At 46.1% G+C, this 69,976-nt stretch overlaps 3 protein-coding genes, 1 long non-coding RNA gene and 1 other non-coding gene across 6 annotated transcripts; 4 read left to right on the forward strand and 1 right to left on the reverse strand.

Annotated features, from left to right (window-relative positions):
• Nucleotides 1-14: 14 nt before the first annotated feature.
• ZNF19 (zinc finger protein 19) lies at nucleotides 15-10,493 on the forward strand. Of its 2 annotated transcripts, XR_008200899.1 has the most exons (6): nucleotides 15-32; nucleotides 2,337-2,400; nucleotides 4,978-5,104; nucleotides 5,659-5,772; nucleotides 6,892-8,372; nucleotides 8,458-10,493. XR_008200899.1 is itself a non-coding variant. In XM_052656200.1 (5 exons), exons 2-5 carry the CDS (start codon nucleotides 2,368-2,370, stop codon nucleotides 7,977-7,979), a joined length of 1,362 nt encoding a protein of 453 aa, XP_052512160.1. In that variant the 5' UTR covers nucleotides 15-32; nucleotides 2,337-2,367; the 3' UTR covers nucleotides 7,980-10,493. The 2 variants fall into 2 exon arrangements, 1 of the variants encoding a protein (XP_052512160.1); XM_052656200.1 differs by having other exon boundaries at nucleotides 6,892-10,493.
• Nucleotides 10,494-22,230: 11,737 nt separating this feature from the next.
• On the forward strand, nucleotides 22,231-30,512 carry LOC128064197 (uncharacterized). Its single transcript, XR_008200929.1, has 3 exons — nucleotides 22,231-22,349; nucleotides 26,623-26,687; nucleotides 30,386-30,512. It is a non-coding gene; the product is annotated as an uncharacterized LOC128064197 (long non-coding RNA).
• A 3,165-nt stretch (nucleotides 30,513-33,677) lies between these two features.
• Nucleotides 33,678-38,389, forward strand: ZNF23 (zinc finger protein 23). Its single transcript, XM_052656755.1, has 4 exons — nucleotides 33,678-33,966; nucleotides 34,051-34,663; nucleotides 37,956-38,034; nucleotides 38,141-38,389. Exons 1-4 carry the CDS (start codon nucleotides 33,678-33,680, stop codon nucleotides 38,387-38,389), a joined length of 1,230 nt encoding a protein of 409 aa, XP_052512715.1.
• An 8,992-nt stretch (nucleotides 38,390-47,381) lies between these two features.
• Nucleotides 47,382-50,934, forward strand: TLE7 (TLE family member 7). Its single transcript, XM_052656975.1, has 9 exons — nucleotides 47,382-47,689; nucleotides 47,802-47,824; nucleotides 47,991-48,049; nucleotides 48,531-48,743; nucleotides 48,851-49,092; nucleotides 49,294-49,435; nucleotides 49,569-49,722; nucleotides 50,457-50,530; nucleotides 50,830-50,934. Exons 1-9 carry the CDS (start codon nucleotides 47,382-47,384, stop codon nucleotides 50,932-50,934), a joined length of 1,320 nt encoding a protein of 439 aa, XP_052512935.1.
• Nucleotides 50,935-55,264: 4,330 nt separating this feature from the next.
• Nucleotides 55,265-55,337, reverse strand: TRNAM-CAU (transfer RNA methionine (anticodon CAU)). Its single transcript has one exon. It is a non-coding gene; the product is annotated as a tRNA-Met (tRNA).
• Between the last annotated feature and the right edge of the window lie 14,639 nt (nucleotides 55,338-69,976).

Here is a 69,976-nt window from a genome sequence, read left to right on the forward strand (position 1 = left end):
CCGGTCACACCACATATTGCACTTTTCCTGAGGTGAGTTTCTGTGTCTTGTCGCCTCAGCGAGCCTGCTGGGAGCACACCTTTCACCCTGGCTGTCCGCTTAGTCCCTCGTGTCCAGGTGGAGGGAGTCGGGCGGCGCCACCTGGTCCGGGGAGCTAACGCGCCCGCCGGCCAGTCAGCCCGGCCCTCGGTGCCTTCGCTCCAGTCCTTAGCGGCCGCCTTGTGTAAGGCTGTGGATGAAAAGGAGACGCCGTTTGATCTCACACAGCCGCAGCCTCCCCTGCTCCCTGGGCTGCTGCTAAGTCGCTTCAGTCGTGTCCGACTCTGTGCGACCCCGTAGACGGCAGCCACCAGGCTCCCCCGTCCCTGGGATTCTCCAGGCAAGAACACTGGAGTGGGTTGCCATTTCCTTCTCCAATGCATGAAAGTGAAGTCGCTCAGTCGTGTCCGACTCCTAGTGATCCCATGGACCGCAGCCTACCAGACTCCTCCATCCATGGGATTTTCCAGGCAGAGTGCTGGAGTGGGTTGCCATTGCCTTCTCCTAGCAACTACTAACTGAGCCGCTAAATGCTAGTTGCTGTTCTAGGTTCCCAAGATGCAGCTGCCAATGAGAGGGCCGTGGGCCCCTCTCCCAGGGACCTTTCAGTTTAATTAAAAGTCCTCTGTTAATCAAGTGCAATCATTTTGACGTGCACAAGGCCTTGCAGGACTTGACCTCTTACAACTTCTTCACCGTCGTCTTAAGCACATTCCCTTGATTCTTTGGACTTTCACTTCAAGAACATATTTTTGCACATACTGTTAACTTTGGAAAGATCTTCCTTTCAACTTAAGTAGTTCCTATTCTTAAGCCTCCGCTTCTAGGATAAAGTATCCCTGTCACTAGTCACGATTGTGGTTTTAAAGATAATTCTGAGGATCTTTGATTCTTATTTCTATTTCTTTTAGTTTAAGCCCCATGAAGGAAGGGATCACACCCTTCTTTCTCGACTGTTTGTCCTGTGTCTCGCACTTGGCCTGGAATGAAATAAGTTTGAGATAAATGTTGGATAAAGAAAACACACCGTCTTAAACTGAGAGAGGTGGTATACAAGAAAGAGAGTCCAGTGCTAGTGGAGTGTGTAACCTGGGGCCCCATCTGGTCTGTAGAGACAGGTTGTGGTGAGCTGGCAGTTACCTATATGAACAGAGGGCCGACTTCTGAAAAGTATTGCACACAGTCTATCAGTTACAAAGGTTCTAAAGGTTGGAGAAGAGTGGTTCATGCAGAGGAAACAGCAGGTACAAAGGTCCTGAATTAGCATAATAGAGAAGCTGAAAGAAGACCAGTGTGGCTAAACTAAAAGGAAAGAGGGTGGCACAGAGATGAGGCTAGCAGGAGATGGCCACATGCAGTGAATTTCATTTGGGAAAGTCCTGGCTTTTTGATAGGATATGACTGCGTAACAAGAATACAAAGTGTCTGTAGGGGATGATATAATTAAAGTAGTGACCCAGACATTTTTGCCTGTTGAAGTGGTCTTTTCATGGTCTTTTGCTAATTGGTTTCTGGTTATCACTGGGTCCTAGAAGAGGGTGGTGAACAAAAAAAGATGTGTGCCCCAAGATCAAGAAAAGGAAACCTTACTCTAAGATGATTTTTCTGATTTGGGGCACTACCTTTATCTGCTTTTTAGCCTTAGAATCCCTTTATTGAGTTCTAAAAGAAAAAATCCTGTTGGGATTACTGTTGGAAGCAATTTGATGTAGTTATTAAAAGCTTGGCCTCTGGAAATCAGGCCCATCTGGTTTGGGATCCAAGTTCATCCATCCACTGGCTGAGTGACCTTCATAGAGAAAATTATTTTCTTAGACTGTTTTCTTATTTGGGGAAAAAAAAGGTTTAAAGAATTATTGAGGTGATTGAATGAGTGGATATATATTTATCATCCAAAAACATATTTCTTTTTTTTAACCATTTATGTTTCTCAGTAAAATTTTATTTAAAAAAATAAAGGTTTAGGTTCCTTCTTATAGGGTTTGCTTTGAGTTTTCTGATGTATTGCTTGTTTGCTCTTTGTGTATTCGTGTTCCCTTGTTCTCATGTCTTAGGACAGACAGTGTTGCACAATGTTGGTGAGTACAAGCTCTGGTACCCAAGGTCAACTTACTTACCTTTCAGAATCTTAATTTCCTAAGAATTCAAACCTCATGGCATATTGTGGGGAAATATTCATATACCATTTACTCAGTGGCATTTAGTGAATGGTTGTTGCTGTTATTGGCAGATTTGTTTTAAAAAAGAGCCTTTGTCTGGATCGGCTCACTCTTGTTTCTCTTTGCTTCTTCCCTCAGCCCCTGCCCTTCATTGAGAGAGAGCCCAATAATGGCTGTCATGCCCCTGAAAGTCTGGCAGCAGGTGAGCTGTGGTTCCCTCAGGTCAGCCTTGGAGAGATCTGATGTGAAGAAAGAGGGAGATGAGAGAGATGATTCTGGCAAGAAGTCTTAGAGCCAAAGCTGTCGGAAGACCCTTGTTGACTCTCTTCAGTAGGACTGGATGCTGGGGGAAAGCTGATGACGCGGGAATGAGCAGCCAGAAGTCCAGCAACAGTGGCTGCGTAGAGGGTTCAGGGATGCAGAAGGATAGTCTCCTGTACTCTGAGGATCTCTGTTTAGTGGTTCCTCCTGCGGAGGGCCCTGTGAGAATGAGGGACTCAGATTGGCATTATAGGTGTCCATTACACAGTGGGAGTAACCAAGATCAGGGAGACCACAAGGTTCTTGGGAAGCAGGGGCAGAGCGATAGCCGGAAGAATACAAGAAAAAGGGAGCTTGTACCATTTATTCAGAAGTTGACTTGGCTAATCAAGGCAGGGGGCTATGACAGGAAAAATCTGCACTAGGACAAAACACCTCAAGTTAGGGATCCTGTAAAGCCTCTGTGACATTGTGGCCTTGAGCCAGTCACTTAGCTTCTTTGCACCTTAACTTCATCTGTGAAGTGAACATTAAATACATACATGGGATAAGGAAATTGATTTCTTGAGTTGATTTCACTTTTTGAGACTGATGAATTGCTGGGTGTTCCTTAACTATTTCCTTATTCCTGGGACTTATTTATCTACTAACTCAGCATCTATGAACCATATCTCAGGTTCCTGTCCTGGATTTCTGATATCTGGCTTGTCCCTCTGCCTGACGTTGTCTACCCTGCTGCTCCCATCTTCTGGTCTTACATAAGTTGTCAGTTACTGGTATCACCGGGTCACAATCCTGACCACTCAGTTTCTAGGTTGCTGAGTCGTTGTTGACTCTGTTCTCCCTTGATGCCATTTTCAAAGTCTGACTCTTTTTGGCTACTGTCTCTTCCATTTGTCCCATCTTTTATCTTGACCTCCTTCAGGGTTTGTCATTCCTTTTCTTAGATTTTGTTTGCAGAGCTTCCCAGCTAGTTTCTCTGTACAGTCTTGTGCTTTCCCCTCATCATTTGTTAGCTGATAGAGCTTGGTTTCCTGAGCTCGGATTTTATTCTGTAGTCCAGGGTTCTTGGACTTTACTGTGCATAAGAATCACCTGGAGGGCTTATGAAACCACAGATTGGTCTCGGATAGGGCCTGTGAATTTGCCTTTCTGGCAAGTTCCTAGGTGATCCTGCTAGTGCGGTGGGGTACTGCACCTTGAGAACCATTGTAGTTCATGATGACTCATTCAAGGAAGTCATTCAGTTGACTAAGTCAGTTTGTTGTTACAAGTCCATGATTGTATAGCTGGCTGAGGAAGGATTCAATACAGGACAGGCCTAGAATTGGAGTTAAGTATCCCTAGCAGGCATTAGTGACCTGATTGTATGATAGTGAAGAGGAATCAGATTCCAGAAATATTTAGAAAATAAAATTGGCAGGATTTGATTACTGACTGCTTATTGGAAATGAGCAGTGAGTAGGGCAAGTTAGTCCAGGATAAATTTCAGATTTCTAACTTAGGAGACTGGGATGAAATTCATACTGTTTCTGTGTTGAGAAACAACACTTTCACTCACTGTGCTGGTTAGTTACATGAAGATAGAGCCAGTTTGGCAAGAGGCAGATAGAGTGGATGCATTTGGTGTTAGATGGTGACAGTGCTGACGAGATTTGCAGAGTCAGTTGAGGTATTGAAAGGTGGGAGGACATTCCCTGCATATTCAGGTAACCAAGTTTGATACCAAAGTCTGGGGAATGAATAAAAATTCTAAGCCAGATCTTGAGCTTTCTGGCAAGGTAGAGTGGGGCCGTCAGGGATGGGAAAGGGTGGCTATTGAAAAAGCATGATACTTAGTTGACAGAAACATTTACAGATTGTTTTGGAGGTGTATGAAGAAAAGCAGTTAAAAGAACTACCCAGCAGCAATTTGATTCCAGAAGCATATTCTCCCAGGAAAACCCATCAGGAAGCAAAATATACTGTCCCATGCAGCACTGAGTTCTCTCTGCTGGACATTCTTGAGCACAGGCTGTATAGCCCCTTCTTCAAGCAGGAGATGAAACCATGACTCTGTTCCTGTCATTTGAACTTGAGGTCTGGGGTAGAATGAGCATGCGTGTGGAACATATGGATTGATTGGGCACTTGGGGCAATGAAGGGGGAACATGTTGGTCCTGCAGTGTCACTTCTGAGTGGGTGTCTGAAGAGATAAAGCTAACTGTTTACTTGTAGGTGCAACAATAAAAGATTGAAAGTTTTATAGAATCAAAGAGATTTTGCTCTAGGGATTTTAATTCATGGGAGACTTTCCAGGGTTTTCAAAACATGATGTTACGTTTCATGAGACTAAATTTTGTGTCCAAATGGAAGTTCTAACTTTTAGTGAGGGAAGTTCTAACTTTTAGTGAGAGAAGTTCCAGACTTTTTGTTGTAGCAACAGTCATTTAACAATCAGCTCACTATCCCTGTCCCTTGTGCCCCACACTCTGAGCCAGAGAATTGGCTCTGGCATAGCAGGAACCTCTTGTTTTAGGAGGTGGTGACCTTTGAGGATGTGGCTGTTTACTTCACCCGGACAGAATGGGCTGGGCTTTCTCCTGCACAGAGGGCCCTGTACAGAAGTGTGATGCTGGAGATCTATGGGAACTTGACATCCCTGGGTAAGGCCACTTTTCTCCTGGTGCTCAGATCTGTGCTTTCCTGTTTCCTTCCTTTTCCCCTCCTTATCAGCCAGGGGTGTGGTGTGGAAAGCGGGGAGTTATCTCTTGTACCCTCCATGGTCCTGGGACTGAGACCAAATGACCCACTTGAGAGGTTATTGGGTAGGGACAAGTCTTGGGTCAGTTTGGTCCCAATGTAGGGAATTGTTTTCGCCTGGTATGAGTATGCTCCATCCTCCCAGGGCCTCTGCAGGGTAAGTACTGTCTGTTGTTAGATAAGTTTTCACCTTACTTTTGTCTCCCTGTAGTCTAGGGAAGGGTATGACCCCTTCCCTTTGTTTGCATATGTCCCTCAGGATCACTAACTTACTCGTGGGTCTGGTTTTAGGAAGCGATCACAAATGCTCATTTTCCACTTGAGCAAAAATCTTGGCTTTCCCCAGTCCTGAGCCTTTGCTGTGGATCTGTTCTAGTCTCACTGAGACTCTTGAGCTTTTCGTTCTTTTGACACAGCAGACACGGGACTGACAGGTGCCATTTTCTACCCTTTTCAGGATACTCAGTTCCCAAACCTGCGTTAGTCTCACTTCTAGAGAGAGGGGATTTGCCTGTAGGCCTGGAGACACAGGATAATCCTCCTGCACAGGGGACCAGAGACATCTATAAAAGTAAGTGAGGCGGTGACTATAGAGCTTTACAGAGCAGTATGTTTTAAATGAACCATGCTGTGAAGGATTTAAATAGATGATTTCTCAAAATAGGCAAATACAAAACCATTTCCACCAACCATAACTCTTTTCCACATATTCCTGATTAATGCATCTCATAATTCTCAAATCTATTTCCTTGTCAACTGTTCTCTACCTGTAACTATTTGACACTTTAATTTTATTAGCCTTACTGAACAGCAGGCTGATGTTGGGAGTTTAGTAATCTCTAAAATCTCTGTTGTGAAAGTGAAAGTGTTAGTCACTCAGTTATGTCCAACTCTTTGTAACCCCATGGACTATAGCCCACCAGGCTCCTCTGTCCATGGAATTCTCCAGGCAAGAGTACTGGAGTAGGTAGCCATTTCCTTCTCCAGGGGATCTTCCCAACCCAAGGACTAAACCCAGGTTTCCTGCATTGCAGGCAAATTCGTTACTGACTCAGCCACCAGGGATAGTTAAATATGGGGTATATGTTTTCAGATCCCCAATGGATGCCTGAAACTACAGGTAGTATCAAACCCTATGGAGTTATCCCTGGGTATCCACAGGGGATTGACTCCAGGACCTTTGTAACTGTGGGGTCTGCTTTCTTGGGTACAGAAAATCAGCTATGTATCTATCATGTCTTTTTTTAATATATGCATACCTGTGATAAATTAGACACAGTAAGAGAATACCCATGTTGCCAGTGTCACTCCTCTTGCATGTTGGAGCCATTATGAAGTAAAATAAGGGTTACTTGAACACAAGTACTGAAATCCTGCAAAGGTCTATCTGATAACTGAATCAGCTATTTATTAATAGGCAGGTAGCATATACACAAGGATGAGTTACATCTGGTTGGAGTGGGTTGGTGCTAGGTTTCATTATGCTATTCAGAACAGTGCACAATTTAAAACCTAAGGATTATTTATTTCTGGAACTTTACGTTTAATATTTTTGGATTGTGGTTGACATGGAAACTGAAACTATGGGAAGAGGGACTGCAGATAAGGGGTAACCACTATAATTTTCAATATTCTTTTGTTTTTGCTATAATTCTCAGGTGGCATTTTTGTTTTCTGTTTGTTATGTCAGATGCCAGGACCCACATGGACAGTGAGTTAACACCAACATGGGGAATTTCTGAAGAAAGAGACATGATGATGTCACATGGGCCACAGAAGAATGTTCTTAACAAAAGCAGCTTCCTAGAAACATGTGAACTGGAGCAACACCAGGAGATCCCCACAGTGAAAAATATTAGACGAAAGGTTCTAAGAATCCACTATGATAGGAAGCCCTTCAGATGTGAGGAGTGTGGGAAATGCTTCAGCTATTTTTCTTACTATGTTAGACATCAGAGAATCCACACTGGGGAGAAACCCTTTGAGTGTAATGAGTGTGGAAAAGCCTTTAATGGCAATTCTTCATTAATTCGACATCAGAGAATCCACACCGGTGAGAAACCCTATCAGTGTGAAGAGTGTGGGAGAGCCTTTAATGATAATGCAAATCTGGTCAGGCATCAGAGAATCCACAGTGGGGACAGACCCTATCTCTGTAGGGAGTGTGGAAATGGTTTCACCAGTAGTTCTGAGTTTGTTATACACCAGAGAATTCACACTGGAGAGAAACCTTATGAGTGTAATGAGTGTGGAAAAGCTTTTGTTGGTAATTCACCACTTCTGCGACATCAGAAAATCCACACTGGAGAGAAACCATATGAGTGTAATGAGTGTGGCAAAAGCTTTGGAAGGACTTCTCATCTTAGTCAGCATCAGCGTATTCACACAGGGGAAAAGCCTTACTCTTGTAAAATATGTGGGCAAGCCTTCAATTTCCATACAAAACTAACTCGGCACCAGCGAGTCCACAGTGAGGTGAAACCTTTTGACTGTATATGTTGTGAAAAAGTGTTTAGTACTCAGGCTCAGTTGAAAAGGCATCTAAGAATCCATATTCAGGAGACCTCCTGTGATGAGTGTGGAAAAGTCTTCACTAGCAAAAGAAATCTGCTTCAGCATCAAAGAGTCCATACTAGAAAGAAACCCTGTGAATATGTCAAGTATGAAAAAACCTTTAGGACATCTTCCCAGCTAGATTGTGTCCACCCTGGAGAGAAGCCTGTGCTGGATGTTGGTTGTTTTGGGCTCCCAGAATTTTTTACCCCCTTTTACTGGTAACAGTACACTATATTTCCTTTGCCTTCTATCTTCCACTCAGGTAGAATGTGTGACACAGGCCCCGCTTAGCTGCAGATTCTTTCCCTCAAGCTATAGCTGTTGGTTCATATGTCAGTAGATGACCCAGGATAGTCCAGTTAGAATCCCAAACTGAGTTAATAACCCTCCTAATGTTGAGCGTGGCCCTGGTCACAGCAACCAGACAGCAGACTGTGGCCCTGTAATCCTTTCATCTTCCAGTTGTTGCAAACTTTTGACATTCGTACTTGTTAAGAGTCAAAGATATGTGAACAATGCGGCCTCCTAGTGGATGGTTTCAAAGGCTTCTTGGTGTTTGGAGAACCATGTGCACCCATGTGGACTTTGGAAAGCCTGCCAGTTATGAATTCCATGGTATTGAACAAGCCTTGAAACTCCCAGTACTTCATTGAGCAAGGGTTTCCTTACACCCTTAGCATTTGGTGTCTGTTCTTTGTAGCACAGGGAGAAGAGGCTGGAAAAATGAGCTGTTCGGGGGAGTGGTTGATTAATGCGGCCCAGAGTAGGCTTGAATCCTGAGCTCCCACCTCCCAGGAACAAGACAGGTCTGTGGGCCTTGCAAGGGCACAAGACCTGTTCTGAGCCAGTCTCTTGAGATCCAAGAACCTGATGTTCAAGGCTGGAGCCTGGAGTTTACCACCATCATCATCCTTGCTCTTCAGCAAATGGAAGAACTTGCTGTGGTTGGATAGCAAGAGCATTTGACAGGTAGCTATAGCCACTGACTCTAAATAAATCCCTTTTTACCTTCTGCTTCAGATTCTGTGCTGTGCAGTGGGATATGCTGCTTTCACCAAGCCAGAATCTGTCCACATGTCCAAGTACAGCACCCCAGCTTTCCTTAGGGAGCTACATCTCACGTGCTTCCAGTCTAGACAGTATCAGAGGGCTGATCCCACACTCCACCCATCTGGAAGATGGGTATATGATGCATGTCTAGCCAGTTCCATTTTCTCTCCTCTGATTGCTATGATTGCTATGAGGGCGAGAATGTTATCCAAGCCAGACCAAAGGCATTCCAAATCATGAGTTTCATTGAACCCTAGTGAAGGAGAAACCATTCCCAGTAGAATGGGCTTTGAGCTTGTGTCATCCTGGAGGTGCTGGGTGAGAGACTGCCTGAGTGGAGTCACCGTAAGGCAATCAGCAGGACTGACAGTCAGAGAGGGGCCAGGTCACACACTATATGATCCCTTGGATCTGACACCTCTGAACCCACTCTTCAACTTGTCTCTTGTAAAGATTGCTTTCTATCATCTATAATATATTTATTTCACTTGAGTGTGTCTAGTCCCTTGTAATCAAAAAAGCCCTGACACATTGTTGGTTGACACATTGGATTATTGGTTGTTGGTTGACACATTGGATTATTGGTTGTTGAGGCTCCCTCTGGCATGGTGTCTCTGATGGGTGGGGCATGTTTAGGGGAGGTGAAGACACTAGGTGCAGTCAGGTCTAAGGGGAGCTGCCAGACAACTCTTCCTAATTTCTTGATGTCCCAGAACACAGAGAGGAGAACTAGCAGGGAGAAAGGGCCAGGGGATGGTCAGTTGGTCTGTTTGTATTTTCCATATTTTAGGGTTTATTTTGTTTGTGTTTTTCACCCGTTGAAGTCTTTCAGCACATCTGCCAGAAACTCATGACAGCCTATTTACTTATTGGCTTCTTATACTGTAATTCATGAAAATCTATCAACTTTTTTTTTTTTACCTCTACCATGAAACAGCTGGTAATTCTTTAAGGACAAACATTTCCAGACTTCCAACAGAGTCAGTCATGACTGTCGCCAGGCCACTTTTATCAGCCTCATTGCCTTTTGTTTTTAAAAGTCCCTGTCTCTCTCCCTCTAGAATCTTTTTGTTAAAACAGGAAGTTAGCTAGATATGGCAACCTACTCCATTATTCTTGGCTGTGAAATTCCATGGTCAGAGGAGCCTGATGGGGCTATAGTCCATGGGGTCACAAAGAGGCGAACATGACTGAGCAGCTAAACAACAACAAAAGCTAGATATGAGCAGAGAAAGGGGAGCATGGGCCAGATGGCAGGAAGCTATGCATCTTGTGCAGAGGAGAGGGGGATCCTTGGAACCTCCATACTGGAAACCATACATTTGGAGATAAGTGTCCTGGAGGCAGAACAAAGGAATGTGGGAAAATGCAGGAATATCTGATGTCTGAATGAAACCTTTTGCTCATTACGCTTTCATTACAATAAAATAAGCCTTGCAGATAAGTGGCCATCCTGCACTGATGCCATGACATTTCTGATCAATGCTAAATAAGGACAAAAGTCCTTCCCTCCAGGAAGATGGTGCTGCAATAAAAGTCAGAGAACATGACCCCCAAACCCAGTGAATATGTTCCACATACCTGGCTTGCCAAAAAAACTCAGGGTAGCTATTCACCTGAGCCTGTCTGCTCTTCCCACTGAGAGTGTACTTTAATTTAAATAAATCCTTGCTTTCTCTGTCTTGATTTCTCTGTCTCATCTCTGAATATTTCTGGGATAAAACAAGAACCCTTCACCGAGAACACTTTCAGGGTTACCTCAGTCTGTCTTCCGAATAGCAATTCTTAAGACCCCAAATAAATTATTTTGTTTGTTGTCTCCTGCATTATGTTATTTTATGTTTTAACACTTAGCAATATATATGTAGAGTCATCTTTGTCTCTGCTTGGGTTTGTGGTTCATTTCTTTCAATAGCTAAACAATTCCATTGCCTATGTAGGATGGGAAAAATGATTTTCCCTATACTTTTCTTCATTCTTGGCTGAGGCCCCCTCTGTAATGACCTCATAAAAAGGTAACTTCTGATGGATTTACAGATATGTGTTTGCAGTTAAAAAACTTAATCAGCCTAAAATAATTCTTAGATTAAAGAATATTTGGGGTACATATGCTCTTGCCCTTCACATGTCAGTGCCCCAATATGCTAATGCATTCACCTACAGAAGAACATCCTAATATCTTTAAGCTTTTAGCCATTATGAATAGAGCTGAGGTATATAATTTCTGGCAGTTTTGTTTGAACAGTTTTTCAAAACAATTGTCTAAATACTAGAGGTCTGATTTTTATATGCATGGTAAGACTTGTTTAGTTAAAGGAAAAACTTCCAAACTGTCTTTCAAAATGATTGTACCTGTACTCCACCAGCAGAGAAGTAGAGGTCCTGTTCTTCCCCGCTCCAGCAACAGATATTGTCATGTTTTGAAGGTTAGCAGTTCTAACAGATGTGCAGTACTGTCACATTCTGATTTGTATTTCCCTCTGTTCAGTTCAGTTCAGTTCAGTTCAGTCACTCAGTCGTGTCCGACTCTTTGTGACCCCATGAATCGCAGCATGCCAGGTCTCCCTGTCCATTACCAACTCCCAGAGTTCACTCAGACTCACGTCCATCGAGTCCATGATGCCATCCAGCCATCTCATCCTCTGTCGCCCCCTTCTCCTCCTGCCCCCAATCCCTCCCAGCATCAGAGTCTTTTCCAATGAGTCAACTCTTAGCATGAGGTGGCTAAAGTACTGGAGTTTCAGCTTTAGCATCATTCCTTCCAGAGAAATCCCAGGGCTGATCTCCTTCAGAATGGGTTGGTTGGATCTCCTTGCAGTCCAAGGGACTCTCAAGAGTCTTCTCCAACACCACAGTTCAAAAGCATCAATTCTTCGGTGCTCAGCCTTCTTCACAGTCCAACTCTCACATCTATACATGACCACAGGAAAAACCATAGCCTTGACTAGATGGACCTTAGTCGGCAAAGTAATGTCACTGCTTTTGAATATGCTATCTAGGTTGGTCATAACTTTTCTTCCTAGGAGTAAGTGTCTTTTAATTTCATGGCTGCAGTCACCATCTGCAGTGATTTTGGAGCCCCAAAAAATAAAGTCTGACACTGTTTCCACTGTTTCCCCATCTATTTGCCATGAAGTGATGGGACCGGATGCCATGATCTTGGTTTTCTGAATGTTGAGCTTTAAGCCAACTTTTTCACTCTCCTCTTTCACTTTCATCAAGAGGCTTTTTAGCTCCTCTTCACTTTCTGCCATAAGGGTGGTGTCATCTGCATATCTGAGGTGATTGATATTTCTCCTGGCAGTCTTGATTCCAGCTTGTGTTTCTTCCAGTCCAGCGTTTCTCATGATATACTCTGCATATAAGTTAAATAAGCATGCAAATTGCAAAATGGCTGTCTGGGGAGGCCTTACAAATAGCTGTGAAAAGAGAGGCGAAAAGCAAAGGAGAAAAGGAAAGATATAAGCATCTGAATGCAGAGTTCCAGAGAATAGCAAGAAGAGATAAGAAAGCCTTCTTCAGCAATCAGTGCAAAGAAATAGAGGAAAAGAACAGAATGGAAAAGACTTGATATCTCTTCAAGAAAATTAGAGATAGCAAGGGAACATTTCATGCAAAGATGGGCTTGATAAAGGACAGAAATGGTATGGACCTAACAGAGCAGAAGATATTAAGAAGAGGTGGCAAGAATACACAGAAGAACTACAAAAAAGATCTTCACAACCCAGATAATCATGATGGTGTGATCACTCACCTAAAGCCAGACATCCTGGAATGTGAAGTCAAGTGGGCTGTAGAAAGCATCACTACGAACAAAGCTAGTGGAGGTGATGGAATTCTAGTTGAGCTGTTTCAAATCCTGAAAGATGATGCTGTGAAAGTGCTGCACTCAATATGCCAGCAAATTTGGAAAACTCAGCAGTGGCCACAGGACTGGAAAAGGTTAGTTTTCATTCCAATCCCAAAGAAAGGCAATGCCAAAGAATGCTCAAACTACCACACAATTGCACTCATCTCACATGCTAGTAAAGTAATGCTCAAAATTCTCCAAGCCAGGCTTCAGCAATACATGAACTGTGAACTTGCAGATGTTCAAGCTGGTTTTAGAAAAGGCAGAGGAACCAGAGATGAAATTGCCAACATCTGCTGGATCATGGAAAAAGCAAGAGAGTTCCAGAAAAACATCTATTTCTGCTTTATTGACGATGCCAAAGCCTTTGACTGTGTGGATCACAATAAACTTTTGAAGATTCTGATAGAGATGGGAATACCAGACTACCTGACCTGCCTCTTGAGAAATCTGTATGCAGGTCAGGAAGCAGCAGTTAGAACTGGACATGGAATAGGAAAAGGAGTACGTCAAGGCTGTATATTGTCACCCTGCTTATTTAACTTCTATGGAAAGTACATCATGAGAAACGCTGGACTGGAAGAAGCACAAGCTGGAATCAAGATTGCTGGGAGAAATATCAATCACCTCAGATATGCAGATGACACCACCCTTATGGCAGCAAGTGAAGAGGAACTAAAAAGCCTCTTGATGAAAGTGAAAGTGGAGAGTGAAAAAGTTGGCTTAAAGCTCAACATTCAGAAAACCAAGATCATGGCATCTGGTCCCATCACTTCATGGCAAATAGATGGGGAAACAGTGGAAACAGTGTCAGACTTTATTTTTTGGGGCTCCAAAATCACTGCAGATGGTGATTACAGCCATGAAATTAAAAGACTTACTCCTTGGAAGAAAAGTTATGACCAACCTAGATAGCATATTCAAAAGCAGAGACATTACTTTGCCGACTAAGGTCCATCTAGTCAAGGCTATGGTTTTTCCTGTGGTCATGTATGGATGTGAGAGTTGGACTGTGAAGGCTGAGCGCCGAAGAATTGATGCTTTTGAACTGTGGTGTTGGAGAAGACTCTTGAGAGTCCCTTGGACTGTAAGGAGATCCAACCAGTCCATTCTGAAGGAGATCAGCCCTGGGATTTCTTTGGAAGGAATGATGCTAAAGCTGAAACTCCAGTACTTTGGCCACCTCATGCTAAGAGTTGACTCATTGGAAAAGACTCTGATGCTGGGAGGGATTGGGGGCAGGAGGAGAAGGGGACGACAGAGGATGAGATGGCTGGATGGCATCACAGACTCGATGGACGTGAGTGTGAGTGAACTCCGGGAGTTGGTGATATACAGGGAGGCCTGGCATGCTGCGATTCATGGGGTTGCAAAGAGTCAGACACGACTGAGCAACTGAACTGAACTGAACTTAATGGTGTGTGATAGGGAAGGAAATGGCAACCCATTCCAGTATTCTAGCCTGGAGAGCCTCATGGACAGAGGAGCCTGATGGGCTACATACAGTCCATGGGGTTGCAGAGAATCAGACACGACTTACCAGCTGAACAACAGTTTTTGTGATGTTAGTGTATTCTTGTGTGCCTATTTCTGCTCTGCATATCTTCTTTGGCCAGGAGTCTGTTCTGATCTTTGCCCATTTTTAATGAGGTTTTTTGTTCTAGAGTTCTTAGGACAAAATGAGAACAAATCCTTTACTAGATATGTGTTTTGCAAACATCTTTCTATTTGTGGTTTGTCTTTGGCGTTCTGAATAAGATCTTGCACAGAATAGAAGTTTCTAATTTTATAAAATCCACATTATTAATTTTTTTGTTGATACGCTTTTGGTGGTGTGTGTTCAAGTCATCCCCAGATCCAAGGTCATATAGATTCTTTTTTTTATATTTCTTTCAGAGTTTTTATAGTTTCCTAATTTAAGTTTGTCTGTGGACAATTTGGGGTAAGTTTGGGTTGTAAGTTGTGAAGTTTGTCTATATTCATTTCATTGCATGTGTTTTCTAATTAATTACTTGGTGTATAATGTCTAGTTCCTCTAACACCATTTTTTTTCAGGGGACTGTCCATGTTGTATATTCTTGGCCCTATTCTCATGAATTAAGTATCTGCATGTGAGTTTTTTTGCTGGGCTTGCTCTGTATTCTTTTCCTTTATTGCACATCTGTGTTTGTGACAGTTCCACACTGTTTTTGTTACCTTAGCTCCATGATATAGTTTGAAGTCGGAGGGAGACTTCTGACTCCCAGCTGTTTTCTTTTTTCTCAGGATTTCTTTGGCTGTTCAGGGTCCTTTGTGGTTCCATACAAATATTAAGATGATTATTTCTAGTTTTATGAAAAAAGCCTTTGAAAATCTGATCAAGAATGCATTGAATCTACAGATGGCTTTGGGTAGAATGGACATTTTAGTAATAGTAATTCTTACAGTACATGAGCTCAGAATATTTTTCTATTTATTTGTGTCTTCTTTCATTTTTTTAATGAGGGCTTTATAGTTTTCCAAGTACAAGGAGGAGTCTCATATCCTTTTTTAAAATTATCCTAGATATTTTTTTTCTTTTCTATGAAGTTATAAGTAGGATTGCTTTTTAAATTTATCCTTCTTGTGGTTCGTTATTAGTACATAGAAACTTAGCTGATTTTTATATATTAATTTTATATTTTGCAACTTTATTGAATTTTATTCCAATAATTTTTTTTTAATGTGGAGTGAAGTGGAAAATTGTAATTCTAAAATCCCACTGTTGGGCTTTCCTGGTGGTTCAGTGGCTAAAACTCTGCTCCCAATGCAGGGAGTCTAGGCTTGTTCCCTGGTCAAGGAAGTAGATCCCACATGCCACAATTAAGATCCGATGCCTCCAAATAAATTATTTTTTAAATTATTAAAAAAATAAAATCCCATTGTTTCTACTGTATTTCAGGTCATCCATAATACCAAAGACATGGTGACTCCTAATGTAATCTTCTTATGATATGTCTTACTAACATGTGGCCCCTACAAGGCCAGTTAATATCACAACTTTGGTTCAACTGGAACCAGGTAAGTGTCATTTATAACAGAGTTAAGGTCTTCTGTTTTTCTGGCATGGTACTGACATGGTTGTTTTGAAAAGTAAATTACCTTCTAATAATTTCCAACAAAATTTCACAGCAGTAAAAAGTATTCACATTTGCCACTTCACACAGAATACTCTAGTATGTTTTACCCACAACAGAAATTCTCTCCTCAGAATGACACATAACCCTCCAATCAAGAAATTCTGTGGTTCCCACATTATAATTTAATCCACAAGCCCACTTCAACTTTTAACAGTTGTCCAAATGTGTGAAAATAACTTTTTCTGTTCTGATCCAGTTTTCTTGTTTTGGAATGATTACTTGGATTTTCCCTTATTTTTATAACCTTGATGGATTTAAAGCCTACAAGATGAACATGTGATCTGAGGTGGCCTTTTCTATATGGCTTTTTTTCTACTGAGAACGTTTTCAGTGTTCATCCATATTGTAACAATTATCAGTACTTAATTCACTTTTCTCTATAGTGATTAAAAATATATAACATGACAGTTACCATTTAAACATTTTAAGTGTACAATTCTGTGGCATTATCTGCCTTTATACTGTTGTACAAATATCCTCACCCTCCATTCCAGAACTTTATCTTTCTCAAGTGAAACTCTTTATCTATTAACATGGTGCCCTCAGCCCCTGGAAACGACATTATTTTTGTCTTCTCTGGATATCTGTGTAAGTGGAATTGTACAATATTTGTATTTCTGTGACTGACTTATTTCACTTAGTGTGGTGACGTCAAGCTTCATCCACGTTGTGGCATGTTTGAGAATTACTTTAGTTTTAAAGGCTGAATCATATCCCATTGTGTTTATTCATTTGTACCATATCTTGTTTTTCATTCATCTGTCAGTGGGTAGTTGAATTCCTTCCACCTTTGTCTCTTGTGAATAATGCTGCTGTGAAGTGGTTGTACAAATATCTGTTTCAGTTTCTGCTTTCAAATATTTTTGGTATTTATACTGGAGTGAAATTGATATATTAACTTTAAGTTTTTAAGGAACTACCATATTGTTTTCAACAGTGAGATTTGTATAGCTTTGCAAAAATCTTCCCAAATGTCTTGCAAAGTAGCTGTATATCCATTTCACCAGCAGTGAAGGATAGTTTGTTGTTCCTCACACTTGCATCAGTTGGTAGTAGTAGTATTATTTTTTTTTTAGTTCAGCAGTTTTAATAGTTGTACAGTACTTCCTCATTGTTTTAATTTGTAATTCCCTAATGGTATGTGATACTGAACATATTTTTATATGCTTGTTTACTATCTTCATTGGCCAAGTAGGTCTCCCTCCTGGTCAGATATAAAGCCATTTCTAATGGGGCTGTTTGTTCTATAGTTGTTGGTATAATTTGAGTACAAATTCTTTATCAGGTAAGTGTTTTGAAATTCGTTTTCTTTCCATTTGTGGCTTGTCATGGAATTTTTGGCTCCATTTGAGTTTTGAAACTTGGTGGATTCATCAGATCTCTCAGATGGGCACAGGGCCTCAACTGACAGGTCTGAGTGGTTGAAGCCTGCACTTCCCAGCAGGCAGAGCCAAGTCTACCTCTCTGACTTTTGAGGTACCTGCATGTTCATCTGGAGGACTTGATTCCATGCAGCTGACAGGAGCTTGGTTGTCTCAGGATTTGCCAGGGCTTTGACTTCCAGACTGTGCCTGGCTGAGTTAACTCAGACAGTTAACTCAGTTAACTTCAGTTTCCTCAGGACACACTCACATGTGCAGATAGGAGTTCAGTGTTTTCAAGACCTGCTGGGAGGCACTGCTGCAGGAGTAAAAGGCAAAGAAAAAGTGGGGTGAAGCTTCCTGTATGTGGCTGACTCCTGGGTGAGGGGCAGTGATCCATTTTCAGAGGAGCCAGAAAAGGACTTGATGTGGCAGATTGTGGCTTTTAGGTAATTTTGTGTGTGGTGTGGACAGTTTCCAGTGTCTTTCTTTGGTGGGTAGTATCTAGTTTCCTGGGCATCAGTTTATTGAGGGGACTTGATCCTAATGTATGTCCTTGAGTTTACTTCTGGGTTCTCTGTTCTGTTCCTCTGGTGGGTGTGCCTGTTTTTGTGCCAGTTCCACACTGTTTTGGTTCCCGAAGCTTTTGGTGTAATTTAAAGTCAGGGAGTAAGTCGACTCCAGCTGTGCTTTCTTCTTTAGAATCACTTTGGCTCTTTCAGGTTTCATTAGAATCTCAAACCTCAGGATACTGCTCAGTAGACACAGCTGTTGTATAACCAAACAGTATTAAACATTCCCCTTAAAACTGTTAAACATATTCCTCTTAAACAAATTTCAAAGATCATTAAGCACAAAGCAATACACCAAAATTTATTACAGTACACAGCCACCTCCCTAACCCACAGAAGTGCTTGCTCAGTTGCTTCTGGTTCTTTGCAACTTCATGGACTGTACCCCACCAGGCTCCTGTGTCCATGGAATTTTTCAGTCTAAAATACCCAAGCCCACAATACATTTGTGAAGGGTTTGAAGAAAAACCTACAAAACTACCAAAATAATACTTAAAGCAAATATAATGTGTGTCATCATTAGTCTTACATGCAATGTAATCATAGCTAATGACTTGAAAAATCGTGTCCCAACTGTAGTAACACTGATGACCAACATTAATTAAATCCCACCCATTAATCAAAATTGTTAACAATGCATTTACTGATCTACTAGCCCTATCAAATAGCTGAGTCAGTCAGATCAGTCACTCAGTCATGTCCAACTCTTTGTGACCCCATGGACTGCAGCACGCCAGGCCTCCCTGTCCATCAACAACTCCCAGAGTTTACTCAAATTCATGTCTACTGAGTCGGTGATGCCATCCAACCATCTCATCCTCCGTCGTCCCCTTCTCCTCCCGCCTTCAATCTTTCTCAGCATCAGGGTCTTTTCAAATGAGTCAGCTCTATGCATCAGGTGGCCAAAGTATTGGAGTTTCAGCTTCAACATCAAGTTTTTCCAATGAACATTCAGGACTGATTTCCTTTGCAGTCCTGCAAAGAGATCCAAAGGTGGATCTCTTTGCGGTCCAAGGGACTCTCAAGAGTCTTCTCCAACACCATCGGTGTTTGCCATCCAACCATCTCATCGTCTGTCATCCCCTTTTCTTTCTGCCTTCAATATTTCCTAGCATCAGGGTCTTTTCCAATGAGTTAGTTCTTTGCATCAGGTGGCCAAAGTATTTGTAGGGGATCTATTAACGGCATACTTGTAGGGGACCTCTTAACAGTGACACAAATTGGAAGACAAACTGTCGATTACTCATTTATTATCATTTGACAAAGAGGATCTGTTCTGTATTTTCCTATAATTGTAGTCCTTATACCACTAACAAGCATTATTATAGAGAACCTCCTAAAATGAAGAGTCTTTGTATATTTATTAGTTTGTTCTTCTAAAACAGAAAAGGAAAATAACATTTTTCCCTAAGACTCAAGGAAGATGCTCCAGCCCTCCATCAACACCCAAAGCTGAACTCTACTTCAATGATTCCCTGAACAACTTGCTTATGGAACATTTTACACTATCTTTAAGTACTGTGTGAGTATTTAAAAATGACATCTAAAAACTTATATTATGGTGTGCTTTGTGCATTTGTGCCCTTCCACTAATGTAAATAAATATATATGTCTTCTCATGCATAGTATATGATATGTATAATCAAGAATCATTTATGTATCCTATATATATAAGTATGTACATCAGCCTGTTGATATTACATACACATTAACATTTCAACTCACATTAGGTTCCAGTCCCCACAAACATTCACAGGAGTAATTGAAGTGATTAATATTGCACAGGACATATTTTTTAAATCATGCATATCACATAAAGCTAATCATTCCCAGTCATCATGCTTATCATAATTAATAGGCAGAGCATAATTATCAAGCCATGATAAATCATCAGCTCACCCACAGATGTGCCTCTTTCCTTGTACTAGGCCAATGAACCATGAGGATTTCTATAAATGAACTATATCTGGCATCTGGTTCTTACTTCAAGATTATCTCACTTAAAATCACCCACTCTTTCCCCTTCAGTAATACACCTCAATAGATTAATGATTAATCAGCCATGCTCACTCGTTTCATGCTTCTGGCATTTTTAAGTTGAGGGGGATGCTGGGACTCAGCTATGGCCATCAGAAGCCTTAACACAGTCAAGAATCTTGTAGCTGAGCTTTGAGAGTGAAGGTGAAAGTCGATCAGTATTGTCCAACTCTTTGCGAACCCCATGGATATACAGTCCATGGAATTCTCCAGGCCAGAATACCAGAGTGAAGTATTCCTTCTCCATGGGATCTTCCTAACCCAGGGATCGAATCCAGGTCTCCCACACTGCAGGCAGATTCTTTACCAGGGAAGCTGAGCCACCAGGGAAGCCCAAGAATACTGGAGTGGGTAGCCTATCCCTCCTCCAGTGGATCTTCCTGACCTAGGAATTGAACCAGGATCTCCAGCATTGCAGGCGGATTCTTTACCAGCTGAGCTACAAGGGAAGCCCTAGTACAAGAAGTAGCTGAGCTTAAATTGAGTATTATTTTCCAACATCATCTATCATAATATGTTACTATGTCAGTGGTCACAGGATACAGAGCAGTTTTACACATACCACACATGCACACTTATATCTGTATGCACACCTGTATCTGATAAATAGCTCACCTAACCAAACCCCTACCATCCTCCCACTAATTCTCATACTTTATATACCATTATCACCCTGCCAAATCCCCAAAATAAGTCAAAGCATATAACTATAAGATTCTGCTAACTCACCTAACAAATGTACTGCCCTCAATTCACCAACCCAAAGTTAGTTGAACTCCAAACTTGCCTCCTAACTACACCATTGAGTTATTTACATATATAAGGCTTATATAGACAGCCACCTACCTCAACCTGCCATTTACCTTCAACAAAATTAAAAGTAAAAATTACATTTTAATGATCATTTTGGAGTTTAACAGAGCTCTTTTTGTCGCAAAATTTGGCGGTGTTGATTGGGAGCCAGGAGTAACAAATCCTGCAGTGCACAACACAAACCTGCCTATGAAAAGTTTTCACAGGCTTTCATACGTCTTGATGGACATTCACATAGGTAAAAACTGCTTACAGATGACCTGAATCTAGAGCTTTTTTTTTTTTTTTTTTAATCAGGATAAACACAGTGTATTTTTGCACAGTTTTGACATAGCTGATTCTCCAGAAATGAAACTACTGTGTATGTGTAATCAGGAGATTCTGTGATCAACCATTTTGGATCACACCTTGTAGTTTTTTGAAATACCAATATAAGATACAGCATTATGGCTGTGGACCCCACATGTTCTATATGTAGAGGCAAGTTTTCTGAGGACTTAATAGGCCTACGGGCTTCCCTGATCGCTCAGATGGTAAAGCATCTGCCCGCAATGCGGGAGACCTCGGTTCAATCCCTGGGTGGGGAAGATCCCCTGGAGAAGGAAATGGCAACCCACTCTAGTACTCTAACCTGGAAAATTCCACGGAAGGAGGAGCCTGGTAGGCTACAGTCCATGGGATCCAAAGAGTCGGACACGACTGAGCAATTTCACTATTAGGTCTACGGCAGACTTACCAAACATTTACCTACTGAAATACATACACTTTAAATTATAAATCATTTCTCCTTTATTACATAACATTTCTTTTTAAAGAATAGGTTGTTTATACTGTGTATGATCTTCTAAGCTATTACCTATGAGTTTCATGACAGGGGCTTATGGTGGTCATTAGGAAATATTTGTTTTAAAAAGGGGGCCTTAGGTTTGACATCGTGTGATCAGGGGTCCAGTCCGGAAACTCCCAAATCTGGTTATACCTGCAGCTTTACTACGATAAAGATTTCCGACGCCGGCCCCTGGTTTGGGTTCACCGCTCGCCTCGTTCTTGCCTTCCCTATCCCACCTCGAGGAGCACTGCTTTCTTTATTAGATGGATCCGTAGCCGGGAGAAGTCAGGCTAGACTACCCGGGATTCCGCTGCAGGGGGCGGGGTCAGAGCACATCCGAGAAGGAGCGATGCTGCTGCTAGAGAGACTCGGCCGCGGTCTGGTGACGTACTTCCGGCCGCGCCGCGGAGCGGCCAGCTCCGGAGGTGAGTGTGGGCTGCGGGAGGCGGGGGCGGTGCCTGGTCAAAACCTCTGGTTGGGGTTGTGATGCTCCAGTCTCCGTTGAGGTGGATCTCCCGTGTCTGTGGGCTTCTTCCGCTCCTCTTCGCGCCTATTTTAGATTTAGTAGCCGATTACGTTCCGTCGGATAGAAGGCGAAGCCTGGGTTATTGTCACAACCGCGAAGCCGCGAGCAGTTAGCACTTTGGAGAAGATGCTACTGGCCTTTTGGGAGCTTGTGTTGGAGCGGCCAGAGGGTGGAATATTTGCGGAGGTGAAGAGGCCTAAGATACGTGTTGGGTTAGTCCAGGGGCTTTTATCTGTATGTGTTTCAAGTATAAGCTTCATGTGCCTTACTTCCTAACAGGGTGAATCGAGGTCAGTGGGGGAACAGAAAAAGCCAAGCCCCTCCAGGGCACCTGAGAGCGAAAGAAGCCCAGATTTTGGAGGGCACTGTCTTCTGGAGCGATGTTAGTTCCATAAGGTAACCTGGCCCCACCGTCTCTGGGGCTGTGGGATGACAGTGACCTGGGAATGATTTTTACAATGTGGAATATACTGATTTTCTCAGTCCTAGAATACCCATAAAATAGTTATTGAATTGCTCATTTATACCCTCAGGAAAGCAAGTTTACTAAAAATGTAAAGCAGTAATGAAGACATATATATATATATATATATGTGTGTGTGTGTGTGTGTATATATATATATTTGAAAAGCTTTTGGAATGTGGTTTGTAGTGTGTTCAAAGGAAAATTTGTGGTCTTAGGTGTTAACTGCCAAATAGCGAAGAATGGAAATAAATTTAAAAATCATACAACCTCAAGAAGGCTTTGGGTACAGGTCTTTTTAGCCTAACAGTATTTAGTTAAAATATTATTTTTCAGAGCCATCACTTCCCATTACTGCTTCAGTGCAGTAATGTTGTGGTATGGTTAGGCTCACTTGCTGTTGTTTATAGTTTTTGGAGATTGTCACCCCCATTCCATCCTGGCTCGCTGATTTTTTTTTTTTATATATATATGTGTGTGTGTGTATTTTGATATGCAAAGAAGTACTATGGTTAGAAAGAACAAAAAGACACACTCAGTGAGGTGCCATTTCCTGTCACCCCTTCTACTTCTACACCCCAGGTTTCCTTCCACCCTGTTTTCATTCCCTGAGTTGCTTTCACCGACTTCCCATCCACACCTGAGGCACCTTTTCTCCTTAGTTTCTGGTTTTTCCTTTTATTTCTTTCTGCACAAATCACCAGATATACATATATTTCCTTGCAGTTCCTTTTTGTTTTATACAAAAGATAGCACAATAGATTTTGCATGTTGAAAAGTATTTCATATCATATAGATAAGTATATATTTTCAATGTAATTCATGTATTCAGAAGATTGATCTAGCATGGCATCTTTGAAGCATAGTAGTGATGTGAGCACCCATGAAACACTCCAATAAAAAGGAGAATATTGCCAGTATGGCTGCATGTGTTTGTGTGCTCCTCCCCACTCCAGCTCCCACTTTCTGTCTTCTAGAGGTACTCTCTTGAATTTTGTGTTAATCATAGCCTTTGCTGTTGTTGTTTAGTTGGTAAGAGTCATGTCTGACTCTTTTGCAGCCCCAAGGACAGTAGCCCTTCAGGCTTCTCTGTACATAGTATTTCCCAGGCAAGAATACTGGAGTGGGTTGGCATTACCTTCTTCGAGGGATCTTCCTGACATAGGGATCGAATCTGATCCTGCATTGCAGGCAGATTCTTTACCACTGAGCCACTAGGGAAATCCATCATTCCCTTACCTATTTTAAAAAATAATTTTATCATGTATACTTGTTTCTGTAAATAATGTGATTAATTCTGTTTGTTTTTGAGTTTTATGAAGGTAGTGTCATGGTGTCTGTAAGTCTGGGCAAGTCTTCTGAGACTTGCCTAACTCAGTATTATGATCCTAAATTCATCCAGATTGTGTGTGTTGCTGAGTCATTCATTTTTGCTACTGGGTGATGTTCCATTGTAAAAATGTATGACAGCTTGTTTTGCTGAAAGTCTTCACTTCATCTCAGGGTCAAAGGATTTGTTAACAAAATAAGCCACTTGTTACATACAAGTAAACAATAGCAATATTTATTAGAGAATTATATAGCTTACTTTTAATATACTAACATTAAAAGAAAAGAGAAACAGCAGAGGATACATCACCAAATTGGGTTTTGACCAACGTCCAGACTCAAACAGCACTGGGTCCCGTGTCACAGCACATCTGGAGTCCCAATTGGGAAAAGGTCCCAGGCAGGGCATCCTCTCCATGGGTGAGACTTCAAAGATTGCAGTTTGGGTTCTCCTTTATGATCCAGGAAGCAAACTGATATCATTGTCAGTCTGAGCAAAACTGCAGCACTGGTAGTATGTTAATTTTTTTTTACAATGCTGTTTGCTTTGTTCTGCAAATCTTGGAATGTTGCTAAGTCTCGGAGTGTTTGGCCAGACCTCCTCCAGGGACTTAACAGTTTCCAAGATCTGCTCCCTATCTGTCTATTGTGTTTCTCTTCTGACACTCAGAGCAGGTGTGGCTGGCACCCACAGCAGTAGTCAGGGCAGTGTGCAGGTGGGTCAGAAGCAAGGTCAGAGGCCTGCTCTGCTTTGTCTCTGAAGCCTAAACAAGACTATGTATTTAATTTCCGTAACACTGCTTGTTCATGTATTCTCAGTGGACAGGTAAGGTGTTTCCAATTATTTTGTTACTAAAATACTGCTGATAATGAATAATTTTGTATGTATATCACCTACATATGAGAGGTTCCCTGGGGTATTAGTTTTAAAATTTAGGCGTGAATGTTGAATTTTATCAAACATGTTTGACATCCACTAAGATGGAGAGTATGTTTTTATTTCTTTATTAATGTGAAAAGTATAACCTGTATGCCAATATTGAACTTTACTTGTGTTCATGGTATGTTCCCTCTTAGTCATAATGTCCCGTTAATAAACTAGTACTAACTTATTTTGCTGGTATCTGCTACTGTTTAAATAGTGTTAGAATTATTAATTTCTCAAAGATTTGAAAGGATTTGCCCATGATATATAAGGACTCAGAGTTTTGTGAGAGTTCACTCTTTACTGGGTCTATAAACAATTAGGTAAAAGTAATCATGGGTTATGGAGAAAACTTTATGTAATAAAATTGGTAGAACCTTTTGTAGTTTAGCATTCCTTAAAAGCAGAACATTGGACAGAGGCTTGTGGACGGGCTGTTTATTTGGAAATTTAGTCCTGGGACAGAGGTAAAGACAAGGGAAGTGAAACGGAGAAGGAGGGACCAACACAAGGACGAGTTGCCAGGCTGGTCTCTCAATGGGAGAGTGGTGCTCTGACTACAGGGTCTTTGAAGAGCCTTGGAGTCTCATGGCTGCCCACCTGGGAGACTAAAGGGGAAAGTGTTTATCCACTGACCTCTATCTGCTGTTGGTCAAGGGTGGCATCACAGACTTTAACTCCCCTGTCCTTCAGGACCCAGTGGATGCGTGCAGATGTCCTACACAGGGCAGAGAAGCCCCAGGGCAGGAGCCACGACCATGTGTGGTATAGACCTTTGAGGAAGCATTGCTAGGTTGTACTTGTGCAAAGCTGGTCAAAGCCTCTGGAACTGGACTAAGAGTGGACAAGAGGATTTGGTAAGGTGCATAAGGTATCTCTTACAGAGCTAGAGAAACGAATTTTACAAAGCAGAGGTTAGGGGGACACGTGCACTCATGCATTCATGTCGATATATGGCAAAAACCAACACAATATTGTAATTATCCTGCAATTAAAATGAATTAATTAATTTTAAAAAAGCAGAGCTTAATTAAAAAGTAGAAAAGGAAGTGGTGTTCAAAATTAAAAAGCTGGTTGTTTAAAAATAAAACAGAGTTAACATAGATAAACCACAATTCAGCCTAATGTTTTTAGTCTTCCTGGGTTGCCATAACAAAACACCGTACACTGTTTACTTAAACAACAGAAAGTGATTTCTCTTAATTTTGAAGGCTAGAAGTCCAAGATCAAGGTACAAGATAATTTGATTCTTGGTAAGGATTCTTTTTCATTACAGATGGCTGCTTCTCACTTGTGTCCTCACATGGCAGAGACAGAGAGCTCTGGAGTCTCTTCCTTTTCTTAGGGCACTGGCTCTATCAGATTATGACCTTGTTTGACCTCATTACATCTTCATGAGTCCTGTCTCCAAATATAGTCACATTGGAAATTACGGCTTCAACATTCAAATCTTGAGGGGAGACACTCAGTCCATAACATTAACTAAAGCTAAAAGGTCTCGAGAACACATATATCGAAAGAAGTAGGAAAAGCAGAGAAGCTTCAGGTATGGAAGAAAATGAAAAAAAAAAAACACAAGCCAGTGTTTCCCATAATCCTATACTCGTTAAAATTCTGAAAGACATGGACAATATTTTAAGAAAATAGAACATCTCAAGACTGACTTTGGAATCAGTAAAAATCAGGAAATAACCAGTCCATGTTTGTGTGTACAGTATATGTCAGAACTGTAAAAATCCCAGAGTTCCTGGCAGTGAGCATCGATGTCATGGCTGGGAGGACCCCGGGCACAGAACCATTGAACAGATCACTCCTTTCTTACCATGGCAGGTAGCTTCTGCTTGCACCTCTGTCTGGATGCTGGCTGCCTGTGTCTCAAACCTTCTGTGAGGGGCTATATGGTTCCTGATGGGGATGACTTCTCTTGTACTTATTCCCCTGTTTTCCCTCAGCTCCAGTCCTCCTCTGAGAGGGAGATCAGGTGATGGCAGCCATGCTTCTGACATCCTGGCCCCAGGTGAGCTGTGGGTCCTTCATCTCTTCCTCTGAGCAGTTTCACATTGAAGAAAACTGAGAAGGGAAGCCGGTGAGCCTTGCTGTGAAAGCTGGAGGGGCCCTCCATGCTTCCGCCTGCTGGGCTGGAGCTTGTGGAAAGATGGGTGATGTGGAGGGATGGGGTCCAGAGACCAGGAAAGGAAAGACACGAGTGAGGGGAAGGCAGAGGTATAGTGTTCTGCATAGTGGTTTGTCTTGCTCTACCAGCAGAGGGCTCTGGTGAATAAGAGAAGTGGAAGCTGCCTGTGAATGGAGGAAAATAGCAGAGGACTAGGATTCTAGGAAGGGGAATCTAGATAAAGAGGGATAGCAGGACAAGATCCACATAAAGGTGGTTATGCCTATAATTCCAGGGCAAGCAGAAGATGAGAGTGGGGTCAAGTAAAGGAAAAAAGAAAGGATGTACTGTGGGGTGGGATGTCTCACTGTGTCCTGGAGAGGCGTTCAGGGCTTGGGGTGCAGTGGTCAAAGTTTAGTTCTCTGTTAAGAGCTGTGGATACTCTCCCCCAGAATAACAAGCAAACAGAATTTTCCATACAATTTCAAGGATTTCATGGCCCCTTGATGCTCATCCATGGACCTCCATGGACTGTCAGTTCAGTTCAGTCGCTCAGTTGTGTCTGACTCTTTGCAACCTCATGAATCGCAGCACACCAGGTCTTCCTGTCTATCACTGACTTCAGGAGTTCACCCAAACTCATGTGCATCGAGGCGGTGATGCCATCCAGCTATTTCATCCTGTGTCGTCCCCTGTTCCTCCTGCCCCCATTCCCTCCCAGCATCAGGGTCTTTTCCAGTGAGTCAACTCTTCGCATAATTTGGGAATAGTCATAGTCACAGTGACTCTAGTTATACCATTTGAAGCTTACTGTACTGCAGCCACCATACTAAGCACTTTACATGGATCACTCAGTCCTGACTACAGCGCTGGGAGATAGGCACTGTGTTGTGTTCATTCTGCCACAAGAGAAACAAAAGGCAAAGAGGATCGAAGTGACATGTCCACAGTCACCCAGGCATTGCATGACTCTTTACTGTTCAGCCCTGTGTCACATGTGGGACCATAATGTAGTCAGATTTCTTATGGCTATATAGGGAATAGTTTTGAGGGGAGATTTGAAAGCAGAGTGACCACTTCAGAAAAAGTCCCATCAGTCTAGGTGATGTAGGCTTCATTAAGACAAGTGGTTGCTAAAGAGGAGGATGCTTAACATAATTCAGGTAATGCTTAACATAAAAATCTCTAGGACAGTGAGTCAAAGGATTGGGGTGGGGTAAAGGAGGGAGGATCTAGGAATGAATCACCAGGTTTCTTTTTTATGCGGATTATGGGGGGAGACACCAGCTGAGATTTGAATTCAGGAGGAAGCACCGGTTGTCGGATAAAGTGGGTGGTGGCTGGTGTTGAGGGCATTTCATTTTGTACTGCGAAGTTATTTGACTCATCCAGGTCACATAATGAGTGACTCACAGAAATGCTCACAGATTGGACTAGAATGGTTGATGGGTTGGCTGCTACTGCTAAGTCGCTTCAGTTGTGTCCGACTCTGTGCGACCCCATAGACGGCAGCCCACCTGGCTCCCCCGTCCCTGAGATTCTCCAGGTAAGAACACTGGAGTGGGTTGCCATTTTGGACGCACCCATAGGCTTCGCACTCCTGGCCTTGAGGTCTTGCCTTCCGCGCCCAGCTTACTGCACCTTGCCCCCACCCTCAGGCCAGCTCCAAAGCATATCCATGGCTTCTATCACATCCACCCCCACCTGCCACAGATTTCTATCATGCTCCCTCTATGAGAGGATGCACAGCCTCTGCTCCAGCACCTCCAGCAGAGGAAGCTCAGTGCTGCCCAGATCAGCTGGGCAGCATCGGGGTGGAGAGTAGGGTAAGAGGAGGCTGCCCATTCTGCCTCCAAATGGGTTTCACTGAAAGCCTGTTTTCTGTAACCCTCTCCCATTCAAGCCTCATCTTGTCCAACTTCACCCAAGACTTCACTGTCTCTCCAGGGAGGTTTGGGAAAGAAGAAAGGTCACCATCTTTTCAGTTACTCCTCTGTATCACTCCACACTCAGGACTCCTTCCTCAGCCTTCTGAAACACCTTTGGGACACACCAGCAACAATCTGCCTCTCAACTATTCTCTTTCTTGCCTGGAGAATCCCAGGGATGGGAGAGCCTGGTGGGCTGCCGTCTGTGGGGTCGCACAGAGTCGGACACAACTGAAGCGACTTAGCAGTAGCAGCCAACCCATCAACCATTCTAGTCCAATCTGTGAGCATTTCTGTGAGTCACTCATTGTGTGACCTGGATGAGTCAAATAACTTCGCAGTACAAAATGAAATGCCCTCAACACCAGCCACCACCCACTTTATCCGACAACCGGTGCTTCCTCCTGAATTCAAATCTCAGCTGGTGTCTCCCCCCATAATCCGCATAAAAAAGAAACCTGGTGATTCATTCCTAGATCCTCCCTCCTTTACCCCACCCCAATCCTTTGACTCACTGTCCTAGAGATTTTTATGTTAAGCATTACCTGAATTATGTTAAGCATCCTCCTCTTTAGCAACCACTTGTCTTAATGAAGCCTACATCACCTAGACTGATGGGACTTTTTCTGAAGTGGTCACTCTGCTTTCAAATCTCCCCTCAAAACTATTCCCTATATAGCCATAAGAAATCTGACTACATTATGGTCCCACATGTGACACAGGGCTGAACAGTAAAGAGTCATGCAATGCCTGGGTGACTGTGGACATGTCACTTCGATCCTCTTTGCCTTTTGTTTCTCTTGTGGCAGAATGAACACAACACAGTGCCTATCTCCCAGCGCTGTAGTCAGGACTGAGTGATCCATGTACAATTGATTAAGACAGATCCTGGTAGAGAATAGTTGAGAGGCAGATCGCTGCCGCTGTGTCCCAAAGGTGTTTCAGAAGGCTGAGGAAGGAGTCTGTGCTGAGTGTGGAGTGATGCAAAGGAGTAACTGAAAAGATGGTGACCTTTCTTCTTTCCCAAACCTCCTTGGAGAGACAGTGAAGTCTTGGGTGAAGTTGGACAAGATGAGGCTTGAATGGGAGAGGGTTACAGAAAACAGGCTTTCAGTGAAACCCATTTGGAGGCAGAATGGGCAGCCTTCTCTTACCCTACTCTCCACCCCGATGCTGCCCAGCTGATCTGGGCAGCACTGAGCTTCCTCTGCTGGAGGTGCTGGAGCAGAGGCTGTGCATCCTCTCATAGAGGGAGCATGATAGAAATCTGTGGCAGGTGGGGGTGGATGTGATAGAAGCCATGGATATGCTTTGGAGCTGGCTTGAGGGTGAGGGCAAGGTGCAGTAAGCTGGGCGCGGAAGGCAAGACCTCAAGGCCAGGAGTGCGAAGCCTATGGGTGGGTCCAGTGCTGCTTCCGCCAGTGAGGGGCGTGGTAGTTTAACTGAAAGAAAGCAATTGCATTAGGAGAACTCAGTCATGTGAATTTGTTTTCTCATTTCAACTTAATGTCATCTTTTGTAAGTATGAAATGTGGCATGAGGTTTCTCTGCTGTGAGCCAGATATGCCATGCCTTACATTCCAGGTATATTTTGTAAATATTTTCCCCTATTACCTCTGTGCTCTCCACAAGCGCCGCCTCAAGCCCTCATACTGCCCTCTGCCCCTCACCTAGGGCATGAGCCATGGAATTGGCCGTAGGGCAGCAGGAACCTGTTGTTTCAGAAGTCGGTGACCTTCGAGGATGTGGCTGTGTACTTCACCCAGACGGAGTGGGATGGCCTGTCCACTGCACAGAGGGCCCTGTACAGGGATGTGATGCTGGAGAATTATGGGAATGTGGCTTCTCTGGGTAAGCACTTTCTCCCCCGGGGCTCAGACTGCTTATTAGGGTTTCCTGGCTTCCTTTCCCTTTACTGGTTGCAAGGGGGCTTCTGGTAATCCTTTACAGAGTAGGAACCCAGGAGCTGATTCCTAATCCCCTAGGCCCAGGGGTTGCTGGGAAGGATGAACCCTAAGCCCTTTTGGGGCCAATATAGGACTCTGCTGGGACTGGCATGCACTCTTGATTCACGCTATAGGCTGTTCTGGATACAGAGAGGAAAAAAAGTAACTTCCTGTTCTGCGGTATTACCTTCAGGTTCCCCGTCACCCAGCCTGCATCTCTTGAGTCTTTCTAGGAATCTCAGTGTACTTGGAATATTATTTAGGCCATGGTCAAAAAATGGTATCTGTCCCTTTAGGCAGAATGTCTTTATTTGCCCTGCATGAAGTGTCTCAGTCTGGCCCTGCCCAAATCCTCCCACATCTTCTCAAGCTTCTGCCTCCCACCCGACCCTACACATACACTTCCTACCCACCCACCCCACCCCCTTTCCCATAGTTCTTAGGCACAAGACCCCCCTAGGGCTCATTCCTTCTCTCCCCATTACTGACACAATCTGAGAAGAGGTTTAGGAAATCAGCTGTGGGAGATTATTCACCTGCCTTTCCTTTTTCCTTTCCCTGAAACAGGATTTCCCCTTCTCAAACCTGCTGTGATCTCACAACTGGAGGGAGGAGGTGAACTGGAGGGCCCATCTCCACTGGCCTCTGGAGCAGGCACGGGCCCCCAGGGCCTCTGGACTGGTAAGGGAGGCACACATTGCCCTTATGCTGGAAAGTAGTTTAACCCTTTAGGAAGAAAGTCAACTTCAGCAACATAGAAGCATGCCATGTTTCTTGGCCAGGTGTACAGAGTAACATTTAAATAAATTTTGATTTCTAGAGATAGGAACATTTGAGACCTTTCTGTTTTTGTAGTTCACTATTTCTTTATAATTCCAAGAACAGATCTTTTTTCGAATGCTTCATTCTAATTCTTTTCAATCCTAATTTTGTTATCTACCTTTCTGAAACAAAAGGAATGGATTCAGTACTTCTTTGGGTCCTTGCTATTTTCTATGCACTATACACTTAATATGAAGGATACAGAATTAAGTCTTTTAACCTAGGCTTTGGAGTAGACTTTCTCAGATCCAGTCCTAACTGTGCTACTTCATAGTTGTGTGACTTTGAGCAGGTCTGTTATTTGTCTTCTCTAAATCCGCTGGATCATGGAAAAAGCAAGAGAGTTCCAGAAAAACATCTATTTCTGCTTTATTGACTATGCCAAAGCCTTTGTCTGTGTGGATCACAATAAACTGTGGAAAATTCTGAAAGAGATGGGAATACCAGACCACCTGACCTGCCTGCCTCTTGAGAAATCTGTATGCAGGTCAGGAAGCAGCAGTTAGAACTGGACATGGAACAACAGACTGGTTCCAAATAGGAAAAGGAATACGTCAAGGCTGTATATTGTCACCCTGCTTATTTAACTTATATGCAGAGAACATCATGAGAAACGCTGGACTGGAAGAAACACAAGCTGGAATCAAGATTTCCGGGAGAAATATCAATCACCTCAGATATGCAGATGACACCACCCTTATGGCAGAAAGTGAAGAGGAACTCAAAAGCCTCTTGATGAAAATGAAAGAGGAGAGTTAAAAAGTTGGCCTAAAGCTCAACATTCAGAAAATGAAGATCATGGCATCCAGTCCCATCACTTCATGGCAAATAGATGGGGAAACAGTGGAAACAGTGTCAGACTTGATTTTTGTGGGCTCCAAAATCACTGCAGATGGTGATTGCAGCCATGAAATTAAAAGACGCTTACTCCTTGGAAGAAAAGTTATGACCAATCTAGATAGTATATTCAAAAGCAGAGACATTACTTTGCCGACTAAGGTCCGTCTAGTCAAGGCTATGGTTTTTCCAGTGGTCATGTTATGGATGTGAGAGTTGGACTGTGAAGAAGGCTGAGCGCTGAAGAATTGATGCTTTTGAACTGTGGTGTTGGAGAAGACTCTTGAGTCCCATTTGCTTCCTAGTGCTGTCAATACTTGCCATCCCTTGTTGCCACATGTTGGATTCTGTGCCTTTTCCTTCTTAAGCAATTTCTATTTTTATTAACAGAAACTGCAAAGTGTAGTAAAATATGATGTGATAGAAGGAATGTTGATCTGGCAGATAAGACCTAGAATTTTGTCCCACTGCTGTTATTCTTAACCTTCTTGTTATTGGCTATTGGTTTAGAGACTGGTGATCTTTAAAAATCATTACTTTACTATTTGTAATATTTGCACATGCTCAAAACAGTACAAAAAGTGCATAAGTGGAAGCAGTGGGGAAGTTTCCCAAAATTCCTGTGCCAGTTTGTTCAGTTTCTTGTGTATTCTTGCAGGAGATTTCTAGCCATATTCAAATAGATGTATGTTGGCCCTTTTCACTTTCTGTACACAAATGGAAGATATTTTACATACCATATCTCAAGTTGTTTTCCAGTAAACAATGTATCTGACATCTTTTCACATCAGCACACATGGGTTTATTTCATTTTAAAAAATAAGTATATATTATTCCAGCTTTAGATTCTTTGGCCCAATCTGGTGATTTTAAAGAGCCCTCTCGATTACTTTGATCATGTATTCTGTCACAGTTCTTTTTCTTTTTTTAAACATGGTTCTTACATGATATTTTATGTTTTGTTTTTTGTATTAGATATTGATATCCAGACTGACAATAATTTGACAGAAGAAATGTATGAAGAAAAATGTAATATATCACATGAACTTCAGAGGAACTCTTTTCAGGAAACAGACTTTTCAGAAACCTATATCCTAGAGAGAAAGCAGGAGGTCCACTCAGTAGGAAGTGTGAAGAAAGAAAACAGCAATGTCATTGACGGGATGGTGAAAGACAGTACTAGCCCAATGGAGGAGTGTTTCTTTAGTCAGAGTCCAAATTTGAATCAGTGTCATACCATCTCCACTGGAGAGCAGCCCCCTGAGTGTACAGGATGGGAGAAAGCCTTCAGCTTTGACACAAAACTTATTCAACAGGAAATAATTAATTCTGGGGAAAGACCTTTTAAATGTGAAGAATTAATGGAAAACTTTAGCTATAATTCTCAACTTAATCAGGGTCAAGATAGCTACACTGGAGAGAAGCCCCATCAGTATAAGGAGTGTGGCAAAGCCTTTAGCATCAGTGCAAAATTAATTTGGCATCAAAGACTTCACAGTGGGGAGAAGCCCTTCAAATGTGTAGAGTGCGGTAAAAGCTTCAGTTACAGTTCCCATTATATTACACATCAGACAATCCACAGTGGGGAGAAGCCCTATCAGTGTAAGGTGTGTGGAAAAGCCTTCAGTGTTAACGGGAGTCTCAGTAGGCATCAGAGAATCCATACAGGAGAGAGGCCCTATCAGTGCAAGGACTGTGGGAGCAGCTTTAGCTGCAGTTCTGCGTATATCATACATCAGAGAATCCACACTGGAGAGAAACCTTACGAGTGTAATGACTGTGGGAGAGCTTTCAATGTTAATGCAAAATTAATTCAACATCAGCGGATCCACACTGGAGAGAAACCTTATGAATGTACTGAGTGTGGGAGAGGCTTCAGGTGCAGTTCCCAGCTTAGGCAGCATCAGAGCACCCACACTGGAGAGAGGCCGTTTCAGTGTAAGGAGTGTGGAAAGGCCTTTAGTAGTAATGCAAAACTCATTCAGCATCAAAGAATTCACACAGGGGAGAAACCCTATGAGTGTACTGAATGTGGAAAAGCCTTTGGCGTCAAAGGGAAATTAATCCAGCACCAGAGAATCCACACGGGTGAGAAACCCTATGAGTGTAAAGAATGTGGCAAAACCTTCAGGTGTAACTCACAGCTTCGGCAGCATCTGAGAATCCACACCGGGGAGAAGCCCTACGAGTGTAATGAGTGTGGAAAGGCCTTCAACGTTAATGCGAAGTTAATGCAGCATCAGAGGATTCACACTGGGGAGAAACCCTTTGAATGTAATGAGTGTGGGAAATGCTTTACTTCTAAAAGAAACCTACTTGATCATCACCGAATCCACACTGGAGAAAAGCCCTACCAATGTAAGGAATGTGGGAAAGCCTTTAGCATCAATGCCAAACTAACTAGGCATCAGAGAATACACACTGGGGAGAAACCTTTCAAATGTATGGAATGTGAGAAAGCATTCAGCTGTAGTTCTGACTATATTGTGCATCAGAGAATCCATACTGGAGAGAAACCCTTTCAGTGTAAGGAGTGTGGAAAAGCCTTCCATGTTAATGCTCATTTAATTCGGCATCAAAGAAGCCACACTGGAGAGAAACCCTTCAGATGTGTGGAGTGTGGCAAAGGCTTCAGCTATAGTTCTGACTGTATTATACATCAGACGGTACATACTTGGAAGAAACCCTTTGTGTGTAATGTGTGTGGGAAAGCCTTCAGGTTTAGCTTCCAACTTAGTCAGCATCAGAGCATCCACAGTGAAGAAAAGTCTTAATGAAAGGGATGTAGAAAATTGTCAGCATTAATGCTGAACTGGATCAAGTGTCCTCAGATTCACCGTGGTGGAAAACCCTGAAAGGGAAATTAATATGGCTGAGTCTTCATAGGGAAACAAGTCTTTTTCATTTTACTCAATTTTAAATCAAGAATGATGACCAGTTTTCAAATAACATCCAAAAATAAATAGTTTGGTTTATACCAACAACCAATAGAAAATATAATGAAGGAAAATATTCCATTCCCAATAGCATCAAGAAGAGTCAATTTTCTGGGTATAAACTTATTATGTAGGACTTATGTGGAGAACTTACAGATCTTCACTGAGGGCCACAGAAGGGAAGTAAAGTGGAAGAAAGCAATACTTTCTTCTTAGAAAAACTCTTTAACTACTTACCTAAATTAATTTATTGCCCTTTAATTTTTGACAACAAGCATGCATCAGTTTGTAAAGAGGTATAACAATAAAGCTTTCCTTAAGGGAAAAATATGAGTAAATCTTTTTATTTTCATGCAATGGAGAAAATCTTTCTAAGCATCAGATGAAAGCTAGAAACCAACCATGAGGGAAAATACTGATAAATTGACTTCAAAATTGAATCTTTATGCTTTTGTTTTGAATAACTCCAAATAAAAGATAAAGCACCAAAAGTGGAAATAAATTTGTAAAATTCGTGTTATTAACATGTGGTACATAATATACAAAGAGATCTTACAGTTAAGAGAAATTCTAAAACCCAGCAAACAACAATAGCAAGCAGCTTTTAAAAAAGATATAAAAGTGACAATGGAAGATGTTCAGTCTAAGGAGTACTCTAAGGAGTAAAAATTAAAAGCATACAGTCACACATAGTAAGCCCTCAAACCTCTGTCCCACATCAAGATGAACACAGACTCTCAGACACACAGTATACCCCACAGCACCCCTTTCAAACCCATACCTGCTCCTGCACTCTCTGTAGCTTAGAAGACCAGTGTTTTCTGGGAGTACTGTTTTGTGTACCTCAGAGAAACCACTCCTGCCAGAAAGCTAATGACATGGTGTAGCACCTCAGCAGAATGTCCAGGACCACTGTGTAAGTGACCCCTCCCCACCCAACTCCAGCTTCTGGAAGCTGCACATGGGTGGAGGCAGACCCTGGAGGCCCCCCGGCCACGGGAGAGCATAGTCCTTCACCCAATCATCTTGGCCTACTCCTCTGGGCAGTTCTAGACCACACAGACCCAGAAGTGCCCCAGGCCATAGGAACCAAGTTCTTCATTTATTTACAGAAACACTGAAAACCAAAGACAGATGGCACTGCCCCTGGTCACACAGCAAATCAGTGGCTAGCTAATGTGTCCCCTTACCCAGGTGAGAGAAGAGGGTAGAAGGCTGTGGCTCACCCCACCCCTCCTAGGTCATGAATATTCTCCAGCTGGTCTCTGGATGTAACGGGAGATGGGGACAGAAGTCCTGCAGTCCTGGCTCCAGGTGGAGTCTTAGCACCGTCTCTGCTGTGGCAGGACCAAGGCAGGGACTCTAGGAAGGCTGAGAATCACTGAGGACGGAACGTATCTTCCAGATCTGCCCCCCAATCCTGTGTGAACTTGGCCTCTGGGTCTCAAGGCTATTGATCTGCAGGGTTGGGGCTGGACCTAGGGTGTAAGGCCCATTTCACCCAGACGGCTCCTGAGAGTTTTCTCCTCTGTAGCTTTGTTACTATCCATGGCAGGTCCCCTGCTTAGATCCCAAGGATACAAGGGTGAAGAAAGTAGATAACTGCAGTCTCATGAAGTCATGTGGCCCCTATGGCCCAGAAGTCCTGACACCTGTCGCCTCGATGTTCACTACTCCAGCGAAGAAGCTGCCTGGGTCCAGTCGAGGCCTTCCAGAGACTAAAAAGAGCCATGGCACTGGAGACCTCGCAAAAGCACTTCTTTTCTCAACAGGAGCCATGAGCCTGGAAGGGTCAGGATTAAATCAAGTGTCTCAGTCCAGGTCAGCATGTTCCATCCCTGCAGCACAGGGCACCCTTCTGCCCAGGCCTGTCACACTGGAAGGGACCTCAGAGAATACCTGGTCCTGCCCTGTCCAGATCAGGAGGGAAAACTGAGGCTCAGAAGAAAACATGGCTGCTTCCGGGCATCCAGTAGGTCTGAGAAGCCTGGTGAGCAGAGGCCCAATCAGGGAGGGAGGGTGTGTGCAATGGGTGGAGGCAGGGCTTCTGTGACATCTGGTCGGGGTGGGCGTGGGTGGGGGGGACAAGAGACAGCACAGCCTCCCCTGGGTGGCAGCCCTCTCCTTGTGGTGAGGCCGGGGGTTCTGAGAAGAGGCTCCTAAGATGTTCCTATGACCTCTCCACCTCTGACATCCCTGTTCTTCGCAGACCATAGCCCCACTCTGCTGTGCTTTCTTCTGACAAGGAACTGAGGACACCCCTTCCCTTACATAGTCCACTCAGTTCAATTGAACATTTGTGGACCCATCCACAGGCCAGGGTTACCGAAGTGCCTGGGGAATCCGAGAGGAGCGAACTTCGGTCTTCTTCGCCGCAAGCTCCCTGCAGTCCCTTCCTCCTTCTCTCGGGCCCTATTCGCACCACAGACCACGTGGTCTCAGCAAATCCCACACCTCACAGGGTTGCTGGGGCTTCCGCCCGAGGTCTGAGCCCGCTCTGCGGGGACCCGGCGTTCTCCGCCTGCTCCTGGGCTTCCCGGGGCCGACTCTGGGTCCCGCTCCGGCTCTGGTTTCCTACCCTCCTCTCCCCGCTCACCAGCCCCTGCCCTGCGCAGGTCAGCGCTCAAGTGTTTCCAGTGCCCCTGAAACGTGCCCCCCCTCCCCCCCCACGCTCCTGGCCACTGAAATCCCACCCACACTCAGCCGAAGCCCAGCCTCCAGGAAGCCCTTCCAGCGGCGCGGCCGCATTCACCTCTCTCGCCCCTCTCCTCGGCTCGCCAAGGTAAGGGGTCGTCCTGCCCAGGGTTTGACGCATCTCCGGGGCTCCGGGGCCCACCTGCTGCAGGTGGGGGCCTGAGGCTCTCGGTCCCATCCGTCGTGGGCCATAGACGTGCGGCGCTGGCAGCCGGTGGCCGCCTCCCTTCCCGTCGCCCTTGGGCGCGCGCCTTGTCGCCCTGGGATTCTGTTTTGGCCTCGAAGTGAGAGAGAGCGGAGAGGACGGGCCCGCGGGTCCAGGGCTCGGAGGCCGGCGCTGTGGGCACGAGGAGCCAGCCATTAAGACGAACAGACCGCCAGCTTGGCCCCTGCTGCCCCCGGCGGCCGGTCCGCTCACTGCAGGGCGGGAAGAAACGAACTAGGAGCGCGAGGTTGCCGGGGTCACCTTGGCGCGGGCCGGCTCTCCCTGCCCAGGTCCTGAGGAGTCTCCCGGGCGGAGTCCTGGGGCAGCGGGTCTGAGCCCTTGACGGTAAGTCTCCTGGTGATCCGCGGAGTGGGGGTGGGGGAGGACACGATCTTAGAGACCAGGGCGCGGGGGTGGGAGTCGGGTTGGGGGAATGCTGGGGTGCGTGAAGCCGCGGAATTGGACTGTGTGCGGCCAGGACCCCGAGTTCTGCAGGTCAGTCAGAAGGATGCATAGAAGGCATTGCAAACTTTTCTTAAAAGAAGCACAAGGTATTTCCACCCTCACTCCTACCCTCCATGAAATCTGACTCGAGGCTTATATTGTGAACACAATATAGAGCTTCTGTAGGACTGCGTGCCGTGCTTAGTTGCTCAGTTGTGTCTGACTCTTTGCGATCCCATGGACTGTAGCCCGCCAGACTGCTCCGTCCTTGGGGATTCTCTAGGCAAGAATACTGGAGTGGGTTGCCATGCTGTCCTCCAACCCTGGGATTGAACCTGGTCTCCCATGTTGCAGGTGGGTTCTTTACTATCTGAGCCACCAGGTGAACGCAGGTAAATAGAACTGCTGTGGAACTTCGAGGAGGGGTCAGTTCCAGGCCCCTGGGAGTAAGGGGAAAGGGCTTTGCCTAAACATCCCTTGGGAGGTAAGAGGTCGTTCCATCAGGAAAAGTGAAATACAGAATTGAGAACACAGGCGTTCAGTAGCCAGGCTGTGGGGGTGAGATGGGTAGGAAGAACCTACAAGATGGGGGAGGTGGGACCCACCACCATGCTTTCCTGGGAAGGGCTCAAAGTAAGGAGTGGTGAGTTGGAGGCTCCTCAGGACAGGAAGGAAGGGAGAGGAAGCAAAGGGACCCAGGGAACTGTGAGGAGTGTCCTTTACCTGGAGAACTTTTCCCCGCCTCCCTCCCTGATCTCCTTGGTTGGTTAGCACTGTGTCCCCTGTTCTGGGTCCTCACCTCACCTTCGTCTAATTAATATCATTTTCCGCCTTCCCTACTTGGAGCTGCTGGTTTACTGACTCACCTTGCGGACCACAAGCTCATTGTGGGTAACTCATTGGACGAGGCCAGAACTTCAGTTCAGTCCTCAGTCATGTGTGACTGCGACCCCATGAACTGCAGCACACCAGGCTTCCCTGTCCATCACCAACTCCTGGAACTTACTTAAACTCATGTCCATTGAGTTGGTGATGCCATCCAACCATCTCATCCTCTGTTGTCCCCTTCTCCTCCTGCCTTCGATCTTTCCCAGCATCAGGGTCTTTTCCAATGAATCAGTTCTTCACATCATGTGGCCAAAGTATTGGAGTTTCAGCTTCAGCATCAGTCCTTCCGGTGATATTCAGGACTGATTTCCTTTAGGATGACTGGTTGGATCTCTTTGCAGTCCAAGGGACTCTCAAGGGTCTTCTCCAACACCACAGTTCCAATACCACCTCCAACATTCACAAGCTGGGTGGAACTTGCCTGTGAATAATTTCTGTTGAGTGGGTAATGTCAGTGAATTAGTAAGGGAAGAAGTGTTTCATGCCTGTGTTTATATGGTTGTAACATTTTCATCCACAGCAGGGGCCCTAGTCAATTCTCTGGAGGCTCTCCTGCAGAAAGAGAAATTCCAGGGTGGGGGAGTGGCACCCTGAGTACCACCATCAAATGCTTTGGGATGTGAATACAAATATCTTCAGTTCAGTCGCTCAGTCATCCGACTCTTTGCGACCCCATGAACTGCAGCATGCCAGGCCTCCCTGTCCATCACCAACTCCTGGAGTTCACTCAAACTCACATCCATCAAGTCGGTGATACCATCCAGCCATCTCATCCTCTGTCATCCCCTTCTCCTCCTGCCCCCAATCCCTCCCAGGATCAGAGTCTTTTCCAATGAGTCAACTCTTCACATGAGGTGGCCAAAGTACTGGAGTTTCAGCTTTAGCATTATTCCTTCCAAAGAACACCCAGGACTGATCTTTAGAATGGACTGGTTGTATCTCCTTGCAGTCCAAGGGACTCTCAAGAGTCTTCTCCAACACCACAGTTCAAAAGCATTAATTCTTCGGTGCTCAGCTTTCTTCACAGTCCAACTCTCATATCCATACATGACTACTGGAAAAACCATAGCTTTGACTAGATGGGCCTTTGTTGGCAAAATAATGTCTCTGCTTTTGAATATGCTATCTAGGTTGGTCATAACTTTCCTTCCAAGGAGTAAGCATCTTTTAATTTCATGGCTGCAGTCATCATCTGCAGTGATTTTGGAGCCCACAAAAATCAAGTCTGACACTGTTTCCACTGTTTCCCCATCTATTTCCCATGAAGAGATGCTAAGTGGTTAGAATTGGGTTGCTCTTCGATTGCCCACCAGAGGGCGAACAAATCCTTGCCCGTTAGACTGTCTCTGGCCAGGGTCTCTGGGCACGGAGGGGTACCTACCTGCATCTTGCTGGTTCTTCTCTTACCAAAGCAAAGGTGAGAAAACTACCAGCTAAACTTTTTGGGGTTTGGTGGATGAAGAGGAAGAAGGGGAAAATGCTACCTATTGGGACTTGCACGGCCTCTAACTCATTGACACAAAGTCTGTTTTCATTGGTTTTTTAATTGTGGTAAGATACACGTAACATGAACTTTACCGTTTTAACTATTTTAAAGTGGCATTCGTACTTTCACAGTGCACTGATCACTACTATCTAGTTTCAGACCTTTTCATCACCCCAGAAAGAATCCCATGACTATTAAGCAGTTGCTCCCTGTACCCCCATCCCCACCTTCCAATCCCTAGAAACTACTAATCTGTTTTCTCTATATATAGATTTGACTATTCTGGGTATTTCATGTAAATGGTCTCTGATCTCTGTTGTGGCTCAGATGGTAAAGAATCTGCCTACAATGCAGGACACCCTGATTTGATCTCTGTATCAGAAAGATCTCTTGGAGAAGGGAATGGCAACCCACTTCAGTATTCTTGCCTGGAGAATTCCATGGACAGAGGAGCCTGGAGGGCTATAGTCCATGGGGTCACAAGGAATTGGACACGACTGACTGAAGAACACTTTCATTTTCATTCTGGGTATTTCATGTAAATGGCCTCATACAATATGGAGCTATTGTATCTGTTTTTTTACGTAGTGTAATGTTTTCAAGGTTCATCTAAGTTGTAGCATGTATGTGTCCTTCCTTTATTTTTATTGGCGACTGATATTCTAGCATATGGAGAAAGCACATCTTGCCTATCCATCCGTTTGTTGATGGACTCTTGGGTTGTTTGTTTGTACCTGTTGGCTATTGCGAATAATGCTGCTGTGAACACTGGTATACAAAAATCTGTTTGAGCCTCTGTTTTCAGTTCTTTTAGGTATATACGTAGGAGTGGAATTGCTGGGTCATATGGTAATTTTGTTTAAGTGAGTGGTTTTGGCTGCTCTGGGTCTTTGTTGCAGTGCACAGCTGTTCCTTGCTGCGCACAGGCTTTCTCTGGTTGAGGTGAGCAGGAGCTACTCTCTAGTTGTGGTGGGTGGGCTTCTCACTGTGGTGGCTTCTCTCTTTGCAGAGCACAGGCTCTAGGGTGCATGGGCTTCAGTAGTTGTGATGCATGCGTGGGCTTAGTTGCCCTGTGGAATTTTAGTTCACCAACAAGGATCAAACCCATATCCCCTGCCTTGGAAGGTAGGTTCTTTACCACCAGGCAAGTCCCCACTCCCATTCTTATCAGAAGTTGACAGTTCAGCTCTTGGCGTTCTCATGTCTGTCCTGAGAGTGCCCAGGAAGCACCCCTCCAGGCTGCTGCAGCCAAGTGGCCCCTGTTCCTATTGTCCTCCGTCTTCCTGCACTCCAATAGAAGGCTGTGTGGGGTTGTGCAAACCTGGTCTCAAACTCTTAACTCTAGCCCTTCCTTGCTGTGTGATCTTGAGCAAGTTATTCAAACTCTCAAAGCATTAGCTCCCTTCAGTGTCACCTCCCTCCTGGGTCAGCTCTGAGAGTGGGCTATGATGATGATGCAGGAAATGAACGTCTAGTGCCCAGCAGTGTTCTGGATTGTGATCCAGACCCTAGGCCCCTTCATGAACCCTCTTCTCCAGGGGCTGCCTCGCTGACCACTGGGGTCCTCTCACTGGTCTCTCTCAGGCTGGCAGGCTGTCTGAAACTGACAGACGTGGTCTTTTTTTAACTTTTCATAATTTTTTTTTCAAAACAGAGGTCCTAGATGAGAGAACAAACAGCATGAGGGTGGAAATATAGTCAGTGCTCAAAATATTCCTGTCTTTTGGGAAGTAAACCACTAAACTACTTATTAAGAAATGCTTTGAGCAAACAGTTCCTCCTGTTTAAGTCCAGACTGACTCCTTTTTCCTGAGAACACACTGATCACAACTTTCTTTTTTCTTCTTCTTCTTCTTTTTTTTTTTTTTTTTAAATATTTAGTTATTTGGCTGCACCCAGCCTTAGTTGCAGCATGTGGGATCGTTTAGCCGCTGCACGTGGGATCTTGTTCCCTGACCAGGGATCAAATCTGGGCCCCTTGTGTTGGGAGCTGGGAGCATCAAGTCTTAGCCACTGAACCACTAGGGAAGTCACCTAGGGACAGACCTTAAATACAGGCATTACCTAGAAGACCAAAGGCAGCGATAATAGTTTTGGAGACAAGGGCTGTGTTCATGAGTGGGGAGAGAGAAAGGGAGAGACAGAGAGCTTTGGATATTGGAAGTCAGGGGTGGTAAAAGATTTCTTTGTAAGCAGCAGCAATTTCAGTACTTACACTTCAAAAGAAGGAAGGCAACAAGTGAGAAAAAGCAGAACAGAGTCAGTGTGTTCAGTGGGAGGGGTGGGCCATGACTGGAGGTGAACAAGGGGAGCAGAGCAGAAGAGGTCCGGGCTTGTCACCCCTTCCCCTCCTGCCAGAAAAGGACCACCAAACAGAGGGATTTAGGCGGTGCCTCTCTAGTGGGGTCCCCAGACCACTAGCAGCAGCATCACCCTCACTGGGGAAGTCACTAGAAATATCAAGTCTCAGACCCCACACCAGTTCAGTTCAGTTCAGTCCCTCAGTTGTGTCCAACTCTTTGCGACCCCACGGACTGCAGCACACCAGGCTTCCCTGTCCACCACCAACTCCCGGAACTTACTCAAACGCATGTCCATTAAGTCAGTGATGCCATCCAGCTATCTCATCCTCTGTCATCCCCTTCTCCTCCTGTCTTCAGTCTTTCCCAGTATCAAGGTCTTTTTAAAAGAGTTATTTCTTTGCATCATGTGGCCAAAGAATTGGAGTTTCAGCTTCAGCATCAGTCCTTCCAGTGAATATTCAGGACTGATTTCCTTTAGGATGTATTTCCTTTAGGATGTGAAGAGAAGCGCAAGGCAAAGGAGAAAAGGAAAGATATACCCATTTGAATGCAGAGTTCCAAAGAATAGCAAGGGTAGATAAGAAAGCCTTCCTCGACAATCAGTGGAAAGAAATAGATGAAAACAATAGAATGGGAAAGACTAGAGATGTCTTCAAGAAAACAAGAGATACCAAGGGAACATTTCATGCAAAGATGGGAACAACAAAGGACAGAAATGATATGGACCTAACAGAAGCAGAAGATATTAAGAAGAGGTGTCAAGAATACACAGAAGAACTATACAGAGAAGATCTTCATGACCCAGATAATCGTGATGGTGTGATCACTCACCTAGAGCCAGACCCCACCCCAGGGCCGCAGAATCAGAATCTCCTGTGGTGGGCCCAGTGCTGGGTTTTAACAAGCCCTCCAGGTGTTGAGCACTCCAATGTAAGAATCACTGGTGAGGCCTCCGCAGAGAAGAGTTCCCTGATCCTCACTTTCTGAGAGAGACTGGTGAGAGATGAGAGGTGACAGGGCTGGCCTCCCTGTGTCCACGGGGTTCACCTGGAGATGAGAATGTGAAACTGCTGCTAGGTGTAGCTCCACCCAGCTCTCCATCTTTGCGCAAACACTGGCTCACATGGGGTGCCCTGAACCCATTCCTTGAAAAATGTCTCACTGCACCTGGCCTCCTGCCGTGAATTTATTGGGCAGATCCCAGTCTTATCCCAGGATTCTTATCCCAGCCTTATCACTGAAGGCAGCCCAGCTCTGCAGTGGCTGAGGTCACACCCGGTAACTGATGAGCCATCCAGGGCCCTACACCTGACCCAGGGCTTAATTATCAATTAGTCTAAACTAGCAGCCTGCAGCACAAGGGGCAGTGCCTGAATGAGGGAGGGGTGGATGAAGCTGGAGGAAGAGATTCCCATTACTAACCAGATGTGTGCAGTTCTCACCTCCTGTCTCCAGGGTCTTACCTGCCTACGGAGGTGAGTTGCATGCTGTGAGGGACTGGTGAGTGCTCGTCTTGCTGGCAGGGTGAATCTCTGCTCTAGCATTTTGTGCTGAAGCTTGAGAAAGAGAGTTGCCTTTATTCCCAGTTCTGAGGGTGGAGCAGAGAAGGGAATTGGTGATGCTGACTCTTCCTTGGACACTTTAGAAAGCCTTGTCTTATTCTTAGGATGTAATCCTTCTCATCCATGAAATCCTGTCTAAATGGCTTCACTGCCTTTAAGCTTTACCCACACGTGGGCCTGGGCTCTTGCCCGTCTCTCTCTGTGCATCCCCATCCCCCTGGCTGGAAAGGTGTGTGCTCTGCCCTTCCACCACCCTCATGGCCAGCCCAGACCTGGTGTCCCAGTTAAAGGAGACTGCTGCATGTCTTGGCAAGTTTGCTGAATTATTTAAACAAGTAATTAAGAATTGGGCTTCCCTGGTGGCTCAGTGGTGGGAAATCCGCCTGCCAGTGCAGGAGACCTGGGTTTGATCCCTGGGTGGGGAAGATCCCCTGAAGAAGGAAATGACAACCCACTCCAGTATTGTTGCCTGGAGAATCCCATGGACAGAGGAGCCAGGGGAGCTACAGTCCTTGGGGTCTTAGAGTTGGACACAACTTAGCAATTAAACAATAACAACAGTTAAGAATCATGAGAACCTCAGATTGCCAGTTGGGGGAAATGACAAAGAAAGGACCTGGTTGAGGAAAAAGGCTCATGGTCCAACAATTTTAATTTAGGTCTAAAGAGCCACAGGCATGCAAAATATATCCCAAGTTTTGCAGTGACATCCTCCTGCCATTCCTCTTTCCTACTTGTCAATTTCTATTCCTAAGGGCAGCACCCTTCCTAATTTGTTAAGTCTATACAAGCATATGCAAAGATAGGTTATAATTTCCATCCTTTTACACGAAAGCTGTGCATTATACACATTGAATCCACTCCTTCCCCATTAACTTTCCTTGGAATTTTCCACGTCCAGACATCAGCGTCCTTATTCTTCTTCACAATTGTGTCATATTCCACTTTACGCATATTACTGTGACTTATTTTACCACTCCTTCTTACAGATTTTGGGTTCGTCCAGTCATTTATCACAAGCAATGCTATAATGCTTCCATTTAGACATAGATTATTTAGCTTATATTTGAGGGTAACTTGAGGATAAATTCCTAAAAGTGGAACTGCTGGGGATTAGGTAACTACATCGAGACAGTGGTGGATAGTACCCTCCTTCCTCTGATGGGAAGGAAGGAAGGAGACAGTTGAGAGCCAGACACAGCAGGATTTGAAACTCTTCTCTGTGCTTTCTAGCTGATTGCCTACCCACTCAGAACCTCAGTGTTTAAAGCCTGTCACATGTGGCCCGCAAAAGTGTGCGGATGAAATGGGACCAGCTATGTGAAGTATTTGATTCAGGGCCACAGGCACAGTGAAACCACCAAGTGTCAGGAGGAACTTCCCAAGGGCAGGCAACCTGGGTACCCCATGGTATCTGAGAGCTGAGGACCGAGCCTGGTTTTCAAGGCATTGGTTCCAACTGGAAGATACCGTTTTCAGCCCTGCCTGTCGTCTTGTCCCTATAGCTTCTGATCTGTCCTGTCAGCGGAATGCTGGGTCTCGCCTGGGACTTCTGGGGTTGGCTTTTGGGCAGCCTGAAGGAAGGCCTTTGGTTTGCCTTCAATCCTCAAAGCTCTGGTTCCTGGCACAGCCCTCAGATAAACGCACTATCTGCCTTGTATTAAGTGTTTGCCACTGGCCTTGTATCATTCTGAGTATTCCACATGCAAGTTTGCATTCGGTTCTCAGAATTAACTCCTAGGATGGGAAAGATTAAATCCCCACCAGCCAACCTCTTCATCCTTCTGCAGCCTCGCTTGAGGCTTGTTGCATGACCAGAGTTCTTCCATGCTGTCCCCTCTAGGGGAGAGAGACCCCGTGATGTGTGTATGGTTTCCTGTGGTCTCATGTTTCTTTTACCCGGTGGATGAACTCTCATTTGAAAACGCTATGCAGTGGTCAAGAATCTGCCTGCCAGTGCAGGAGACGCGGGTTCGATCCCTGGGTCAGGAATATCCTCTGGAGTGGGAAATGGCAACCCACTCCAGTATTCTTGCCTGGAGAATCCCATGGACAGAGGAGCCTGGTGGGCTACAGTCCGTGGGGTTGCAAAGAGTTGGACTCTACTGAGCACGCAAGCACGATCATTGCTCAACAGTGTGTATGCACTTAATGCCACTGGCCTGATCTGTACGTTCAAATTAAAGGGTGAGTTTAATTTTAGAGGATAGAAGTGCAGTCTGTGTGTCTAGAAGGAAAAACAAAACACACACCTGGTACTATTATAACATCTCAAAGTGTCCAAGTGACGTTTCACCCTCAGCACCATCGCTGCCAACATTTAGTATCAAAAGTGAGTCTGTGACCAATGGCGAATCCTCTCCCTCAGAGGCGTGTTCTCACGGTCTTCTCAGTAGACCCCAAAGATCGCATCCACACGTCAGCATCTCTTCTCTCCTTTGCTGCAGGGGATCGGGACGAATTGGGGACTCAGGATCTGTGTGACAAACTCATTCATTTCTCAAGCCCTGGAACCAGGTGGCTCAGGCACTTCATTGACCGAAAACCATGAGTGAAGAGAAGGAAGAGGCCTCGTTCGGTGTGCTCCCGATTTATGATGAGCCTGAGAAGAGGGGGGACGTGCCAGAGAGCCCTGATGCTTCCTCCCAGCCGGAGCACCATGCATGGTCTCAGCTGGGCGAGGTGTGCGGTTCCCCGGAGCAGCCCCTGGGCTCCCTGAGGCAGCACGGCCCAGCTTATCAAGAGATGACCTGTGCGAGTCCCCAGCAGTGGGCCCCCCAGGCCCTGGTCGGATCTGAGCTGCCAGCCACTTGGCTCTCCAAGGCAGAATCTGAAGATGCAGCATGCGGTTTCAGGTAAGTCTCCCCTGAACCAGGCTGGCCTGGGGCGGTGAACTTGCTCTGGAGAGGGCGTCTCCACCCATCTCACTTCCCGTCCGTCTCCTCCCTCTTTCCTCCTGTGTCACAGCCCCCCACCAGGAACGGAGTTTGGTAAGTCCTACCTGGGATGGTGTGAGCAGGCAGGGTGCAGCCGGCAGCTGGGCTTCAGAGTGGGGGTACCTTGGGGCGTGAGAGCAGCCTTCTCCCTGGGTCCTGTGATGCTGTTGCTGCCAGACCCTACCTCTCTGAGCAGGTGGCCGCTGGTCTCTCCCTGTAGGTCAGCCTTGTCCTTCGCCTGGTCCCGCTGAAGAAGTCTTGTCATTCCTCAGAGCAATTGTACGTGTCTTTTTTTTTTTTTTTCAACCTGGCATCTTTCCCTTCCTATTCCCCTCTCCTGCCCCAACAAGAAGTTAGTAGGAAGAGGGTGAGGGCGTGTGGTGTGTCTGTACCCTTACTCTCTCCCCCATAGGTGGTGGGTGCATGGAGCCCCTGCTTCTTTGGACCTGGGCTCCCCTCCTTCTGTCACCAGTGTGTAGGGCCTCAGCTGTCAGGGTCGCATTTAGAGTGACCTCCTCAGAGGGACTCTGAGCCAGGCTCTGCTGTCATCACTGAACTCAAAAGTGTCTAAGATATGGCCTGTTTGTCAGGGAGGCCACCCTGGCCTGGTGCAGAAGGATGTCAGTGCTCTGGGGACCCCAGTTGAGGACACGGTCCTGCCTGAGGATCAGAGACGAGCTGGTGGATTCAGGCTTAGGAACAGGCTGGCCCCCATTGATGAGAGCAGGTCAAGGCTGTGACCCTTTGGGGGCCACCCCAGCCTCCCGTTCCAGATGATGTGGTGGTTAGGCAGAGGGCCCCACATAAGTCCTGGAAGGTTGGCCGACTCCGCCATGGGAAGAAAGTCTATGCAGTGGCTGTTAGCGGCTCAACTCACCACGTGTACACGTGTGGCCACGGCTACATCAGAGTGTGGGATGAGAGTGCCCTGCATGCCTGGGACCAGGCGCCCCGGGCCCAGCTCAACTTCCAGGTGAGGGGTCCTCCAGAAGGCCGGGGGAGCTTGGGGATGACCTCTGTCCTGACACTGAGAGCCCATGCTTCCTAGAGACCATTTGAGAATGTTGGCCCTTCCAACAGGACCGTGACAGCTGTGTCTTCACCTGCAAGCTGTTCCCCGATGAGCGGAGCCTGATCACGGGGGGTCTGTCCCAGAGCCTGACACTTTGGGACTTGGCACCCACCCCCCGTGTCAGGGCACAGCTGGCCTCCACCGGCCCTGTGTGCTATTCCTTGGCTCTCTCTTCCAACGCCCAGATCTGCGTGGCTTGTTTCAAAGGATTTGTTGAAATTTGGGATTTGCAGAACCAAATCTTGATCAGGTATGACCCCAGGGGGTGAGGTGCAACGGTGAGGCTTTTGGGAAGCTTGGGCTGCTTGCCCTACCTCACTTCCTCCTCTGCAGTAGGACGAGGTGAGTCCGTGTGGAGGACACATATGGGCTGCGTATCTAAGGACTTCCTGGGCCCCAGACTTCTGAGGGTTCCACCGATGCATGAACCTCTGAGTTGTTTTCCCACCAGGAAGCATGAAGTCCCCATATACGGATCCCAGTGTGTGGACATCACGGGCAATAAACTCTGGACAGGAGGTGAAGACACCAAACTATATTCCTGGGACCTGAGGAGCTACCAGAGGCTGCAGCAACAAGATTTACGGCATGAGGTGCCCGCATGGCTACCGCGGGTCTGAGTGTGGTCCCTGGGGCCCGGGAGCTGTGGGTGCCTGCAGAAGTGGGGTGGATGAATGATGGGCATGGCCTCTTTGAGTGCTGACCCCCAACGTCCTCCCTTGACAGATCCTCAGCATCACCCATGACCCCAGTGAGGAGTGGTTGTTAGTAGGCTTGAGAATGAGTGACATCGTAATCGTGCACACAAACCGGAAGGAAAAGTTTAAGGCTGTCCTACAGAAATACGTCTACCATCACAATCTCAAGTTTGCCTCCTGTGGTGAGTGAGCAGGCCGGGGACACCTCCGGGTGCCCTGTCGCCTGACAAGCTGTCTGCTCATCTGGGGAGCCTGGGCCCGGCTTCCTTTCAGACTGTTTAGTTGTCCGCTCTTTGGCCCCAGAACTGGCCGGACCAAGGTCTCCGGCCACCTTCCCATTGCCTTCGCCTCTGCTTCCACCCACCACCCGTTTTTCTCCCCTGCTGGCATGGCTAAGTTTTCTTCTTTCTTCTTCTTCTTATCACTGATTTATTTGGCTGAACCAGGCCTTAGTTGCGCCAGGCAAGCTCTTAGTTGCAGCATGTAGGATCTGTCTAGTTCCTTGACCTGGGATTGAATCTGGGCCCCCTGCGTTGGGAGTGCGGAGTCTTAGCCACTGGACCACCAGGGAAGTCTCTTTCCTCCTTCTTTCCACCGGGGAAGTCTCGTTCCCTCTGCTTCTCTGACTCTGTCTGTAATGGTAGCTTCCTACACGGAACCACAGCCCAAAGACACCAACCAAAGACAAGAGGAACGAAGCCCCATGTGATTGGCCTGTTGTTCAGTGACTCTCCCCCCGGGAATCTGGGTGTGGCAGGCTGAAGATGGAATGGTTTGGGTCATGTCTCTGAGTTTTATAGATGGGGGAAGCTGAGGCAGAGAATGAGTGGTTCCTTCCCTGGTCTCGTTGGGAGCAGAGCTGGGGCTGGAAGGCAGGCGTGGTCTCTGCCCCCTCCATCTGTCTTTTCTCTGCCAGGGAGCTATTTTGTGGCCACAATGAATGAGACGATCCGCTGCATAGCTGCACCTTCTCTACATAGATTGTTTCAGGTACTGGGTGGAGGGGTGTACAAACCCAGGCACTTGGAGCTCACAAACCCCAGACCCCAGATGGTGGGGCCCCAGAGATAGTGCTGGAGAGTACCTCTGAGATGGCACCCAGGGCCATTGAGTACATCAAGGGGGATGAGGGCTCAAGGCCCTGGGAACTCCTGGGCTCCACCTTGAGCCCCGAACCTAGCCTGGCCTCTGGACCAAGCCTCGGGTCTACATGGAGCCTTGAAAAGAGCCCTGTATGACGCCTGAAACACCCCGCATGTTGTTCCTCCGTGGCCTCTCGTTCCCTCCAGGTAGAGGAGTCCGCACACATCCTGTGTTGTGACGTATCTTCTGACAACCAGTATGTGGTCACAGGCTCCAAGAATAGTGCCACGGTTTACCAGCTCTTGTATTGAAGGTCCCGCTGGTCAAGACCCAGTGAAGGCCAGCATGCTGGGAGGGTGACCTTGGGGCGCTGGGCCACTCTGACACCTGCCACTCCCCCTCCTTCTCCTCATGTGTTGGTTATCTGTCCATTCCCCTCTTGCCCAGCACATTCCTAGCCTGCCCTCCAGGTTTTTATTATACAGCTTAAGGATTTTTCCTTTGTTATTTTTCTACCACTGATTTCTGGACTTTGTAATTAATAAAATAGAAAAGCAAAAACCAAAGTGGCTTGGGTGTGTGGTCAGTTGTTTAAACAACAAACTCATCATGATGGATTGCTTATACCCCCTTTCAGCAAATTCCTGAGTGGGTAAAACATTTTAGACCATACTTAGTTTTGTTTATAACTCTTTTTAGGGGTATCAGGGAATTCTTGGACTCTTAAGAAAGCTCAGGAAGCAACGTATGTCCATGTACAAACTTTCAGTTTGTATCCGGATGCTGGTAGACCAACAAAACTCAACTCTTGATGCAGGTTAAAACTCCAGGAGCTGATCTAACCATAGCCAAGGTCTTGATTCTCAATCTGGCATCTGGTGCCAGTCAGAAGCTGCCTGTCTGTTTCAGGGCATCTTCTCATGTTGGTGGATGTGATATTTTGGGTGGTCTTCACCAAACTGAAAAAGACCCAGCTCCCTGAATCAAGCCATATAGGCCTGCTTTACTCCAGCCTCTGCTTGGAGTTGACATGGCTGAGAGAGCTGCTGCTGCTAAGTCACTTCAGTCGTGTCCAACTCTGTGCGACCCCATAGACGGGAGCCCACCAGGCTCCCCTGTCCCTGGGATTCTCCAGGCAAGAACACTGGAGTGGGTTGCCATTTCCTTCTCCAATGCATGAAAGTGAAAAGTGAAAGTGAAGTTGCTCAGTCGTGTCTGACTCTTTAGTGACCCCATGGACTGCAGCCCACCAGGCTCCTCCGTCCATGGGATTTTCCAGGCAAGAGTACTGGAGTGGGGTGCCATTGCCTTCTCTGGGCTTAGACAGGTAGTAGCCTACTAAAGTTTGTAGGTTAAAATTCACCTGGAAGAGGCACGAAGCCTGGGACCAATTGTACCATCCTTTGCATTGAGATACTGTCCAGTACTGGTTCGTGCTGACAGATTACGAGTGAAGAATGTGGCTCCTTTCTGGGCCAAGACCTAAGGAGTAGGGGGATGTCCCCTCCAGGCTCTCTGTCTCCTTCTACCAGCTCCAGGCAAGTGATGTGAAAGTCCAAGGGGATTACAAAACAATGAGATGAAAGCATCCTGTGTCCCCAAATCAAACATGGAGAAGAGCTTCCCCCTTTGGAATATTTCAGGGGAGAAAAATAAACTTGTATTTGAATTGTTATACATGTTATGAATTTGTCACTATAACTCTGAAAATAACAAACTTTTACTTAAAGGGCCAGATAGTCAATATTTTAGGCCTTTTTGCAATTGCTCAGCTCTGTTGTAGCATTCACATATGTGAATGTGACTGTGTGCCAATAAAACTTTGTTTTTAAAAAGAAGCAGTGGGTCACATTTGGTCTGCTGGCTGTAGTTTGCTGACTCCTGCTATAGCCATTGTGCCTCTCAATTATTTATTTATTTAGCTTCCATGGAAAAGTGTACAGAGTAGGGTCCAACAGTAGTCCTGTCCTGGGCTGTAGTGACAATTAGACTCCAAGTGTCTATATATTTTTTACACAGTATTTTTAAAAGGTAGGGAATTCTAAAGATCAAATTCACAAGGTGGGTAATTTCTGGAGACTAGAGAAACTGGATCATAAAAGGATAAAAAGGACAGATTCAACTCTATATGCATTGTTTATTTCTTCAAGGTCAGTTCAGTTCAGCTCAGTTCAGTTGTTCAGTCGTGTCTGACTCTGTGACCCCATGAATTGCAGCACGCCAGGCCTCCCTGTCCATCACCAACTCACATCCATCGAGTCGGTGATGCCATCCAGCCATCTCATCCTTTGTCATCCCCTTCTCCTCCTGCCCCCAATCCCTCCCAGCATCAGAGTCTTTTCCAGTGAGTCAGCTCTTCGCATGAAGTGGCCAAAGTACTGGAGTTTCAGCTTTAGCATCATTCCTTCCAAAGAACACCCAGGACTGATCTCCTTTAGAATGGACTGGTTGGATCTCCTTACAGTCCAAGGGACTCTCAAGAGTCTTCTCCAACACCACAGTTTAAAAGCATCAATTCTTCGGCGCTCGGCTTTCTTCACAGTCCAACTCTCATATCCATACATGACTACTGGAAAAACCGTAGCCTTGACTAGATGGACCTTTGTTGGCAAGGTAACGTCTCTGCTTTTGAATATGCTATCTAGGTTGGTCATAACTTTCCTTCCAAGGAGTAAGTGTCTTTTAATTTCATGGCTGCAGTCACCATCTGCAGTGATTTTGGAGCCCAAAAACATAAAGTCTGACACTGTTTCCACTGTTTCCCCATCTATTTGCCATGAAGTGATGGGACCGGATGCCATGATCTTGGTTTTCTGAATGTTGAGCTTGAAGCCAACTTTTTCACTCTCCTCTTTCACTTTCATCAAGAGGCTTTTAGTTCCTCATCACCTTCTGCCATAAGGGTAATGTTTGTCAAAAAGGAGTTGGCTTCAAGAAAAACCATTAACAAAGTGAAGACAGCCTACAGAAGGGGTAAAAACCTTTGCGAAGATATTTCTGGTGTGGGATTTATATCCAAAATGTGTAAAGAATTCTTAAAACTCAACAACAAAGGAAAAAACGATTTTAAAAAGGGCAGAAGATTTGAATAGCTGTTTTTATAAAGAAGGTACACAGATGGCAATAAGCAAAGGAATAAGTTCAACGTTATCACGGAAACACAAACCAAACCCACAGTGCAAAGGAAAGTTGCAAGAACAGGATGGCTAGAATAAAGAGGACAGACAGTAACAAATTTGCTGGGGTTATGGAGAAACTGGAACCCCCATAACTTGCTGGTGGGATTGTATTAATAGAACTCATTGCAGCCACTTTGAAAGGTAGCTTTTTAAAATGCTAAAGGTAGAGTTATATGACTCAGCAATTCAACTAGATGTATACCCAAGAAAACTGAAAAAAAAAAAAAGATAAAATAAGAGAACTGTACTTTTTCTTCTTTCGTGGAAAGAAGGTAAAGTCCAAGTTAAGAGGAGTCACGATAAGTCAAAGAGTAGTGTAATTTCAAGGCTAGTTACTAAAAGAATACTAAACAAGGGTACAGCTTCCAAGTTAATAGAGGAAAACTACTGGCATAATAGAGTATAATAATATAATAATGCTTTATTATTTATATTTATAATTTATTATTAACAGTACATTGTTTAATTTGATGCGAATCTAAATAAAATTATGTAATAATGACAAACAGAAGATGTGACTAAATACTGAGCCATAAAGTTCAGAGTATTTAATTTTTACAGAATATATTCTAAGACCATAATGCAATTAAGATAGAAATAAACAATAAAAAGGAAACTAGAAATTTCCTGGTTTTGGAAATTAAGAAATATATGTCTAAATAATTAGTAGAGGCTAAATCACAAAGAAACTGGAAGCTATTGTCAACTGAATAATCAAAAATTGAAGGATTAAAAAAAAGTCTAAAAAGAATGGAAGATTTAGCTAAAGCTAAAGTTTGGCCATTCCTAGGTCATCAATGCCAGGCTTCACCTTGCCTTCCAGGGTCACGTGGGAGACTTGCACTGACAGCCCAGGTCTTCCCAGAAACTGAAAATTGGGTCTGGACCGGAGAAAGGTTACAGTCTCCGGAGACAGCAGAAAGAGAATGTGCAGACACGGCCTGGATCGGAGTGGAGGAAGGTGGTCGTGTTCTAGCTGCTAAGTGGTGCCTTTTTGCAGTCCCATGGACTGGGCCAGTTAGGCTCCTCTGTTCATGGGATTCTCCAGGCAGGAACAGTGAAGTGGGTTGCCATTTCCTTCTCCAAGGGATCTTTCCCACCCAGGGATTGGACCCGAGTCTCCTGCGTTCCAGGCGGATTATTTACCGCTGAGCCATTAGGGGAGCACACAGAGGAAGTCGGGGGAAAGGAAGTCAGAAATGGTTTAGGAAAATTTTTCACAGATGTTGCGAGACGAATTGAATCACTCAGCAGTGCTGTATCCATTTCCCCGCAGGAAGATGGGACACTGATCGACCCGCGTGGCTGTGGCTTGTGGTTGAATGGGCTCTCTGCGGACCTAAGCATTTACTTCTGTTCTCTGGCAGCACTTGGGGATCCCTCTACCTGCTGAGTCCGCGGGACCTCTGTAAACGCCACCCTGGAAAGCAGATTATTTTCTGTGAATGGCAGTAAAACATTGTGCCCTCTCTGAGGCTCGAACTCAGGACCTTCAGATTATGAGACTGACGCGCTGCCCACTGCGCTAAGAAGGCTGGCAGACAAGCGACCTTCTTTCTCGCTAAAGGGAAAGTGCCTGCAGCCGCTTCCTTTGGCCTAACCGCCTCGCAAGAGTCGGTGTTTGCCGGCAGAGCGCCGGTGGGTCCCGGGACAGCTGGGGAAGGACGGCTCCTCTCTTCTTCCGGGACTGGAACCGTCTTGCGGCGGGAGGGAGTCCCGCGCCAGCCTGGAGCTCAGGGGGTCGAGAGAGGAGGGGGGCTCGTGCAGCCGCGTTCGCCGTGGGTGGAAGGGCGCGCGCGGCCAGTGGGGTTCTGCGGAGCGAGCAGGAATAGGCGCGGCAGAACACGCGAGGGTCCCTCGCGGGCACAGGCTCCAATCGAAACCGGAGAGCACGCGCCTGGCTTTGGCGGGAGGACGCGCGGCAGGGATGCGCAGAGCAGGGAGGAGGCGGCGCGAGCGGCGGGCGGCGCTGCGGGCGTCCGCCCACACGGCCCCTGTCGCCGGAGCTCTCGGGGCGTGAGCTCGGGCTTGTGTTGCTGACGAACGGCGGGTGTCCGGCTGGACGAAGGCTGGAGGGGGCGACACCCGCTGCAGACGGGCATGGGGGGCGACCCTGAAGGGTGGGAAGGGACCTGGGGCGAGGGCAGGCGGGCGGGAGGAAGAGAGAGGGGTTCGGAAGAATTTGGGGCGTGAACTCTCCAGGCCCTGAGCCGGCCTTAGGAGTGGGGATGAATTAGGAGAAGGGAGAGAAGATTCCAGAAGACTCTTGGATGAGAATTCAGTTGGAAAGACGGAGGGAGAAACCATGCTTGCCTTGGACTTGCCATCTTACTCGTTTATTCAACCTTGTGGTTCTGCTTTCTCCTTCAAATCATTTTGTGTCTTTATTACATATAGAGCATTGCATTTCGGAGAGCAGAAGAGCAGCAGCGTTCCCTCTGCTGCTACTGCTGCTAAGTCACTTCAGTCGTGTCCGGCTCTGTGTGACCCCATAGACGGCAGCCCACTAGACTCCCCGGTCCCTGGGATTCTCCAGGCAAGAACGCTGGAGTGGGTTGCCATTTCCTTCTCCAATGCATGAAAGTGAAAAGTGAAAGTGAAGTCGCTCAGCAGTGTCCAACCCTCAGCGACCCCATGGACTGCAGCCTTCCAGGCTCCTCCGTCCATCGGATTTTCCAGGCAGGATTACTAGAGTGGGGTGCCATTGCCTTCTCCGAGCGTTCCCTCTCAGTTCAGTTCAGTCGCTCAGTCGTGTCCGACTCTTTGCGACCCCATGAATCGCAGCACGCCAGGCCTCCCTGTCCATCACCAACTCCCGGAGTTCACTCAGACTCATGTCCATCGAGTCAGTGATGCCGTCCAGCCATCTCATCCTCTGTCGTCCTCTTCTCCTCCTTCCCTCAATCCCTCCCAGCATCAGAGTTTAGGCAGGGTTTAAAATCTTATTGTTACAAGAATGCAGGGTGGATGGATGAATGAGTGGATGGGCAGAACATATAACATAGAACATATAAGTCAGAAAGCATTCCTTCCTTACTTCTTCACGGGAATTTCTGCTGCCGATCCCCAGAAGGCATGACTACCGAGAAATCACTACCCCATCCCGTTTATCCAACGATTATTACAAGGTACGAGTACTACCTTGGGCTGGGCGGCTTATTCTGTCTCTCAGCCCTTGTGGCATTATTGTTTTCACCAGGGAACTGTGTATTTTCATATCTGGTGGGTCTAGCCCCTTGCCCCCCCGGCCCCTTTCAGGGCTTTGGTGCTAGCTTAACGCAGGTTTCAGGTCATCTCTTGGACAGTCGTTCACACTGGTTCCCTCTTGCTGCTCTGATTTCCCAGGGCACTTAAGTGACTGATTTGCATCCTGTGGTTCCAGGTTGTTCTCAGTTGTTCCCTGTGTGTCTCCTTTGACTGGGTGTTCAGCAATGCAGGGACAGAATCTGAGCCACCCCTGGGAACACCACATTCAGAAGGATGGTGGAGGAGGTTCTGGGCCCACCCCCAAGCCCCTCTCTCCCGCCACTTCCTGCCTAGACTCGGTGCGCCTGTTTAGTGAACAAAGAGTTCACTTGGCGGGGAGTCAGGGCTTGGCATTTGTTCTCTCTCAGCCACTACCCAGTCTTGACCTTGTGGCTTCCCCTCCGGGTCATCCTAGCCTAGTACAAATTCTGCTGGAGAACAGGAAGAAACCGGCTGGGCAGCTCCTCCAGCGGGCCAGGTCCTTGGAAGCTATGAGAGCTGTGTGGCCAGAGCTCCCTCCAACCTTCCCTCCCCTTCCCTCCCTCACCCCTCCTTTCCCTCAAACCCCCTCCCCCCCTCCACCCCCGCCTTGAGAAGCTGCAGAGCAAAGGACATGGTTTGTTCCAGGAATCTCTCTAAACACATTTTTCAAAGTATCCCTGTGCCCAATCCTGAATGGCACCTCACAACATTTGGGGAAATAGTTCTCAGGGCTCTGCAGCTTGGTCTCTCAGCTGGAAGAGTTAGGCCATGCGCCATCTGCAAACCCACGCAGAACCTTCCAGCCCCCCTCCCAGTCTCTGCTCCTGCCTTTCTTCCACTTACCCACACACACATCCTAATCCGATGTTGGTCACCCACAAAGCCCCTCTGTCCTGAACTCCTCTTGCTCAGAGGCCCAGAACCAACAGAGAATGTTTCCTTCTCCTTCACTTTCCTATATCTTTACTCTTCCCTTGAGATGATTCCTTTACCTCTGTGGCAGAGGTTGCTCTGGAATTTTCTAAATCCTCTGCAGCAGATACACAAGAACTAGTTTTAGCTTACTGATTGATTACCGGAGAGAGTTCTCTACAGAAAGGCCTACAAAATGTTATGCTCCGAGCCCGTATCTCCGAACCGACCGAGAGAGCAAGTCCACCACAGTATTGCAAACGCAAGAAGGGAGTTTGTTTATTCCTAGCGCGCTAGGGCCCAAGTCTCATCCCACACAAGGGAATCTGACAAGAGCCCCGAACAAAGGAGTATGGTGGCTTATATACAGGCAGTTCTTTGTCTCAGTTACAGGAGTAGCTGGCGTTACATGATTGGCCAGGCAGGATGAGCGCATATCCTGTCTCTTTCTGGTAAACATGACTCAGGCCCTAGAGACCGTCGTTTGGTCCCTAACATTCCCCCCTGTCCCTAGATCATATAGAGGAATCTTCCTCTCGGCCCTGAGACACAGTTTGATATTGTTGTCGAAGCACAAACAGCTGTACTGTATTTATGCGTTCCTTTACAAAGGCTACAAGTCTATTGATAATGCATGGGCTGAAGGTAAGCATTAGTAAAAGTACTAGTAGGGGTCCTAGCAAGGTGGAGATTAAGGTAGTCAGCCAAGGGGATTGTTGAAACCAAGATTTAAACCATTCCTGTTGAGCCTCACGTTCTCGTTTACGTTGGGCTAGTCCTTCTCTCACTTTGGCCATAGATTTTTTAACTATTCCTGTATGATCCGCATAGAAACAGCACTCTTCTCCTAGGGCAGCACAGAGTCCCCCTTCTTGCAGAAAGAGCAGATCTAATCCCCTCCTGTTTGCTTTTTTTTGGATTGAACCTTATTTTGACTTGTGCATAATTGCAACTTTTACAGCTAAAAGTTGGATCTCCGAGGACCCTAGGGAGGGGCTTGGCGAATGAAAAATTAAGTAAATCTCGATTTCCTACTTCCCAGCGCCGAGGTCCATCATTAGAAGTAACACAATCTCAAGTTTTACAATGAGTCTTGTGCCCCCCCACAGGTCTTCCAGTCCTGCCTGGGTGCACCTGGGCATGCCCAGAACCCTTGTTCTCGGAGATAACCCCTAGCCCAAGGCACATTTACCATCGGCTTAAGGTCAGAGTACAAGTCTGGCCACCATGTGTTTGGTGGATGTATTGCGGTAGTGGAGTTTAGCACCTCTCGTGTTAGTCCATTTTGCAGCTTCCAGGTGATTTTGACGGGTTGACGCGGGTTCATGCTGGCAACTCCGGAGCAGAGTAACTGGGTCATCCACAAGAGGGCCCAGCCGAGTTGTCCCGGTCCTGTTGGCGCCTTCGAAGCTTTAGCCTCAAGGGGTTGGACGGGTGCAGAGATGCTTCTCATTCTTTTTTAGCGTCTTTTTGCTCTGCTGAAGCAGCTGGGCATACGTGGTTGCAATGCACCCAAGGCCCGATACCGTCAACCTTTAGGGCAGTTGGGGTGGTAAGAAGAACAACATAAGGACCCTTCCATTTGGGTTCTAGTGCCTTGGTTTGGTGCCTTTTGACCCACACCCAGTCCCCTGGGCCAATGTCATGTGAGGGAATAGTTCCTTTATTTTGACCCACATGTATTTTTCGGAGCCGTTTCCAGACACGAGAGTGCACCTTGCTTAAGGCCATCAAGGCCTCTCGGAGTTGCCCCAACGTGGGAGGTGGTACTTTTCTTCCTTCAAATATTGGACATACAGGGGGAGGTCTCCCATACAGAATCTCAAATGGGGTCAGATTAAGTTGATAAGGAGTATTACGCGCACAAAAGAGGGCGAAGGGAAGGAGGGTCACCCAGTCCCCGCCAGTCTCTAGAGCCAATTTAGTTAAAGTTTTTTTTAGAGTCCGATTTATTTTTTCTACTTGCCCTGAGCTCTGTGGACTGTATTCACAATGTAACTTTCATTTAGTCCCCAGGGCTAGGGCAAGGCTCTGAACTATTTGACTCACAAAGGCAGGTCCATTATCAGAGCCGATGGTCACTGGCAGGCCAAACCTGGGAACTATTTTTTTTTTTTATCTTTTTTGCCACTATCATCGCGGTTTTTCCCTTTGTAGGAAAAGCCTCCACCCACCCTGAGAAGGTATCCACCAACACTAACAAGTACCGGTAACCATACTTGCCTGGCCTTACCTCGGTGAAATCTATTTCCCAGTGTTGCCCTGGTCCTTCTCCCCGATACCTCAGTCCTGCATGTTGTCCTTTTCCTGGCCTCGTCTGTTGACATGCCTTACAAGCATGCACTATGTTCTTTACAGTTGTCTGGTGCCGGGGAAATCGCAGGTGCGCAGTTTGAAAGAGCATCAGAGTCTTTTTTTCTCCCAGATGAGTAGACAAGTGCAAATGCTCACATAGTTGCCGTCCCAACTGAGCAGGGAGTATCAAGTAGCCGTCTGAGTCTCGGTACCATCCATCTTCACCTTTTTGAAGGTTGGTGTGTTTTTGGATCCAAGCAAAGTCTGTGGATGAATACTCAGGGGTTGGGGGCAGAGTTTCCATATCTGGAGGTGGAAGTCCGATCGCCAACACAGGGGTGATGAACTCTTTATCAGCTACTTTTCGAGCTGCCAGGTCTGCGGCACGATTCCCTCGTGCCGTGGGGCTGTCACCCTTCTGATGTCCAGGTACGTGTACTATTGACACAGCCCGAGGCATCTGTACAGCCTCTAAAAGTCTACGGATTTCAGGCAAGTTTTTAATTTCTTTTCCTTCAGCTGTCAAAAACCCCCGTTCCCGATATATCGGGCCCTGGATGTGTACCGTGCCAAAAGCATAGCGACTGTCAGTGAAAATAGTTATTCTTTTTCCTTTGGCTCTCTCTAATGCTTGAATCAGGGCAATTAACTCTGCCTTTTGTGCTGAGGTATCCGGGGGAAGGGCCTCTGCCCATATCGTCTGTCCAGAGTCATCTACTACTGCGGCTCCCGCCCGTCTCTGTCCATCTTTTACATAACTGCTGCCGTCTGTGAACCATTTTAGCTCACTGTTATCCAGTGGAGTATCGGTTAAGTCCTTTCGCATTGCTGTTACCCTGGCCAGTATCTCATCACAATCATGGAGGGGGCTATTTTCCCCCGGATTGGGCAAAAGAGTGGCCGGATTTAGAGTGCAGGGCATTTGGAAATGAATCCGTGGGGTGTCAAGTAGCAAGGCCTGGTAGTGCGTCAAGCGGGCATTAGAAATCCATTTACCTGGGGGTTGCTTTAAAACTCTCTCTATGGCATGAGGAGTGTAGACCAAGAGTCTCTGTCCATAAATCAGTTTATCAGCATCGTGGACTAAGAGCGCGGTGGCCATGATGATACGGAGGCAAGGTGGCCATCCGGCTGCCACTGGGTCCAGTCTCTTGGAAAGGTGAGCTACAGGTCGCTTTCATGGTCCCCATCTCTGTGTTAGTACCCCTTTTCTTATCCCCCGCTTTTCATCTACAAATAATTGGAAAGGCTTAGATGGATCAGGGAGGGCAAGGGCAGGAGCTTTTAGCAAGGCTCGCCTGAGCTCTTGGAAGGCCTCTTTCATTGGCTCAGTCCATTTCCAGTCCTTGCTTTTTTTGGTCCCCTCATATAGGGGCCTGGCCTTTTCTGCAAACCCCAAGATCTATAACCGGCAATATCTCACCATTCCCAGAAATTCTCTCACTTGTCTAGGGTTAGCCGGCTCAGGGATCTGGAGGATGGTTTCTTTCATAGCCTGTGTTAGCCACCTCTGGCCCTGTTTTATCTTATAACCGAGGTATATAACCTCTTGCTTGGCAATCTGGGCCTTTTTGGCACTGGCCCTGTAACCTAAAGTCCCCAAGGTTTGGAGAAGGTCACCTGTTGCCTCTTGGCACTCCTTTTTTTGTAGCCGCTGCCCGCATAAGGTCATCAACATATTGTAATAAAACAATGGTAGGGTGTTCAACCCGATACTCACGGAGGTCTTCGTCCAGGGCCTCGTTAAATAACATGGGTGAGTTTTTGAAACCCTGTGGTAAGCGAGTCCATGTCAGCTGCACAGGGGTCTGACCACCGTCTTCCTGCCATTCGAAGGCAAAGATCTCTTGGCTTGCGGGGGCAAGAGGCAAACTGAAAAAGGCATCTTTTAAATCTAAAACAGTGTACCAAATGTAGTTTGGAGGCAAGTTGCTTAGCAATGTATAAGGGTTAGGAACTATAGGATGAATATCATTTACCCGTTTGTTGACTTCTTGTAGATCTTGAACTGGTCTAAAATCAGTTCCCCCAGGCTTTTTCACAGGCAACAGGGGAGTGTTCCATGGGGACCGGCACCTTTTTAGGACCCCAGCGTCTATGAGGCGTTGTATATGAGGAGTAATTCCTTGTCGAGCCTCTTGACTCATGGGATACTGTCGTACCCTTACCGGGGAAGCACTGGCTTTCAGTTCCACAATGATAGGGGGCCTCTGTTTGGCCAGTCCCATTCCTGCAGTTTCAGCCCAGGCCTGAGGGTATCTTTGAACCCATGGTTGTACTTCGGGGCTTATTGTCGCTGGGGCCTCTGGCAAGTAGAGTCTGTATTCATCTTTTAATGCTAGAGACAAGACCTGAAGAGGATGCCCGGTCCCATCTAAAACCGACACTTGTCCGTGGTCGAAATGAATTTGGGCATTTACTTTAGACAGTAAATCCCTTCCCAACAAGGGCGCTGGACACTCAGGTATCACCAGAAAAGAATGGGTCACCTGGTGGGCCCCCAAGTTCACATGCCGTTTTGTAGTCCATCCATATCGTTTAGTCCCGGTTGCTCCCTGCACCCAGCTACTTTTCTTAGACATGGGTCCATCTTTTTGGTTTAAGACTGAGTATTGGGCTCCCGTGTCCACCATGAAGCCAACCGGTTTCCCCTCCACATTTATAGTTACCCAGGACTCGGGGAGGGGCTTCGAGCCCTGACACCCCTAGTCGCTATCCTCACCCGCGTAGAGGATATGACTGTCTGGAGAGGGAGTCTCGTTTTTGGGGTTCTTGGGCTTCTCTTTTAGATTTTTCTTGGGGCATTTATCTTTCCAATGTCCAAACTCTTTACAAAACGCACATTGGTTTTTCTCAAGCTTACGCCTTGTCGTTTTTTCTTTAGTTTTTGAGTCCAATTTTTTTCCTTTCTGAAACCTGTTTTTGTTTTTAACCCCAGCAAAAAATATCTGGGCCAGCTCTTTTTGATTTTTACGGTTTTTTTCAGCTCTAAATTTTTTCTTTTCTTTTAACGCGGTCCTCTCTCTCTTCTGGGGTCTCTCTATGATTAAAAACTCTCTCGGCTGCCCTCACTAGATCTTGCAAGGATTGTTCATTTAACCTCTCTATCTTTTGTAATTTTTTTCTAATATCGGGGGCTGCTTGATTTACAAATGCTAATATAACTGCCGCTCGTGACTCATCTGCCTGTGGGTCCATAGGGGTATACTGTCTAAAAGCTTCCATTATCCTTTCAAGGAAGGCTGCTGGGCTCTCATTTGGCTGTTGTCTCACTGGATTTATTTTGGCCAAATTAGTTGGCTTTTTGGCGGCCCCTCTAAGGCCAGCCATGAGGGTCTGACGGTATACTCAGAGATGCTCCTTACCTTTAGCGCGTTTGAAGTCCCAGTTGGGTTGCACCAAGGGGAACCCCTCTTCAATGAGGTTAGGCTGTATTGTGGGCCTCCCATCCACCCCTGGCACATTTTTCCGGGCTTCTGACAGGATCCATTCGTGCTCCTCTGTAGTAAAAAGAACCTGTAACAGTTGCTGACAATCATCCCAAGTGGGATTGTGAGTAAACAGGATAGACTCTAAAAGATCAATAACACCCTGCGGTTTTTCAGAGAAGGAGGGAGTCTGGGTTTTCCAATTGTACAAATCACTAGTGGAGAAGGGCCAATACTGATATGTCCGTTTTCTACCCTCTCTTGCTGGCCCCACCCGGACCGGAAACGCATGAACGGTGGAGGAGGGGACTTCTGGGTCTTCTTCCGCTACATTGGCCATTTCTCTTGTTCTTCCCCGAGTTCCCTGGGCGGGGCCCCCTTCTCTGGGATGAGCTGAAGGCTCGGTTCTCTTCCTGGCTTCTCCCGATGAAACCTGTGAAAGCAAGGGCGGATGTGGATCTGCATACGGGGGTGGGAACAATTCGGTCTCCAGATCTATCAGATTAGGATACAGAGAAGATTTTTGGGATACCGGCTTTGGTCGATTTTCGTCCTTTTTTTCTTCTTTTTCTTCGGAAGCCTTCATTACTAACACCTGTGGGCTTGGTGAGGTTGGAGTTGGGGAAGAGGGACGGGGAGGTTTAGGAGGAGCGAGAACAAAGGGTTTAAGCCATTCCGGCGGGTTCCTCACTAGATCCTGCCAGACCAGAATGTAGGGAGTCTGATCTGGGTGCCCGGCAGGACTAGGAGTAAGCACCCTCTCTTTAACTGCCTGGATAATTTGGGGATTGAAGGTTCCCTCTTGTGGCCATCCGATGTCAAAGGTGGGCCACTCGACAGAACAGAAAGTCACCAGTTTGCTCTTCTTTACCAGTAACGAAACATTCTGAGCTCTAGACTTGAAATCAGAGAAGTGGTTAATCATAAGAGATAAAGGAGTAGAAGTTGTTTGTCCCATGATCACAGAAAAGTACACTGGGAGCCAACAGAGCACACAAAGAGCAGCGCAGACACCACAAATAGACAAACAGATAACAAACACAAGGTGGCCACCGACAATGCACTCAGTCTTACCTGCAGGATGTTCACAGAGCCAGCTGCCTCCCCAGCACGAAGCTAGGCCCCGGCCTTACGCTGACTTAATCCAGTATCAGAGCCAGCTGCCTCCCCAGCACGAAGCTAGGCCCCGGCCTTACGCTGACTTGCCTCTGCACTTTACAGCCGGATGCCTCCCCAGTAAGATACTAGGCCCCGGACTTAATCTGGGTTTCTGCAATGTTAGCACCGGTGCTCAGAGCTCTTATCTCCTAACGAGGTTACTCCCTTCTACCAGGAGAGTTGTCCTCCCCAGCGGGACGGAGATCCCGGACGAGCCCCCAGATGTTATGCTCCGAGCCCGTATCTCCGAACCGACCGAGAGAGCAAGTCCACCACAGTAATGCAAACGCAAGAAGGGAGTTTGTTTATTCCTAGCGCACTAGGGCCCAAATCTCATCCCACACAAGGGAATCTGACAAGAGCCCCGAACAAAGGAGTATGGCGGCTTATATACAGGCAGTTCTTTGTCTCAGTTACAGGAGTAGCTGGCGTTACATGATTGGCCAGGCAGGATGAGCGCATATCCTGTCTCTTTCTGGTAAACATGACTCAGGTCCTAGAGACCGTCGTTTGGTCCCTAACAAAAGGACTGGGAGATTTGAGGATTTGGGGTTGAGATTGGGAGATGTGACCAAGGGTGTTGGGGGAGGGAGGGGAATTAGGAAGGAGGTTCTAGAGTGCCCAGTGGGATCCTGGATTGGCTACTGAAACTTGAAAAGGACATCAATGGACAACTGCATAAATTTGAATAAAGTCTGTAGATGAGTTTATATATCAATATTAATTTCCTGGTTTTGATCATTGCATGGCAGGTTAGATGTTAATATTTGGGGAAGCTGGGTAAAAGGTATATGGGAACTTTATTATTTCCAAACTTTTATAAGTCTGAAAAGTACTTTTAAAGGAAAAGTTAAAAGTTGAAAACAAATGAATCACAGTGGAAGCCCTCAGACCTTCCTTTAGAGATTCTGATTCAGTAAATTTTGGGAATGGGCTTGGGGCTTGTACTTTTAACAAACTTCCTAGGTGTTCCCAGTATTCAGCTGTAAATTCTCCTGGATCAGGTAACCATTAACATCTCTTTGATTCATTAGCTCAAGAAGTATTTGAATAGTCCACACACATTAGTGGGTGAAAACAGAAATAAATGAATAAAAAACAGGTCAGGTGTGCAATGCAAGGGCCAGAGTGATCTGGAGTGTGGGAGTGGGCAGTTTTATAAGTTTCTGTGTCATGAACACATATAACTTCCAAGTTGTTAGGTGTCTTTTTTTTTTTTAATAAAATGCTCCCTATGAATCAAGACACTTTCTGTTTTAACTGAATCCCCAAATTCTTTTATTCAAATATGTTATTAGTGGTTTCCTGTGCTACTTACTGTGATCTGTGTCAAGGGGACAAAAGTTAAAAAGACACAGCTCCTGCCCCCAAGGAGTTTATGGTTCACTGAGTAAGACACATAATTGGCACTAACTCTCATAGGGGCCAGAGTGTGGACAAAACTGAAAGTGGGCTTGGATTTGGCCTGAGCTTGCAGGAGGGCAGGGAGCAGTTGGGCTTCTGGAATGTGGGGGAAGGGAACAATCTAAGAGGCAGTTGGGAGCCAGTCCTGAGTTGAGAAGACTGTTGGGAGAATGAGAAGCCTGCTGGAAAGGGATGGTCTAGGAAAAGTTTCAGATCTTAGAGGACCTGATGAAGGAAGGATACAGTGCTGTGATTCAAAATGGGAGGGCAGGGAGGGGACACTGGCTGGAGAGACAGGTAGGTCCTGTGTTGAGTGTGCTCGGGTCTTTGAGAGGCACCGGGAGACAGTGTGTCCTCCAGGACCCCACACTGGGGATGGAGACCAGCATGGCCACCCTTCTAGACAGAGTGAAGTTAGGAGGTACAAGGCGTGAGTTACCCAGGCTCAGGCTAGAGGAGGGGGCTGGGAACTTGGGACTGGTTAGGCTTCAGAAGAAGACAGACATCCATGTAGATACTGGCCTTTGGAAATGTGGGTCTATTGATCAAAGAAGATGAAGGCCAAAAACAAAAAAATTGAGATTGGTCCTTATAACTGCCAGAGGAGGAGTTATTAAGGGAGAATGTGTAGCTTGAGAGTCATGGAGGAGCCACAGAGTCCTGGGCCATCTCATTAGGAGGCTGTATGAAAGTGTGGTTAAGAGAGGGGTGCTTGATCCAGTAACCCAATTCAAACCCTTATTGGGTGCATGTAAAACCCTGTCATTGAGTTTTCTCACCTTTAAATCAGGGAATGAATAGAACTGATCTCAAAGCATTATTGAAGGATTAAAGGAGCTTGTGTTTGATATGGGTGTAGTACTCAACAGATGCTAGCATTAATTAGGGGAAAGAGATCGAAGGAGTAACTCAAAGAGATAACCAAGGCGGTGCTATGTTACATGGAACAACAATGGTTAAGAAGTAGAATAGAGTCGTCGTGATACGGAGCACCAGCTAGACACCAGGTGTAGAATGTGTCTTATCACAGGCAATTCTTACCTTATGAGGGAATTTCTGTTATGGTCCCTACTCTATGATGGAACAAGCCCAAGGTCACGAGAGCATTGACTTACATTTCCTGTTCTGACCTAGACCTTGAGTCTTAAATGGCCTCTGTGTTGAAGGCTGGCCTCCCATGGATATGGTCAGCTGGAGGAGACCTTCCAAGGCCAAGCCTCTACGAAAATGCTGGTGATCCTGAGATGAATGAGCCTCTAGTCTTGCCCTCAGCAAGCTCCCAGGGTAAGGGTTCCTATAGCCCCTTCCTCCATTGAACCATGTCCAATATCCCAGAAGGCCTTTTCAAGGCTCAGACTTCCCTCTGGTTCTGATACCTTCTATGGCTCTCTGTGGCCTCCAGCCCAGGATCTGAATTAGCTCTACCAAGCAGTCCTCTGCTCTCAGGGTCTTGTCTATGTTCTGAGCCATGCCCCCAGTGAGTGAGTGAGTGAAAGTTGCTCAGTCACATCTGACTCTGTGACCCCCATGGACTCTAGAGTCCATGGAATTCTCCAGGCCGGAATACTGGTGTGGGTAGCCTTTCCCTTCACCAGGGGATCTTCCTAACCCAGGGGTCTCCCACATTGCAGGCGGCTTCTTTATCAGGTGAGCCACCAAGGGAAGCCCAAGAATACTGGAGTGGGTAGCCTATTCCTTCTTCAGGGGATCTTCCCAATCCAGGAACTGAACTTGGGTCTCCTGCATTGCAGGCAGATTCTTTACCACCTGAGCTATCAGGGAAGCCCCGAGCCACTCCCCTAACCCAGCTGTATCTCTCACAGCTCCCCAACACTTACTTGGTTCCCTCGTCTTAATGAATCCCCTTCCTGACCTGTTAATACCCTTCATTCATCTTGGCCTTTTTGCCTGAAACCTGCTTCTCCCTCCACCAGCCACTGAAATCTCACCCACCCCTGTCACAAGCCCAGCCTGCAAGAAGACTTCCTTGGCTACACTTTTGTCCACACTGATGTTTTTCTCTTCTCTGTTTTCCTAGATTTAGAGATGGTCCCACAGCGTCACTCAAGGTGAGAGGTTATATTTGGGTGATATCGTGTGTGTGTGTTGAGTTGTTTATTTGGGTAGAAGTTCCTTGAGCCGATGGTACTTTCACCATCTCTGGGATACCCACTGTCCTTGCACTAAGAGCTATGGGGGAAGTTCCAAAACCCCATCAAACTCCCACCACCATTTATGGCTATCTGATGCCCAGGCCCAGTTCTGGGTGCTGTGGGAAAAAGAGTACTAACTGGGAGTCAGTGTCTTGAGGTCTGTGCCAGTCCACCCAGTGCAAGTCCAGTGATGCTGAGAAAATGGACTTTTCCCTCTTGCTTCAATCTCTGCATTTCTAAACTAGATTTGGCACTGGACTAAGACCACCCTAAGGGCCCTTCTGGTTCCTAGGGCCAGCATTCCTCAAACTCTGATATGCACACAAAACCTCTGGGGATCTGGTTAAAATGCAGATTCTGATTCAAGAGATTTGGGATGAGTCCTGCATTTCTGCATTTCTAACAAGTTCCCAGGTGACACTGATGCTGCTGGTCTGTGAACCACGATTGGGTTACGAAGGCCTAGCTCAGTGGTTCTCAACCCTAGCTGAAAAATGTGGTCTGAGAGGTTGCTGCTTCTCCGTCTTTAGTTTTTCCCCATTAAAGAAAAATAAAGATTTTGTTGGGAGACCAGAACGTGTGATGCTAGGATTGCACCCTGGGACAGTCAGAATTTCTTGGGGTGGGATCTTGGCGTCACTGTTCCTGTAAATCTCCCTAGGTGAAGCTGATCTGCAGCCACGGTAAAGAACCACTGCTCCACCTCGTGGACAGAGAATGTAACAAAGGAGCTGTTTTCTGGTCAAACTGTGGTCTTCTGCTGTCCTCTGCTGGCAGCACAGATTTCTAGCTCAAGCTGATTTCCCCCAGATGAGATAGGAGTATCAGAAGGCTAGAGAAAACAATGCTGTTGTCCAGGGTGACCGGGTTTCCCTGCACCTTCAGGACCCACCCTGCCATGAGTGAGGACGTATAACAACTGTAACAGCCTGTAGGGATCTTGCTGCTTCCTCTGAACGTGCAAAAACACTTCTTGGCATGACATCTTCATACTTTTTCTCCTTTCCCGGGATGAATTCTGTTTCTTAGGGGCAAAGGATGGTTTAGGCTTTGCTGAATCCCCTGCATAAGAAATAGTTCCCACGTATTGAATTCTCAAGTGTCCAGATTGTGGACAGGCATGTGAGTGTTCATGGGCAGGGTCAAGGTATGAGGGCTGGGAGAGTCACAGGAATCCCACTGGAGATGGACCTGGTGGGAGAGGAGAGCTGCAACCAGGAAAGGTGGGTTGCTTCTCTAGGTGGACAGCCACTGTGACCCATGGTGAATTAGGATGGATGGAGGGAGGAAGAGGAAGCAGCTGGGACATAGGACTAGTGAGAAAGGGGTATTGGCTATGTCTGTTCCACCCCCCACAGGTGCCTTCCCTTCTCCCCACATCTGTCTACCGGTTTCCTCCTCAAAACTCAGCTAGAACACCTTGTCTGTCATTAGAGCCCCTCTGATCCATTTCCATGGTACTTGGTCCTCCTTTCTAGCCGCTCCGTCCCACTGCCTTTCATCAGATCTTTGTCTCACTGTGTTTCTTGTTCTGCCTCACTCAAGAAATTCCACGGAGGGAAGAGCAAGTACCTTGTTTCCAGTCCTCGAAGTACT

The sequence above is a fragment of the Budorcas taxicolor genome, chromosome 18 (genome assembly GCF_023091745.1).
Source record: "Budorcas taxicolor isolate Tak-1 chromosome 18, Takin1.1, whole genome shotgun sequence".
In the NCBI taxonomy this organism is placed as follows: domain Eukaryota; kingdom Metazoa; phylum Chordata; class Mammalia; order Artiodactyla; family Bovidae; genus Budorcas; species Budorcas taxicolor.

Coding starts and splice junctions, on each gene's coding strand:
- ZNF19 (XM_052656200.1), top strand. CDS start 2,368: ATGGCTGTCATGCCCCTGAAAGTCTGGCAGCAG. Junction 2,401..4,977: donor CCCTGAAAGTCTGGCAGCAG/GTGAGCTGTGGT, acceptor CTCTTGTTTTAG/GAGGTGGTGACCTTTGAGGA. Junction 5,105..5,658: donor TGGGAACTTGACATCCCTGG/GTAAGGCCACTT, acceptor TACCCTTTTCAG/GATACTCAGTTCCCAAACCT.
- TLE7 (XM_052656975.1), top strand. CDS start 47,382: ATGAGTGAAGAGAAGGAAGAGGCCTCGTTCGGTGTGCTCCCGATTTAT. Junction 49,093..49,293: donor CAGAACCAAATCTTGATCAG/GTATGACCCCAG, acceptor TTTTCCCACCAG/GAAGCATGAAGTCCCCATAT. Junction 50,531..50,829: donor CTCTACATAGATTGTTTCAG/GTACTGGGTGGA, acceptor CGTTCCCTCCAG/GTAGAGGAGTCCGCACACAT.
- ZNF23 (XM_052656755.1), top strand. CDS start 33,678: ATGGAAAACTTTAGCTATAATTCTCAACTTAATCAGGGTCAAGATAGC. Junction 33,967..34,050: donor TAACGGGAGTCTCAGTAGGC/ATCAGAGAATCC, acceptor CGTATATCATAC/ATCAGAGAATCCACACTGGA. Junction 34,664..37,955: donor CGAATCCACACTGGAGAAAA/GCCCTACCAATG, acceptor ACCCACACTCAG/CCGAAGCCCAGCCTCCAGGA.